The sequence below is a fragment of the Oryx dammah genome, unplaced genomic scaffold, assembly GCF_014754425.2.
Source record: "Oryx dammah isolate SB20612 unplaced genomic scaffold, SCBI_Odam_1.1 HiC_scaffold_17, whole genome shotgun sequence".
Classification (NCBI taxonomy): Eukaryota; Metazoa; Chordata; class Mammalia; order Artiodactyla; family Bovidae; genus Oryx; species Oryx dammah.
The window spans coordinates 67227038-67299126 of record NW_024070201.1 but is presented as its reverse complement, the minus strand read 5'-3'; the positions used below and the strand labels follow the sequence as shown (position 1 = coordinate 67299126).

The 72089-nt window shown below is 36.7% G+C and overlaps 1 long non-coding RNA gene across 1 annotated transcript; it reads left to right on the top strand.

The window, feature by feature from the left end:
• Positions 1-28424: 28424 nt before the first annotated feature.
• On the top strand, positions 28425-47932 carry LOC120876892. Its single transcript, XR_005724234.1, has 2 exons — positions 28425-28475; positions 47889-47932. It is a non-coding gene; the product is annotated as an uncharacterized LOC120876892 (long non-coding RNA).
• The last annotated feature ends 24157 nt before the right edge of the window (positions 47933-72089 follow it).

Below are 72089 nucleotides of genomic sequence, written 5' to 3'. Positions count from 1 at the left end.
TGATCTTTGGTTTTCCTGCCATTTCAAAACCTAGTTGGTACATCTGGAATCTCTGGGTTCATGTATTACTGAAGCCTAGATTGAATTTTCAGCCTAACCTTGCTAGCATGTGAAATGAGTGCAATTGTATGGTAGTTAGAACATTCTTTGGCATTGCTCTTTTTGGGGGATTGGAATAAAAACTGACCTTTTCCAGTCCTGTGGCCTCTGCTAAATTTTCCAAAGAGTGTAACACTTTAACAGCATCATCTTTTAGGATTTGAAATAGCTCAAATTGGAATTCCATTGCCTCAACTAGCTTTGTTCATGGTAATGCTTCCTGAGACCCACTTGACTTTACACTCCAGGATGTCTGGGTCTAGGTGACTGATCACACCATCACAGTTATCCATACTAACAAAATCTTTTTTTTTTTTTTGTATATTCTTCATGTATTCTTGCCACATTTTTTTAATTTCATCTGCTTCTATTAGGTACTTAATGTTTGTATCCCTTATCATGCTTGGCCTTGCAAGAAATGTTCCCTTGATATCTTTAATTTACTTGAAGAGACCTCTAGTCCTTTCTATTCTATTGTTTATTTCTTTGTATTGTTCATTTAAGAAGATCATTTTATCTTTCTGTGCTATTGTCTGGAACTCATTCAGTTGAGCATGTTTCTCTTTTTCTCCCTTGCCTTTTGCTTCCTTCCTTTTCTCAGCTATTTGTAAAACTTCCTGAGACAACCACTTTGCCTTCTTTCTGTTCTTACTTTCTGGAATGGTTTTGGTTTCTCCCTCTCGTACAATGTTACAAACCTCTGTACATAGTTGTTCAGGTACTCTGTCTACCAGATCTAATCCCTTGAATCTATTTGTCACCACAACTGTGTGATCACAAGGGATTTGATTTAGGTCATACCTGAATGGCCTAGTGGTTTTCCCTACTTTCTTCAATTTAAGCCTGAATTTTTCAATAAGGAGGTCCCTATCTGAACCACAGTCAGCTCCAGGTCTTGCTTTTGCTGAATATATACAGCTTCTCCCCTTTGGCTGCAAAGAACATAGTCAGTCTGATTTTGGTATTGGCCATCTTCAATGTCCATGTTTAGAGTCATCTCTTGGGTTGTTGGAAAAGGGTTTTTGCTGTGACCATTGTATTCTCTTGACAAAGTTCTGTTGGCTTTGGCCTGCTTCATTTTGTACTCCTGTTATTCTAGGTATCTCTCGACTTCCTACTTTAGCATTTCATGCTGTTCATGGGGTTATCAAAGCAAGAATACTGAAGTGGTTTGCCATTCTCTTCTCCAGTTGACCATGTTTTATTAGGCTCTCTACCATAATCCCTCCATCTTGGACGGCCCTAGACGGCATGACTCACAGTTTAATTGTTTAGACAAGGCAAAAATAGTATGAACAGTGTGAAAATGCAAAAAGATATGACACTGAAAGATGAACTCCCAGGTTGGTAGGTGTCCAACATGCACCTGGTGAAGAGTGGAGAAAAAATTCCAGAAAGAATGAAGAGATGGACCAAATAAAAATAACACCCAGTTGTGGATGTGACTGGCGATGGAAGTAAAGTCTGATGCTGTAAAGAACAATATTGCATAGGAACCTGAAATGTTAGTTCCATGAATCAAGGTAAATTGGAAGCAGTCAAAAAGGAGATGCCAAGGGTGAACATCAACATTTTAGGAATCCATGAAATAAAATGGACTGAAATGGGCAAATTTAATTCAGATGACCTATATATCTACTACAGTGGGCAAGAATCCCTTAGAAGAAATGGAGTAGCCCTCATAGTCAACAAAAGAGTCCAAAATGCAATACTTCAGTGCAATCTCAAAAATGACAGAATGATCTCTGCTCGTTTCCAAGGAAAATCATTCAGTATCACAGTAATCCAAATCTATGTCCCAACCAGTAATGCTGAAGAAGCTGAAGTTGAACGGTTCTATGAAGACCTACAAGACCTTATAGAACTAACACCCAAAAAAGATGTCCTTTTCATCATAAGGGACTGGAATGCAAAAGTAGAAAGTCAAGAGATACCTGGAGTAACAGGCTAATTTGACCTTGGAGTACAAAATGAAGCAGGGAAAAGGCTAACAGAGTTTTGCCAACAGAACACACTGGTCATAGCAAACACACTCTTCCAACAACACAAGAGACTACTCTACACAGAGACAACATCAGATGGTCAACACTGAAATCAGATTGATTATATTCTCTGTAGCCAAAGATGGAGAAGCTCTATACTGTCAGCAAATACAAGACTGGGAGCTGACTATGGCTCAGATTATGAACTCCTTATTGCCAAATTTAGATTTAAATTGAAAAAAGTATGGAAAACCACTAGACCATTCAGGTATAACATAAATCAAATCCCTTATGTTTATACAGTGAGAGTAAGAAGTAGATTCAAGGGATTAGATGTGATAGACAGAGTGCCTGAAGAACTATGGATGAAAGTTCGTGACATTGTACAGGAGGCAGTGATCAACACCATCCCCAAGAAAAAGTAATGCAAAAAGGAAAATGTTTATCTGAGGAGGCTTTACAAATAGTTAAGAAAAGAAGAGAAGCTAAAGGTAAAGGAGAAAAGGAAATATATACCCATTTGAATGCAGGGTTCCAAAGAATAGCAAGGAGAGATAAGAAAGCCTTCCTCAGTGATCAATGCAAAGAAACAGAGAAAAAAATAGGATGGGAAAGTAATCTTTTCAAGAAAATTAGAGATACCAAGGGAACATTTGATGCAAAGATGAATTCAATAAAGGACAGAAATGGCATGGAACTAACAGAAGCAGAAAATATTAAGTGGTGGGAGGAATACGTAGAAAAAGTATACGAAGATCTTCATGACCCAGATAATCATGATGGTGTGAACTCTGTCCTAGAGCCAGACATCTTGAAATGCGAAGTAGTGGGCCTTAGGAAGCATCACTAGAAACAAAGCTAGTTTAGGTGATGGAATTCCAGTTGATCTATTTCAAATCCTAAAAGATGATACTGTGAAAGTGCTGCACACAACATGCCAGCAAATTTGGAAAACAGCAGTGGCCGCAGAACTGGAAAAGGTCAGTTTTCATTCTAATTCCAAAGAAGGGCAATGTCAAAGATTGTTCAAACTACCTGCCAAAGATTGTGCAAACACAATTGCACTCACCTCACATGCTAACAAAATAATGCTCAAAATTCTGCAAGCAAGGCTTCAACAGTATATGAACCGTGAACTTCCAGATGTTCAAGTTGGATTTAGAAAAGGCAGAGGAACCAGAAATCAAATTGCCAACATCCATTGGATCATCGAAAAAGCAAGAGAGTTCCAGAAAAAATAAATCTACTTCTGCTTTATTGTATACACCCAAACCTTTGACTGTGTGGATCACAAAAGACTGTGGAAAATTCTTCAAGAGATGGGAATACCAGATTGCCTGACCTGTGTCTTGAGAAATCTGTATGAAGGTCACGAAGCAACAGTTAGAACTGAACATGTAATGACAGACTGGTTCCAAATTGGGAAAGGAGTATGTCAAGGCTGTATATTGTCACCCTCCTTATTTAACTCATATGCAGAGTACATCATGCAAAATGCCATGTTTGATGAAGCACAAGCTGGAATCAAAATTGCTGGGGGAAATATTAATAACCTCAGGTACGCAGATGACACCACCCTTATGGCAGAAAGTGAAGAAGAACAAAAGAGCCTCTTGATGAAAGTGAAAGAAGAGAGTGAAAAAATTGGCTTAAAATTCTACACTCAAAAATGAAGATCATGGCATCTGTTCCCATCACTTTATGGCAAATAAATGAGGAAACAGTGAAAACAGTGGCAGACTTCATTTTGGGGGGCTCCAAGATCACTGAAGATGGTGACTGTAGCCCTGAAATTAAAAGATTTTTGCTTCTTGGAAGAAAAGCTATGACCAACCTAGACAGCATAATAAAAAGCACTTTACTTTGCCAATAAAGTTCCATTTAGTCAATGCTATATTTTTTCCTGTAGTGATCTATGGATGTAAGATTTGGAATATAAAAAATTGATGCTTTTGAACCATGGTGTTGGAGAAGACTCTCGAGAGTCACTTGGACTGCAGGAGATAAAACCAGTTCATCCTAAAGGAAATCAGTCCTGAATACTCATTGAAAGGACTGATGATGAAGCTGAAACACCAATACTCTGGCCACCTGATGCGAAGAATTGACTTATTGGAAAAACCCTGATGCTGGGAAAGATTGAAGGCAGGAGAAGAAGGGGATGACAGAGGATGAGATGGTTGGATGGCATCACTGACTCGATGGACATGAATCTGAAGCAACTCCAGGAATTGGTGATGGACGGGGAAGCCTGACTTGCTGCAGACCATGGGGTCAGAAAGAGTCAGACATGACTGAGTGACTGAAATGAACTGAACTTTACATTGCAATCCCCTATTATGAGGACATAGTTTTTTGCTATTAGTTCTAGAAGATGTTGTAGGTCTTCAACAGTAGAATTGATCAAGTTCAGCTTCTTTTACATCAATGACTGTGTATAGACTTGAATAAATTTGATGTTGAATGGTTTGCCTTGGAAACAAACCAAGATCATTCTGTTTGAGACTGCACCCAAATACTGCATTTCAGACTCTTTTGTTGTCTATGAGGGCTACTCCATTTCCTCTACAGAAATCTAGCCCACAGTGTTAGATATAATGGTCATCTGAATTTTACTTGTTCATTCCCATCCATTTTAATTTACTGATCCCTACGATGTTAGTGTTTAATCTTGCTATCTCGTGCTTTATCATGTCCAACTGATCTTGATTCATGGACATAATATTGTATACACTATGCAATACTGTTCTTACAGCATCAGACTTTACTTTCACCATACCACCAGACACATTCACAAGCTTCATTTCCACTTTGGCCTAGCCCTTCATTATTTTTGGAGCTCTGAGTAATTGCCCTCTGATCTTCCTTAGTAGCATATTGCACACCTTTCAATATAGGGAGCTAACCCTCAGGTGTCATAACTTTTTGCCTTTTCATACTGTTCATGGGGTTCTCCTGGCAAGAATACTGGAGTGGGTTGCCATTTCCTCCTCTAGTGAACCACGTTTTGTCAGAACTCACTATGACTGGTCCATCTTGGGTGGTCCTGCAAGGCATGGCTCATAGTTTCACTGAGTTACACAAGCTCCTTCACCATGACAAAGCTGTGATCCTTGATGGGGAACACATCTTTAATTTTATGATGTTTTAGATACAGTTTCTTGTTTATATCTGTTAATCCATGTTATTAGACAGAATGCAAATTTGTGGTTATGAGGTGTCTAAATCATTATTTTAGGTCTTATACAAACACATATATGTAAAGAATGGTATTTCGCCAGGAAATCTGACATGCTAATTTTCTTATTGTATTTATTTCACTGTCTCTATTAGGAAGAAATAATAGAGACCATTTCTAAGAATCAGTTTTAGTGAGATGTATGAACCTAAAGCCTGTTAAACAGAGTGAAGTAAATATGAAAGAGAAAAACAAGTATATATATATTAATACATATATATGGAACCTGAAAAAGCAAGTGATATTGATGAATGTATTTTCAGGGAAGGAATGGAGATGCAGATTTTGAGAGTGAGCTTGTGGGCACGATGGTAGTGGGAGAAAGTGGGATGAATGGAGAGAACATCATCCAACATATATACTCTGTTAAGTGTGAGATGGAGAGCTGGTGAGAAGTCGCTGTGTAGGACAGGGAGCCCAATGTGGTGCTCTGTGATAACCTGGACGGATGGGATAAAGGGGAGGGAAGGGAGGCTAGGGAAGAAGGGGATGTATATATAAATATGGCTGATTTTCATTGTTGAATGGTAGAAACACAACATTGCACAAATTAAAGAAAAAATATTTAAATGAAAAAGAAAAAACAAATCTGAATTTTTATATTTTTAATTATTACTGAAATAAGACAATTATGTCATCGTATATACTCTTCTAAAAACAAAGATTTTAAAATAGATAATTCAAAAGACATTGTAAAGATATACACATTTTAAAATAATCATCTTTTAACCTAGTACCAATAAACTGCCAACTTAAAAAGTGGTTATCAGCATATTCCGGATGAAATCAAATGTTTTCAAAGATTAAGTTGTCTAGCTGGTGTTCACTTAGATTTCCACAGTTTAAATGTCTATAACTCATGTTTATAACTTGTCTTCCTTCCCTAATATATTGTTAACTGATTTAATTTTTCAATGCTGTTCTCAGTAAGTGCCATGCCTAATATAATGAAATATGTGACTCTTTCCTACAATGCTTTGACAATTTAATTTAAACTGTGTAGTATGTATATGCAAGACCATTTTGATAAAGATTCCACACACAGTAGGAATGAAAAGGAGCATATCATTCAAAAAGGAATTTAGAATAGTTTTATTTTCATGATTGAGACACCACAAATTTCCCTTCCAGTAGACCTATCACAATTCAAAATGTACCAGGATCTAATTGGAACACACCATCTGTTAACCAGAAATAAAATGGATTGTGTCACATCTATCAATTCATTTGTCAGGTATGGGATGAGGAAAAACACGAGTGTAATTCTAAATACTCTTCTATGGTTACTATCCAATGTAATTCATAACTACACTCTAAGAAGCCTCTTAGGTTTTAGACTCGTTTTTTGCCTCCTTTAAGGTCAAAATCCCCTCAACTACAGAAAAATAAGAGAATTTCTTTCCATGAAAAATGAGACAAGAGCTGGTATGGGAAAGGCACAACCCTTTTAAATGAATGATTGGACTAAGATAAGAGAATTGTAAAAGATTTATCCAAAAGGAATGCCATTTTGGGGTCCTGGGGAGAGGCAAACATCTAGCTATATCTCTAAACTCCTGCAGAGTGGGAAGGGCTTTCAATAAACTAAAAAGAGAACTGGCCACGCTTTCTCCGACTCCCTGTTGTGAAGAACTAAGGGGCTAAAATCATTCTGTTCAAGATCCAAGGACTTCAGCTGCTCCAAAGTGCTTCTATTAACTTGGCATTAAAGAAGTTAAACAAAGTATATTTTTTCCCATCCAGAAACAAGGAGGCTAGTCACCTTCATCAATAATCTAACCAATCCACTACAGAATACTGATTGTGTTTTGATTAACACTTATATATGAATTACCTTTTTCCTATGAACTGTCAAGATAGGGCCTCATAAACCACTGCTTTTTCTTGGAAATCACAGATATATTGAATATTTATACACTTTTTATTTTCCTGAAATATCCTTATTTAGGTGCATCAAATATATCAGAAGCTAAACTTTTACTATTCATAAAAGTAACTAAGAGAATAAGATATCCTATTGATAAATATCAGCCATAGATACCAGCACATGGAAAAGACACAGTCTGTTCTGTGGGTCTGCAAGAGAAGAATGCAAATTGATGGGTAGAATTAATGGGCAAAAATGAGGCTTAATAAAAGAAAGGCTGTTCTATCTGGCCATTTAGAGGGGAACAAATTGTTTTTAGAGAGTATATATTCTTAAAAGTGGAATTTTCACATTATATTCTCTGCATTAGCTTCTTTTCTCATTTCTAATAGCTTCTGATGTTTTTGATGTGTATGTATTGAAGGAGGGAGGCTCTGTAGTTTCTAGGAAGCAAACTTTATCCTCCGGGTATAAAACCTGTGACCAAGGCTAAGCCAATCAATGCATTCTAGTCTAGGCCTGAGTAACTGGCTCATGTCTGCATGTGACATAAACTGATCCTAGCAGCCTCAGTTTCATGATCTATTCTGGAAGCTTGGGGATGAATGTGTGTCCTCTTTAAGCAATATGTATGACAATGATGTGGAGTGTGAATATAGTGCAAATATTTTTACTATACAGTGTGAGGAGGGTGCAATCAGGATAAATTGGGCACAAGGAAGAGGAAAGAACATTGCACAAAAGCCAGGGCCCGAGTGCCATGATGCAATTCTGGATCAAATCATAACTGAAGGAAACCCTGTTTCTGGACTTAGTGACTGCATGAAAAAGCCATTTTCATTTTTATTTATGTCAATTAAAGTTTTATGTCACTTTGAACCAAAAGCAAACTTGTATAACCCAGCACTTGGGCTGCCGAATTATAGTGTGAAAGACAATTTTAAGATCAGCATCATGACAAGCTGTTGTGTTTGAGGAATTTGTTACTATTATAGTTTGAGTTACTAAAATTTGGGTTTCCATTTAAAATAAGGACAAATATAGGGTTTTTGTATAATGACATCAGTATCATTTAACTGGGAGTATGAGAGGAATTTTAATAACAATCATGGCAAGAATTGCACATAACTCATGCATTTTTTTTCCATTTTCTCAGGTCTTAAGTCCATGTGTGTTTATTGTGACTGTGAATATCATTCATCATGTATTTCAGAGAGGAAGAGAGAAGCTGAAGATGAGTGATCTAGAAGTCTATTTCTGGAGAATGTTTCTAAGGGGATGAGACAATGAACTAAAAACAGTAGCACTGAACAAGCAACCTAAAGACCTGGAAACCTTGAGATCCGTGACTTGATGACACCTGCTTTTGCAAATTTAATCCTAGAAACTGGAATCCTCTTTTAGTTCTCTTGTTTGTTTTCCATTTTTATATGACAGCATCTAATTTATTTTAATTCTTATTTTTTCTTGCCACATGGCCAGTAAGAAAGATGTTTTTAAATTTCTGAACATAGACATTGTTGCTCTAAAAGATTCACTTTTCTTTCCCTGGCATGTAAGAATTCAGTGTCTTCGTCTGTAACTATATATATATATATATATATATGTATATATATGTATGTATATACACATTTGGGCAAATTACTTAAGCTTATTGTGACTCAGCTTCCTCAACATCAGTGAGGAAGTTCAGTTCAGTTCAGTTCAGTTCAGTTCAGCTGCTCAGTCGTGTCTGACTCTGCAACCCAATGGACTGCAGCACAACAGGCCTCCCTATCCATCACTGACTCCCGGAGATGACTCAAACTCATGTCCACTGAGTTGGTGATGCCATCCAACCATCTCATCCTCTGTTGTCCCCTTCTTCTCTCGCCTTCAATCTTTCCCAGCATCAGGCTCTTTTCAAATGAGTCAGTCTTCGCGTCAGGTGGCCAAAGTGTTGGAGTTTCAGCTTCAGCATCAGTCCTTCCAAAGAACAGTCAGGACTGATTTCCTTTAGGATTGATGGTTTGATCTCCTTGCAGTCCAAGGGACTCTCAAGAGTCTTCTCCAACACCACAGTTCAAAAGCATCAATTCTTTGGCACTCAGCTTTCCAACTCTCACCTCATACATGACTACTGGAAAAACCATAGCCTTGACTAGATGGAGCTTTGTGGGCAAAGTAATGTCTCTGCTTTTTAATATGCTGTCTATGTTGGTCATAACTTTTCTTCCAAGGAATAAGCGTCTTTTAATTTCATGGTTGCAGTCACCATAAACAGTGATTTTGGAGCCCCCCCAAAATGAAGTCTGCCACTGTTTTCACAGTTTCTCCATCTATTTGCCATGCAGTAATGGGACCGGATGCCATGATCTTAGTTTTCTGAATTTTGAGATTTAAGCCAAGTTTTTTTCTCTTTCACTTTCATCAAGAATGCCTTTAGTTCTTCTTCACTTTCTGCCATAAGCATGATGTAATCTGCATATCAGAGGTTATTGATATTTCTCCTGGCAATCTTGATTCCAGCTTGTGCTTCTTCCAGCCCAGCGTTTCTCATGACATATTCTGCTATAAGTTAAATAAGCAGCGTTACAATATACAGCCGTCGTACTCCTTTTCCTATTTGGAACCAGTCTGTTGTTCCATGTCCAGTTCTAACTGTTGCTTCTTGACCTGCATACAGATTTATCCAGACGCAGGCCAATTGGTCTGGTATTCCCCTCTCTTTCAGAATTTTCTACAGTTTATTGTGATTCACAGTTAAAGGCGTTGGCATAATCAATAACGCAGAAGTAGATGTTTTCCTGGAACTCTCTTGCTTTTTCAATGATCCAGCGGATGTTGGCAATTTGATCTCTGGTACCTCTGCCTTTTCTAAAACCAGCCTGAACATCTGGAAGTTCATGATTCATGTATTGTTGAAGCTTGGCTTGGAGAATCTTGAGCATTACTTTGCTAGTGTGTGAGGTGAGTACAATTGTGTGGTAGTTTGAGCATTCTTTGGCATTGCCTTTTTTGGGGATTGGAATGAAAATTGACCTTTTCCAGTCCTGTGGCCACTGCTGAGTTTTCCAAATTTGCTGGCATATTGAGTGCAGCACTTTCACAGCATCATCTTTTAGGATTTGAAACAGCTCAACTGGAATTCCATCACCTCCACTAGCTTTGTTGGTAGTGATGCTTCCTAAGGCCCACTTGAATTTGCATTGCAGGATGTCTGGCTCTAGGTGAGTGATCACACCATCGTAATAACATAACATGATATGTTCCTTAATATACGTGGGAATAATAATACTTTTGAGGTTTTTTATGAGTTTTGAATAAGATCATGCAATTAAAGTGTTTAGTACAGAGTCTGGCACATTTTAAGCCCTCAGTAATTGCTTCCATTTGTATCAAATGAATCTGATATATAACTTAGATGACCTGTGGTATATCTTCAAATTTCCAAAGTTATATTGAGACTGGAGAAGAAAAACACCTAATAAATATTATATTCTCAAAAACACTTTTCAATATCTTTCTTATTCTGCATAGAAATGTTTAGCATCATTATTTCCACTTTACAGATGAAGGAATTGAGGCTCAGAGAAGTGAAGTGATTTCACACAAAGAGAAAACAGAAAGTTTAGAATCCAAATCCAGGTGTTCTGACTCTTGGTTCCCTATTCTTTCTGCTATGACTTCACTTCATTCAGTCATCATGACTGTTACGTGAAAGAGCTTAGAAATTATCTGCCTGAGATCACATGTGTACAGATGAAGACTGGAGGTTTGAATAATATGGAAATCAGTAGAAAACCTATGTCTGATAAATCATCAAATGTTGGTAAGAATGTGCATGAGCTTACAGCTTAGTCTGACTCTGTGTTCTAATGGACTGCAGCCTTCCAGGCTCCTTTGTCCGTGGAATTCTCCAGGCAAGAATACTTAAATGAGTTGCCATTTCCTTCTCCTGGGGATTTTCCCAACCCAGGGATCTACCCCACATTTCTTGCATCTCTTGTATTGGTAGGTGGGTTCTTTATCAGGTTGAGTCACTGGGGAAGATTGGATATAAGCAGGTCCAAAGAATGCAATGTACTTACTTTCATCATATATTGAAAATAAGGAACGTTGAAATATCAGGGCAGTTTTAGCCTGTTTCTAGACATAGATTAACAATTATCTAGAGATTATAATCATAATTCTAAAAAATAAATATATTTATGTTTATAATTATACATATATGGTGGCTCAGATGGTAAAGAATGTGTCTGAAATCCAGGAGACCTAGGTTCAATCCCTGGGTCCAGAAGATCTCCTGGAGAAGGGAACGGCTACCCACTCCACTATTCTTGCCTGGAGAATTCTATGGACAGAGAATCCCAGAGGGCCACAGTCCATGGGGTCACAAAGAGCTGGACATAACTACGTGGCTCATATTTTTCACTTTCTATACATATAGTTGCATAATGATAAAACATAATTACAATTTCAATGATCACATTTTGCATTAGGATGATACTTTATTTTTTGAGGTCACTTTATATATGTTTTCTCATTTTTTTATTTGTAGCATCACTCTATAGTATGCTCAGAAAAAGTCCTTTAATGTAAAAAGTTAAAAAATTTTAGATTAAACAATATGGATAATCTCATTTAACATGTCTTTTAAATGATCTGGATAAAACTATTTACTTAGAAATTTCCAGATTCAGATTAGAATTTAGTATGGTGTTGGGAAGTATTATATAACTAAAATAAGCCATAGAGCTCTATTTGCAGCTATGTGGATTTGGTTTGTAAGAATGTATATGCTCTAGTGAGAACAATTACAGTGTATAGTAAAACAACTGAAAAAGATAAGTCAAACACTATGACAATGATAAACTTTTTTACTTACAAGGTCAGGCAGAAATCTAGAAAGTTTTGGAAGCAGGATAATATAGTGCTTCAAAATTATTATCAATTTAATATTTGTTATCACTGTTAAATGAAGTAGAGATGTTACTGCCCCTGCTAAATCACTTCAGTTGTGTCCGACTCTGTGCAACCCCCTAGATGGCAGCCCATCAGACTCCTCTGTCCCCGGGATTCTCCAGGCAAAAGTACTGGAGTGGGTTGCCATTTCCTTCTCCATAGAAGTACAGATGAAGTACCAATGATTTGTCTGAAAATTTTAGTTTTATTTTGGGGAAACAAATGTGTATGAGACCTGGAGTATTTTTTGCAGTTGTGAATGCCAGGCTTTAAGAGAATGCTGATAGTATTCTTATACACCTGATCCTTTGCTTGTTCACTTATTTACTTATTTAGAGACATAGTAAAGTATAGTGTAGACATCTGTCTGACCAGTGGGTCACCAGTGGCCACTCTTTGCCAGCAGGCACCATGAACAGGATTCCATGCAACCCTCCTTGACAGCAGAAAAATCAGTATTAAATGTTTCTAGGGACCAAGGGCTCCAGCTAGAAAGGGGAGGAGTTTACAGATCTAGGGCAGGAGATGAATAAACTGAGGGTGGAGCCAGTCTAATCATTAAGGGTTACATATATTATGCTAAGGAGAAGGCAATGGCACCCCACTCCAGTACTCTTGCCTGGAAAAGCCCATGGATGGAGGAGCCTGGTGGGCTGCAGTCCATGGGGTCGCTAAGAGTCGGACACGACTGAGCGAATTCACTTTCACTTTTCACTTTCATGCATTGGAGAAGGAAATGTCAACCTGCTCCAGTATTCTTGCCTGCAGAATCCCAGGGACCGGGAAGCCTGGTGGGCTGCCGTCTATGGGGTCACACAGAGTCAGACATGACTGAAGCGACTTAGCAGCAGCAGCAGCAGCAGCAGCAGCATATTACGCTAAAGAGTTTAAGATTTTTCTAAAGTGATATAGAGACCAACTGAGATATTCATGCTCTAAAAATGTTGTCAGTGAAGGATTATATTGCCACAGCCAAGTTAAGAATGGGTGAGTTAGTCCACTGGTCTGATATACTAATGCTAACATATTTTGTAATGGCCTTGTGAATAAGTAACCAAACCTATACGTTATAGTGGAAAGACTTTTGATATTTATAATACTATCTATTAAACCTAACTTAGGAGCTGTAAACCACTATTAAAATTTATTGGACAATACATGCTTCTTTTCATTCTTAAATTTCCCTTTATCTTGTTACACACACTCAGACTCTCCCCTGAGCTTCCATAGGACTACTCAAGGAAACATCAGTAGCCAAATTTCATTTAATCCCTCAAATATTGAAAGTATCCAAAAGCTCTTTTCTTTGCTTAAGGAGAGTTGCTGATCTTCAGCTCTGGCAGACTGCAGATGTTTTCCTCTCTGTGTTGTCATAATTAGAAAACTCCAGCTCAGCTGTCAGAATGCTAGAGTGATAAGGAATCCTTTAATCAGTAAATTGCTTTATGAGGTATAAGTATGTCTATATAATAGGGAATTATGCCAATGAGAACACTATTAAAGACAGAGGGATTGGGGTGAAAAAAGAAAAAGAAAACTCAAAGTTGATAGTTAAATAGTATACTTTGTAGTGTTTTATACCCTAGTAACAAAATTGCACTTGGATTTCTTTCCAAGTCCAAGAGATGTCTTAGTGTAGACTTCTGCATCTGTGTATATTCAGAGCATTTTATAGGTCATTGCACAAACTGTTGCTAACTGCTCTGGGGTAATCAGACCTTCTCTCTCTCTCTCTCTTTTTTTTTTTTTTTTTTGAGAGATAAACTGTTGTTTAGTGTCTCAGTCATAGTCCGACTCTTTGCGACCCCATGGACTGTAACCCACCAGAACTACAGGTCATAAATCCCTCTGACCATGGGATTTCCTGGGCAAGAATATTGGAGTGGGCTGCCATTTCCTTTTCCAGGGGGTCTTACCAACCCAGGCATTGAACGTGTGTCTCCTGTACTGCAGGTGGATTCTGTACCACTGAGCCACCAGGGAAGTCCTGAGAGATATATAGTAGCTACCAAATAGCTTTGAGATGAATGATGTTGAGCTATACTCTTACCCCAGAGCCCCATCTAAACTGCAAGCCTTATGAACACATTTTTTCCCTTAAACAGATGCTTAGGAAACCAATATTTATTAACCAGATGTTGGATAAAGTCGCTGCACTCTGTCCTTTCAGGAGCCCCAACCCCACCTTACATCAAAGTTTGCCTGAGGTAGATATAATGAATCTCTATGAACAAGGTTCTGGGCTTTACAGTTGACATCTGGCTTTGAACTAGATGCCAGGACTATTGAGGGAGCAAACCTAGTTACAGGAGTAAAACCTAGAGCTTTCACTGACTTCCTATCCCAGGTTAGTATAAAAGTAGGCTAGGCCTCCAAAATGTTTTCAGCAGAACCAAAATACATAATGTGAAAGCCTCTAATTTTACCAGGGATAGCCCATCTGTAACATTCTTCATACCATACAACAGAATACTGTCTTTACTGATGAAGACCCATTTCTGAGCATTCATTATACTCATTAGTGAAACTTTGGATTTTAATGGAGCAATGAGTAACAGATTGCCCGAGTGTTGTGCTTTCTTTAGAGAACATTAGCTGATCAGGGTTATCCTCTAACCTAAATTGCACACATGTACTAATAACATTTCAGTAAGAAGTGAGTCATAAAAAAGAAAAATAAATTATCGACATTGCAAAATACTTCCCCAATTTTAAAAAGGGAGAACGTGATGTATGATGATAAGGCCAAGATAAAAAGGTTTATTAGCTAGCTGCAATATATCAAAGACTAAGAAGCTTGAATTATAAACTCTGTGCTAATTCATGATCTTTTCTGCTGCTTATGAAACAATGGAGTATAGCTGTCTTCTGAGATCTGTGGGGGATTGGTTTGAAGACCCTCAACAGATACCAAAATCCACAAACATTTGTCTCTTATATAAAATTGTATAGTATTTGCACATATTATAAACTATGCATATTCTCCAATATACTTTAAATCATAAATAGGTTATTTGTAACACCTGCTGCTGCTAAGTCGCTTCAGTCATGTCTGACTCTATGTGACCCCATAGACGGCAGATACTTTTCTGTATCAATGTAAAATGAAAATCTTACCTACTTGAAAGACATTGGCTGTCTCCTGATGAATGGAATGGATACCATCTACCTGATTAAATTGTACCCTGTTAAAGAGATGCTTAAAGTCTGATATAATTCAGCAGTTTGCTAGATTTCTACCCCCAATAATTTAATATCAATGATCTTTGATTTGTTTTAGCTGAATTATTTATTATTAGAATAATATTGGGGTTGTAGTGGGAGTGTCTATTAGTGGCAGAATTTAGCTAAATCTCAGTGGAAAACTATTTTGTGACATACTATATTTCAATTTTTAGGAATGATTTCTCAACCTCTCATTTCTTACATTGATTTACATTACTCAAATGCTCCCATATGTCTCAGTTCAGTCGTTCAGTCATGTCTGACTCTTTGCAACCTCAAGGACTGCAGCATGAAGTCCCTATCCATCACCAACTCCCAGAGCTTATTCAAACTCGTGTTCACAGCGTCGGTGATGCCATCCAACCGTCTCATCCTCTGTTGTCCCTTTCTGCTCCTACCTTCAATCTTTCCCAGCATCAGCTCTCACATGTATTTCATTTAATTGATACAGTCCCCATAAAATAACACAGAAGAGGCTTTAATAAAATCATTACATTTCTCTGATTAAATTTGTATAGAAGTTATAATATCAATTCTCACCATATTATTGATGTAATATGGTAACAATTTCCTCTAAAGAAAAAAAGCATAGTTTTATTTGAGTTAGGTACATGTGACTAATATTAAAAGCATTTTTGACACTTTAAGTTAGAAAAATATTTATGGCAATTTTTGATAATTTTTTCAAAATTATTATAAGTGATTTTATTGGTCATATTTTCTCTATTATGCCCTTTCTGTTCCTACTTCACTGTAGCTTTTTGCCATCCAGCTAATTTCAAATATTCACAACTACTTAATCTCTAAAAATTAACCAGTTAACCACAACTGGCTGTCAACTTATCAGCAATAATAAAAAGTTTATGAGGTTGAAGTATAAGTTTTCTCTATTAACATAAATTAATTTCTTTTTCTTTTATTGGTACAGTGGTTATAACTTTAATATATTTTGCTTGATTTTTCCTCCCTGCACACTCTATTGTGATTTTTTTTCCTAAGACTACTACCCCCTTGGACTTAGGTCCCTTATCTTACTTAACTGTCCGCTATCCTGTTTTATCTTCCTTCACTTTGTTCTGATTTTAACCTTGTTCTCTGAACATTCTCTGATTTAGGTATGCCCGCCTTACTCTAAGCATATACCATTACTAGTCTCTGCCATACTGAACTACTTCTAGAATATTAGTTTGGACCCATTCTGTTCTTATTCTTAAGCTTGGGGTTGAATTAATAGCTAGATAAATTGAATAAATGAACCACAATGACTCCTTACTAATTATTTCCTAAACACTGAGTCTTATCTATTAATATTTGTTCTTTCAATCTAAACCCAAGGCTATCCACTGCTGTGAAATTGGCAGAAACACAGTAATATTATTTCATGTCATATTAAGAAAGTCAGATATATCATTATTAAAATTAACTTTTGACTCTGATCCTTTAACATGCTGAATTAACTTCCATTTACTTTATTATATACTTCTCATAAGTATAACGATAATTTTCTTTCCTATTTCCTACTCTTTTTTATTTGTCTTTCAGAAGGGAAAATTTAATATCTGTGCTGGTGACACTTGGCATGGTAGCTTGGGACTTTGTAATGAACACAGATGCCATACGGTATGGCCTCGTCCTTCAGGCTGGTGCAACCCATTAGTAGAGCTGTCGGATGATGACCTTGTTAAAAACCAGAGGTAAGTAACAGTCAGTCCTTCCCCATGAGCATCTGAGCCATGTCATTTTGGGTCATAAAGGAGAACTAGCTGAGACAGATTTAAGATACATTAAATAGCTCATTTTCATAGAACTTTCAGTGAGTTCAATATATTTAGGTGCCTTAAATTCCCTTTAAGTAGAACCAGCAACTTCAGCTGCACAGAATCTCAAGAAGGTTTACCACAGGAAAACAAGATTTCTTCTTTAGCTGACATCTACCCGTTGTGTCTTGGGTAATGTGCTGGATGTTTTACACAAGTTTTTTCCTTTAACTCCAAAACTTCATGGGGTCATTGTTCTTATCTTCATTTACAGAGTAGAAATATGATACTTAAAACATGATAAAACCAGTATTAAAACTCATGTGTGTTCCTGGCATCAAAGCATCTATTCTTTAATGCAATGTTAGATGGCCAGTCAAAGCACTCTTTACCTCCAGGAGTCAACATCCATCACCTCATACAAATTAACAAGCTCATTTCATAAATACATTCTTAGAGTAAATTCCTTGTAAGTTACTTTGTCTCTGTAGTGAAAGTAGAACCTGGAGCTACTTATAATCTAAGGTAAATTTGTAGGGTTAGTAAGGAAATGGCTGGAGAATGAGCAAGCTACCCTGAGTATCATGGAAACTCTGAACAGTCTGGAGTATAAATACTATGTGATTTAATCTTTGAGGATATTGCTTTCTATAACTTACCAGCAAACTGAATGTTCTGATACTTCTGTGGCTTGCAGGTGTATATACATCGATATAGCCTTGCTCCTTGTCAGTCAACCTTGTTTTGGAACATGGGATTAAAATCGTCAATGAATGTTAACAATGTGCTAAACTTTATGAATAGTTAATTTTAGTAACCCTTAATCACTTAGTTGATACATTACTAGTAAATTGCAATTCAAGATTTCTGCCACTCTATAGCCAGTATCTATTTTCCTTAGGTTTCCAATATGTTCTGCATTTTCTTTTGAGCCTTCACCTTCAGTATTTTAATGTCAACTAATATTCTGCTTTCCAGACAGATATAGAAATTGGATCATAAAGAACGTTTAATGCTAAAGAATCGATGCTTTCGAATTGTTGTACTGGAGAAGAATCTTGAGAGTCCTTTCTACAGCAAGGAGATCAAACCAGTCAGTCCTAAGGGAAATTGAAAAAGCAAGAGAATTCCAGAAAAACATCTACTTCTGCTTCATTGACTATGCCAAAGCCTCTGACTGTGTGGATCACAGCAAACTGCGGAAAATTCTTCAAGAGATGGGAATACCAGATCACCTTACCTGCCTCCTGAGAAACCTGTATTCAGGTCAAGATGCAATAGTTAGAACTGGACATGGAAGAACAGACTGGTTAAAAATTGGGAAAGGAGTAAGTTAAGCTCTATCTTGTCATGCTGCTTATTTAACTTATATGCAGAGTACATCATATGAAATGCCAGACTTGATGAATCCCGAGCTGGAATCAAGAGGCTGAAGAGATATCAACAACCCCAGATATGCAAATAATACCACTCTATTGGCAGAAAGTGAAGAGGAACTAAAGAGCCTCTTGATGAAGGTGAAAGAGGAGAGCAAAAAAGCTGGCTTAAAATGCAACATTCAAAAAATGAAGATCATGGCATCTACTCCTATCATGTCATGGTAAATAGAAGGGGAAACAATGGAAATAGTGTCAGATTTCATTTTCTTGGGCTCCAAAATTACTGTGAACAGTGACTGCAGCCATGAAAATGAAAGATACTTGCTCCATGAAAGACTAGCTGTGACAAACCTAGACAGTGTATTAAAAAGCAGAGACATCACTTTGCCAACAAAGGGCCTGTATAGTCAAAGCTATGGTTTTTCCAGTAGTCATGTACAGATATGAGAGTTGGACCTGGACCATAAAGAAAGCTGATTGCTGAGCAATTGGTGCTTTGAAACTATGGTGCTGGAGAAGATCTTGAGAGTTCCTTGGACAGCAAGGAGATCAAACCAATCCATCCTAAAGGAAATTAACTCTGAATATTCACTGGAAGGACTGATGCTGAAGCTGAATCTTCAAATCTTTGGCAACCTAATGTGAAGAGCTGACTTATTGGAGAAGACCCTGATGCTAGGAAAGATTGAAGGCAGGAGGAGAAATGGATGACAGAGGATGAAATGATTGGATGGCATCACCAACTCAATGGACATGGGTTAGAGAAAACTCAGGGAGATACTAAATGACAGGGAAGCCTGGCACACTGCAGTCCATGGGGTCACAAAGAGTCAGACATGATGGAGAGACTGAATGACATCAAGAGAAATCAACCCTGAACACACACTGGAAGGAATGATGCTGAAGCTGAAACTCCAATACTCTGGCCACTTGAGTAGAAATGCTAATTCACTGGAAAAGACCCTGATGCTGAGAAAGATAGAAGGCAAAAGAAGGAGGAAACAGAGGATGAGATGGTTGGACCGCATCACCGATTCAATGGACATGAACTTGAGCATAGTCTGGGAGATGGTGAGAAACAGGGAGGCCTGGAGTGCTGCTGTCCATGGGGGTCACAAAAAGTCAGACAAGCCTTAGTGACTGAACAACAAAAACAAATATTCTGTTTATGAAGATGTGGAAGTTTTCTATGAAAATATAGTTTTGTTTGGGTGTTAGTTCTAAAATGTCTTGTAGGTCTTCATAAAATCGTTCAACTTTAGCTTCTTCAGTGTTACTGGTTGGGGCATAGACTTGGATTACTGTGATATTGAATGGTTTGCCTTGGAGATGAACAGAGATCATTCTGTCATTTTTGAGATTGCATCTAAGTACTGCATTTCAGACTCTTGTTGACCATGATGGCTACTCCATTTCTTCTGAGGGATTCCTGCCCGCAGTAGTAGATATAATGGTCATCTGAGTTAAATTCACCCATTCCAGTCCATTTTAGTTCGCTGATTCCTAGAATGTCGACGTTCACCCTTGCCATCTCTTGTTTGACCACTTCCAATTTGCCTTGATTCATGGACCTGACATTCCAGGTTCTTATGCAACATTGCTCTTTACAGCATCAGATCTTGCTTCTATCACCAGTCACATCCACAGCTGGGTATTGTTTTTGCTTTGGCTCCATCCCTTCATTCTTTCTGGAGTTATTTCTCCACTGATCTCCAGGAGCATATTGGGCACCTAATGACCTGGGAAGTTCCTCTTTTGGTATCCTATCATTTTGCCTTTTCCTACTGTTCATGGGGTTCTCAAGGCAAGAATACTGAAGTGGCTTGCCATTCCCTTCTCCAGTGGACCACGTGAGTCTGAGTGAACTCCGGGAGATGGTGATGGACAGGGAGGCCTGGCATGCTGCAATTCATGGGGTCGCAAAGAGTCGGACACGACTGAGCGACTGAACTGAACTGAACTGATAGTTTTGTTTTGTTTTTAGTGTGTTTCTCAGTTTCCTCTGCCTGATCCCTGAGAATGCTTCAAGACTTGTGCATCATCTACTATGAATTTTATTCCTTCTGAGCCCTCACCAACAGTTTTCAATATTTCTAATAACAATTTAATCCAAAAATATATTTTTATTATTCAATGTTATTCCAGGCCCTATATATTAATTTTTTTCACTCAAAAGTTGGCTTAAAACTCAACATTCAGAAAACTAAGATCATAGCATCTAGTCCCATCACTTCATGGCAATATATGGGGAAACAGGGGAAACAGTGACAGACTTTGTTTTGGGGGGGCTCCAAAATCACTGCAGATGGTGATTGCAGCCATGAAATTAAAAGACGCTTGATCCTTGGAAGAAAAGCTATGACCAACCTAGACAGCATATTAAAAAGCAGAGACATTACTTTGCCAACAAAGGTCTGGCTAGTCAAAGCTAAGGTTTTTCCAGTAGTCATGTATGGATTTGAGAGTTGGATTATAAAGACACTGAGCACCGAAGAACTGATGCTTTTGAACTGTGGTGTTGGAAAGGACTCTTGAGAGTCCCTTGAACTGCAAGGAGATCCAACCAGTCCATCCTAAAGGAAATCAGTCTTGAATATTCATTGGAAGGACTGATGCTGAAGCTGAAACTCCAGTACTTTGGGAAGAACTGACACATTTGAAAAGACCCTGATTCTGGGAAAGATTTAAGGAGGTAGAAGAAGGGGACGACAGAGGATGAGATGGTTGGATGGCATCACCAACTCAATGGACATGAGTTTAAGTAAGCTCTGGGAGTTGGTGATGGACAGGGAGGCCTGGCTTGCTGCAGTCCATGGGGTCTCAAAAAGTTGGACATGACTGAGTGCCTGAAAGGAAATGAACTGATACATTAACTAATTCCAAAGCTACTTCTCCATTTTTAAGTATCTGTTACATAAGGATCCCACTTTCAGTGCCAAAATCTACACTGGTTTCCTATTGTTGCTTAAACTATTGCAACAACTTTATGGCTTTAATTATTTTGTTTGTTTTATTTTTAATTTTCTTATTTTTGGGGAGATCAGGAATCCAAAATAAGTCTCATGGAGCTAAAATGAAGGTGTTGGCAGGTTGCTTTCTTGAAGATTCCTGGGGATGACCTATTTCTTGCTTCTTCCAAGTGCTATAGGTTTGTGGCATTGCTTTGTTTACCGTCACATGATTTCATTCTCTTGCTTCTACTGTTACCTATTCCACTGCTCTAAATTTGACTCCTTCTATAACCTTCTAATATGAAACATTGTGATATTCTTAGGCCCTCCAAGATAATTCAGAATAAATTCTCCAGTCCATTTAATTACACTTGCAAAGTCCCTCTGTCATGTACAATAGCATAATCACAGGTTTCAGCAATGAAACTTTTGAAGGCATTCTTCATGTCTGTGTTTGTGCATACATATCATACTTTTTTTCTGGAGAAACTCAGCTGTTCTCTTTGACCTCTCTCCTCTAGTCTATGTAGATATTTGCAATTGATTTAAAGACTTAGAAAACATAAACAGCTTTCTGGAAAAGAATAAAAATTATCAATCTCATTTAAAAAGGAAGTATTAAACCTGAAATAGTCTTATAGTTTTTTTAAAAAATGTGACCTGTAAAATAATTTATCCAGAATAATATACCAGGCCCATATTTTCATGAGATATTTTTAAAAATATTTTTAAAATCTCAAACTTACACAAAATTCCTAGAAAACAAGCAAAAATCATATTCCTTATCTGTTCTCCCATATATTGGCAGAACACATAAGGAAATTATAGATGAATCCTATCCATAAATATGTTCAGCTCTTCTTAATAAATTTAAGACATGCTATTCAGGGGAGGAGAACGGGATGACAGAGGACGAGATGGTTGGATGGTATCACAGACGCGATGGACACGAGTTTGAGCAAGCTTTTGGGAGATGGTGAAGGACAGGGAAGCCTGGCAAGCAGCAGTCTATGGGGTCGCAAACAGCTGGACATGACTGAGCAACTGAACAACACTGCAGTAGTGCCTATAAAATGAGTTTATCATTATATTGTGTTTACATAAAATGACTTATTACAGTGTTTCATCAAATTAATTGAAAGAAGGAATTAATTCCTTGTTAGATAAGGAATTTGATAATATTCAAAATATATTTCTAATAAATATTTTTTAAAAATTAATACCACATTAGCAAACTAGAGAATAAAAAGGAATATTGTTATTCTGGTAAAGGATATCTTTCAAAATCTATATGATATGTTAAATATAAGTCGGTTTTCAGTCAAAATCAGGAACATGTTAAAGATGCCCTCTGTTTTAACTCCTATTCAGAAATTTCATGGAGATCTAGTCAGCACAATAAGGCAAGTAAAACAAGACAGAAATATTAGAAAGTAAGAAAGTTATAGTTTTTCATAGATGACTTTCAAAGTAGAAAGCACCAGAAAACATGAAATTTATTAAAGTTAATAAGATAACCATTTTCTGGATATAAAATTAAGCTAATATTAAAAATGGATACTTCTGTGTATGTGTCCTTAGTCCCTCAGTCATGTCTGACTCTTTGAAACCCCACAGACTGTAGCCCACCAGGCTCTTTGTCCATGGGGGTTTTCTAGGCAAGAATATTGGGGTGGGGTTGATATGCCCTCTTCCAGAAGATCTCAACCCAGGGATCAAACCCAGGTCTCCTGCATTGCATGCAGATTCTTTATAGTCTGAGCCACCAAGAAAGCACATGAATACTGGCGTGAGTAGCTGAGCTTTTCCCCAGGGTATTTTCCTAGTCCAGGAATTGAACTGGGGTCTCCTGCACTCCAGGTGGATTCTTTACCAGCTGAGCTACTGGGGAAGTCTGCATACTTTTAAACTAGCAGCAAGTATTTATGAAACATAATTTTATAATACACCATTTAGAATAACAAAATATTATAAAGTACCAAGAAATAAATTTTAGAAATTCTTTGTTGTTCAGTCCCTAAGTCGTGTCTGATTCTTTGTGACCCCATGAACTACAGTACACCAGGCTTCTCTGTCCTTCACTATCTCCCTGTTTGCTGAAACTCATGTCCATTGAGTCAGTGATGCCATCCAACCATGTCATCATCTGCTGTACCCTTCTCTTCCTGCCCTCAATCTTTCCCAGAATCAGGGTCATTTCCAATAAGCTGGTTTTTCACATCAGGTGGCTAGAGTATTCAAGTTTCAGTTTAAGCATCAGTACTTTCAATGAATAGTCAGGGTTGATCTCCTTTAGGATTGACTTGTTTGATATCTTACTATCCAAGGGACTCTCAAGAGTCTTCTCCAGCACTACCATTCAAAAGCATCAATTCTTCAGCATTCCGCCTTCTTTATGTTCCTACAATCATATCCACACATGACTACTGGAAAAATCATAGCTTTGACTAGATGGACCTCTGATGGCATAGTGATGTCTCTGCTTTTTAATACACTGTCTAGGTTTGTCATAGCTATTCTTCCAAGGATCAGGTGTATTTAATTTTGTGGCTTTAGTCAATGTCCACATTGATTTTGGAGCCAAAGAAAATGAAATATGACAATGTTTCCATTTTTTCCCCATCTGTTTGCAATTAAATGATAGGTTTGGATGTCATATCTTCGTTTTTGAAAGTTGAGTTTTAAGCCAGCTTTTTCACTCTCCTGTTTCACATTCATCTAGAGGCTCTTTAGTTCCTCTTCACTTTCTGCCATTAGAGTGGTATAATCTGCATATCTGAGGTTGTTGATATTTCTCTGGCAATTTTGATTTCAGATAGAGATTTATCCAGTCCAGAATTTTGTATGATGTACTCTGCATATGTTAAATAAGCACAGTGACAGTATACAGCCTTGACGTACTCTTTTCCCAGTTTTGAACTAGTGCAGTTGTTTCATGTCCAGTTCTAACTGTTGCCTCTAACTGCACACAGGTTTCTAAGGAGGCAGGTAATGTGGTCTGGTATTCCCATCTCTTTAAGAATATTCCACAGTTTGTTGTGATCCACACAGTCAAAGTCTTTAGCATAGTCAATGAAGCATAAATATATATATATATATATTTAATTCCCTTGATTTTTCAATGATCCCAGGATATGCTGGCAATCTGATCACTGGTTCCTCTGGATTTTCGAAATCCAGGTTTTACATCTGGAATTTCTTATTTCATGTACTGCTGAAGCCTAGCTTGAAGGATTTTGAGCATGATTTTGCTAGCATATGAAATGAGTGCAACTGTATGGTAATTTGAACATTCTTTAGCATTGCCCTTCTTTGGGATTGGAATTAAAACTGACCTTTTCCAGCCCTGGGGCCACTGATGAGTTTCCAGATATGCTGGCATATTTAATGCAGCACTTTCACAGCATCATCTTTTAGGATCTGAAATAGCTCAGCTGGAATTCTATCACCTCCACTAGCTCTGTTCATAGTAATGCTTCCTGAGGCCCACTAGACTTTACACTCCAGGATGTCTGGTTCCAGGTGAGTGACCAAATGGTAGAAAAGTATATAATTTTTCCCAGGTGGCGCTAGTGGTAAAGAATCTATTGCAAATGCAGGAGACTCAAGAGACTTGGGGTTGTTCCCTGGGTGGGGAAATCCCCTGGAAGAGGAGATGGCTACCCAGTCCAGTATTCTCATCTGTAAAATTCCATGGACAAAGGAACCTGGCAGGCTACAGTCCATGGGACTATGAAGAATCAGAAATGTCTGAGCAACTGAGCACATACACACACCTGGAAAGCTGGAAATGTTGATTATCTCCTTGACAGTGTATTAGATCTATGACTCTCTTCAGTCACAATGTTAATTTCAGGAAGTTTAAAGGTAAAAAATGGAAAAAGCAGAACTATGAAATTTGCTGAAGAATTCATAGGGTAATAGTTAATACCATCAGATAGGGAACTGTATCTTTATAAGTGAAAACCAAAGTAAAAATATAAAAGATTAAGAATCTAACATCTAAAACTAAGGAGAGATAGAAATAGTTATTTTAAAGAAAACTTGAAAGAAAAGTTTCTCTTTGACAAACCTAACAAATCCCACCTTAATGAAATAGTCAATCTTATTTAGTAATATTGGGGCCATTTATCCTGATATAATGCCATAAGTTCACTTCTCTTAAAATACATATAATTGTAAGAAAACTATAAACAAATCCAAATTGAAAAATATTTTATAAAATCTTGACTATTATTCTTCAAAAGAGTCAAGGTGATGAAAAACAAAGAAACTCTTGGAAATTATCATCTACTAGAGACAAAGATATGGTGACCTAATACAACAAAGTATCATGAACAAGAAAAAAAGAATCAATGCAAAATGTACTGAAATTTGAACAAAATCTATAGTTTTAGTTAAGAATGTTTGGTCAATATTACATTCTTAGTTTTGATAAATGTAGAGTGATTATTAAGATATTATCTTTGGGGAAAGCTGAGAGAAGGTATATAGCAACTGTCAAGTATTTTACAAATTTTGAGAAAATGTAAAATTATTTCAAAATAAAAATTAATTTAAAACTTAAGATTTCTCCCTTCTAAGTGGACACAGTGGGGATGGAGAGAGAGGAATAAATGCAGAAAGAAGCATAGAAATATATACATTCAGTCAGTCGCTCAGTCATGCCCGACTTTTTGGAACCCCATGGACTGCAGCACGCCAGGCTTCCCTGTCCATCACCAACTCCCGGAGCTTACTCAAACTCATGTTCATTGAATCAGTGATGCCATCCAACCATCTCATCCTCTGTTGTCCCCCTCTCTTCCAGCCTTCAATATTTCCCAGCATCAGCGTCTTTTCAAATGAGTCAGTTCTTCCCATCAGGTGGTCAAAGTATTGGAGTTTCATCTTCAGCATAAGTTTTTCCAATGAACATTCAGGACTGATCTCCTTTAGGATGGACTGGTTGGATCTCCTTGCAGTCCAAGAGACTCTCAAGAATATTCTCCAACACCACAGTTCAAAAGCATCAGTTCTTCAGTGCTCAATTTCTTTGTAGTCCAACTCTCATATCCATACATGACTACTGGAAAAACCATAGCTTTGACTAGCCAGACCTTTGTTGAAAAAGTAATGTCTCTGTTTTTTTTAATATGCTGTCTAGTTTGATCAAAACTTTTCTTCAAAGGAGCAAGCGTCTTTTAATTTCATGGCTATAGTCACCATCTGCAGTGATTTTGGAGACTCCAAAAATAAAGTCTCTCACTGCTTCCATTGTTTCCCTATCTATTTACCATAAAGTGATGGGACCAGATGCTATGATCTTAGTTTTCTGAATGTTGAGTTAAGCCAATTTTTCACACCCCTCTTTCACTTTCATGAAGACGGTCTTTAGTTCTTTGCTTTCTGCCATAATTGTGATGTCATCTGCATATGTAAGGTTGTTGACATTTCTCTCAGCAATCTTGATTCCAGCTTGTGCTTCATCCAGTCCAGCATTTCTCATGATGCACTCTGCATATAAGTTAAATAAGCTGGGTGACAATATACAGACTTGACGTACTCCTTTCCCAATTTGGAGCCAGTATGTTGTTCCACGTCCAGTTCTAACTGTTGGTTCTTGACCTACATACAGATTTCTCAGGAGGCAGGGTAGGTCAGGTGGTATGGTATTCCCATCTCTTTCAGAATTTTCCATAGTTTGTTGTGGTGCGCACAGTCAAAGGCTTTGGCATAGTCAATAAAGCAGAAGTAGGTATTTTTCTGCAACCCTCTCCCTTTTTCAATGATCCAACAGATGTTGGCAATTTGATCTCTGGTTCCTCTGCCTTTTCTAAATCCAACTTGAACATCTGGAAGTTCACGGTTCATGTACTGTTGATGCCTGATTTGGAGAATTCTGAGCATTAATTGGCTAGCGTGTGAGATGAGTGCAATTGTGTGGTAGTTAGAGCATTCTTTGGCATTGAATCTTTGGGATTGGCATGAAAACTGACCTTTTCCAGTCCTGTGGCCACTGCTGAGTTTTCCAAATTTGAAATTTGCTGGCATATTGAGTGCAGCACTTTCACAGAATCAGTTTTTAGGATTTGAAATAGCTCAATTGGAATTCCATCACCTCCACTAGTTTTGTTGGTAGTGATGCTTCCTAAGGCCCACTTGAATTTGCATTCCAGGATGTCTGGCTCTAGGTAAGTGATCACATCATCGTGATTATCTGGGTCATGAGATCCTTTTTGTACAGTTCTTCTGTGTGTTCTCCCCACCTCTTCTTATCTTCTGCTTCTCTTAGGCCCATACCATTTCTGTCCTTTATTGTGCCCATCTTTGCATGAAACGTTTCCTTGATATCTCTAATTTTCTCGAACAGATCTCTAGTCTTCCCTATTCTATTGTTTTCCTCTACTTCTTTGCATTCATCCCTAAAAACAACAGAATGATCTCTGTTCATTTCCATGGCAAACCATTCAATATCACAGTAATCTAAGTCTATGCTCTGACAAGTAATGCTGAAGAAGCTAAAGTTGAACGGTTCTATGAAGACCTATAAGACCTTCTAGAACTAATACCCAAAAAAGATGTCCTTTTCATTATAGGGGACTGGAATGCAAAAGTAGGAAGTCAAGAAATACCTGGAGTAACAGGCAGATTTGTCCTTGGAATACAGAAGGAAGCCGGGCAAAGTCTAATATAGTTTTGACAAGAGAACGCAGTGATCATAGGAAACACCTTCTTCCAACAAAGCAAGAGAAGACTCTACACATGGACATCACCAGATGGTCAACACCGAAATCAGATTGATTATATTCTTTACAGCCAAAGATGGAGAAGCTTTATACAGTCAGCAAAAACAAGACCAGGAGCTGACTGTGGCTCAGATCATGAACTTCTTATTGCCAAATTTAGAGTTAAATTGAAGAAAGTAGGGAAAACCACTAGGCCATTAAGGGATGACCTAAATCAAATCTCTTATAATTATACAGTAGAAGTGAGAAATAGATTCGAGGGGTTAGATCTGATAGGCAGAGTGCCTGAAGATCTATGGACAGAGGTCTGTGACATTGTATAGGAGGCAGTGATCAAGACCATCCCCAAGAAAAATAAATTCAGAGACGAAAATATATACACTACCATGTGTAAAATAGATAGCTGGTGGGAAGTTGCTTTATAACACAGGGAGCCCAACCTGGTACTCTGTGATGACCTAGAGCATTTGGAGGGGACGGGAGGTGAGGGAGGCTCAGGAGGGAGGTGATGTATGTATTATTATGGCTGATTTGTGTTGCTGTATGACAGAAACCAATACAACAGTATAAAACAATTTTCCCTGATTAAAAACAAATTAAAAAAAACAAGATTTCTGATTTGACTATATTCAGATAGTATCAAGAAAACATCACATTATCTTCTATTACATAACTTCCTAATTTACTTTTAAAGTCAATTTTAGGAAAAATATTTTACAATGCCTATAATTAACCATAGATTAATACTAACAACAAATAAAATGTACTATAAAAAGAAGTACATCCTATAAGTAAAAGATGAATGCCTGAATTAGAAAATGCTCCTGGACACAAAGAAAAAATCAAATATGCCCATCCACTCATTTTGACTAAGTAAATTGGCATTATTACATTGGAGAGAAATGTAACAATATCGAACCAATGTACATACTCATATTCTTCAATGCAGCAATCTTACCTCTTTGTTTATTCACTATTTCAATATATATGAATGTGCCTTTGCATCATCAAAAAGCTACCAAAATTTCTCTCACACACACAGAAAAATTTTCTAGAAGCCATACATTTTCTTCTCAGAATCTGTTATTTAAAAAATTATTAAATAAGGACCACTCAAGTATAATGCACTTGCAAAAACTTTTACATTTTTGTTGTGTGACACTCAAGAAAGTTAAAATCATGTACCGTAAATTATGTAAATAATACTATTACAGTGGAATTACTTAGGAATTGAGTACAAAAATGGAAAAAGTAATAAAAATTATAACTACTAATAACAAAAGTAGATTAAGTCTTTCTTTTTTCCCCCTAGACTCTATTTGTTTAAGTTTTACACAGGTGAGTTCATATTTGCTAAAGATAAGAAATTGTTTTAAATTACACTTAGCTTCCAAACATCTGGACAAAGCTGTGACCCATGAGGGATGATTTTTAATGAAAGATGAGGTAAGGATTTGATACTAATTTGGGCTTCACCAGTGTCAAGGTTAGCTCTTCAGGGTAACAGTGTCAGACTATACATCACGGTTTGCTTTCACAGGTGGCCTTGTTCTCTGATGAGAATCTGCAGTTCAGTGGACACTGCTCATGACTGAAGGGCTTGAACTGAACCAAATGACAAGGATCAGCTGACTTCATGTCTATGTACAAAAATTACTCCCTGCAGAGAAATAAGATCAAAGGAGTGAAGAAACTCTTAAACATTGCTTTACAAAATTTTTCTTAATTCTACCTAGGTCCAGGCATGTCATGCTAGTGACTTATGAAATTTAGCCTCAGTAGAATGAGCTTTAAAACATATTCCTTTGAAACTTTTTTTTGAATTACTAATCCATTATCCTTAGTATTTCTAAACTAGAATTCATCTTAAAAAAATTACTTCACATGGCGCTCTGAGAAGATTATTTTTGATCACTCTACACATTATATTCTAACAGGGAATACACTAATATAATAGATGCCATGCTAAAAATTATGCCAGGATTACAACAGGAAGAAAATTTGAAAACACATATTATGTAAGCATTTTTTAAATCTAAATAATATAGGGCGATTTGAATACATGAGATTTTAATTGGATTTTTAAAACATGTATTTACATTTCTCACATTAATACTGTACAGCAAAACCAAGAATGAGCTAAAATTTCATGTTTTAATGCCCATAATTACAATCTCAAGAGGCAGCTATGATAAAGTTTGAAATAAAATGATATTGTTTCAAAGCTAACAATGATTATCTCACAGCTGTTTAACTTCAAGTAAGTCATTTAAGTTTTGGGGACCTCCTTTTACTAGTCTCTGAGAGGAATATAATGTTGTCTCACTTGCAAAATGATGTCATTCAGAGGTTTTCCCAGCCCTGCCTTGTGTGTATGGGTGGGTGTGTTAGTTGCTCAGTCGTGTCCGATTGTTGGTAATCCCATGAACTGTAATCTGCCAGGCTCCTCTGTTTGTGAAATTCTCCTGGCAAGAATACTGGAGTGGGTTCCATTTCCTTCTCCAGGGGATCTTGAGCCAGGGATTAAACCTGAGTCTCCTGCATTGCAGGGGGATTCTTAACCTTCTGAGTCACCAGGGAAATCTTAACCTTAGCCCTATAGCAAAATAGATGCCAATCTCAGTGTACTACTGCCAAGGTTAGTGGATACATATTCAGAACAAATATCTCAGTAGAAAACAGGGTCTGGAGTCAGTTTGGGACAGAGATTTCTTATATCATAGACCACAGAGTCAATATTCTCTTTTTATTATAACATATGATTTAATTTCATTTTAAAGTCTTACATCAACTCAAATTATTTAATAGAAACAACTATATATATTTATTGTTAAAATCTTTCAACATAGCAATATTCTGAGACAGGAAGCTCATTTTCTACTCTATAATACCAAGCACAATTTAAAATGACATTGAATGTATTATTATAGTAGATAAATCAAGTAGAATTGAATTTCAAGTACTCGCCCTCTGAAATAAATGATAAAATGGATAGGATCTGGATCTATGAAAATTGCTACCCTTGTTTTATATTCCTTCTCATGAATGGTGTTTCTGAATATTTCCAGGAGTTGTGCAAGTGAAACAAAGTGTACACTTTATTGACTCTTTGATGCAAGCCCTCCATATATAACAATTTATACAGTAATGTAACTAACTGTTACTTTTAGGGCTGGATTAATCTACATCATTTCAGTCCTGTGTTACTCTAATGTGGTTGTGGTATTATAGAAATGCAACACATGCACTCCAAAGAATGAAAGGTAGAGAAGTCCCCTCTCTGTTACTCTTATATTTTCTCTTTGGTTTTGGTTTTTGTTATCCAGTCGCTCAGTCATGTACAAGTTTTTGCCATCCCACAGATTGCAGCATATCAGGCTTCCCTGTCCTTCACTATCTCCCCGAGCTTGCTCAGATTCATGTCCATTGAGTTGGTGATGCTATTTGGTTTTCAGGTAATTCCATATTGTCTGGAGAAGGAAATGGCAACCCACTTCAGTATTCTTGCCTGGAGAATTCCATGGACAAAGGAGCCTGACAGGCTATAGTCCATGGGATCCCAAAGAGTTGGACATGACTGAGCAACTATCACCCACTCATTCCATATTGTCAAGCAGATAATATAAAACACTGCCTAAAATAGGTCTTTGAAATTTATATCTTCTTCTAAATTATAATTAACATCCAGATTAAGCTTCATAACTAAATAGCTTTTGGATTTTTGTCTATGTATTCTAGAAATCTTAGCTTTAACCTTCCTATTTCATTTTTATATAATGACTATAAGAGATGGTTGAACCCCAAGTCATGTTATATTGCCTCAGTAGTCCTCTAGTGTTTTTAAATTCCCTTATGTTCTACTTTTTGATATATTAGATTTAGCATGTAAGAAATATATTGCAATTTGAAGCCTACTCAAACCTTTCTGCCTAGGTTAATTCTTTGGATCTTTGAGTTATAGAAGGTGTTTACCAGTCCTTTCCTGTCTACTGTATTTCTAATTTATTCTGGCAAATCAGAATTAATTTTTCAATAATATGTCAATGTACATTATGCTGCTGAAAAAACTTCATTTCCACTTTAGAAGCAGAGTGAATGTAGGCATTAATTTTGCACCCAGGTAGCCTGAATGTTGTGTTCTACAGCTGTTCTTACTTGCTACCTACTGGGAAAATTTGGTGATCTCTTTATGCTGCAAATTCCTTCCAGAAATAAAGGAGAAAATGATACCTACCTTGTTGTGGTGGAAATGTGTAAATTATTCACATTCAGCACTTACTAAGGGATGGGCACTGAAAGCTGTCTAAGCATTGTTTAGGAGATGTATCTATATATAATATAGATACATATAGTATTGGATTGATCTGCTTAAATCTTTGTTGTTATGTAAATTATTCCTTCTGAAGGCCCTTAGCTTGTGGTTAAAATGGGCCATGGTGATTATATCTCATAAATGTCCATATACTTTTTCCGGTTTTCTGTTCTTTTTTTTTTGGATTGTTGTTTCTGTGCTGAGTGTCAGGCTGAGATGTAAAGTTAGGTCTTCTTAGATCTTTCCCTGGAAATTCACTTTCTAATTTCCCCTGTATATGCAGTTGTTTTTGAATATTCTAGTCTTTAATGGCTATATCCCATGAGAACAAAAAGCAAAAAAAATGAGGGGGAAATAAAAGGATACTGATTCTTTAAAGGCCCTGGAAGTTAATTCATCCAGAGTGGGAGGGGCTAGCAACAACAGTGGCTGCCTCCCTCTCTGTCTGCCCCTCTGTGATTAAAAGCAGCAATCAGGAATCACAGAACAGATCATCAGTATTTGGAGAACCTATCTCAAATCCTATATTATTGTGCAGTGTGCTCCAGGAGCTAATACACAACTGCCTGCCAGATGGCTGGGGGTGGTGGATAGGTAGCTTATTGTGTTAAGAGCTGAAATGGACCAAAATTAACCACAATTCACTGTCCAAGTCTTTGTAAGTTGCAAACCTTCCACAGATTCTAGAGTTCTAAAATAATTATATCAGATAGATTGTGCCAGCAGAATTGTTATCTAGATGAGGAGACAAATTCCTGCTGCTTCCTACTCTTTCATCTTCCTTGAATCTTCTTTCGAGTTTCTTTTAACAAATGTATTTTGAAGTGATTACAGTACAGAGTTAGGACTAAATTTCAGGCAGAAAGTTGGTTGTTGGACATAGACATTATTTCTCTGACGTACCCTGTTTTTAAGGTTGCATAATCTTGAGGTAAAGGAATTAATTTATTTAGAAAATTTGGGGAAGAAAAAAATACACTGCTAAAAACAATAAAATCAGCTTCTATACTTCTTAAATATGGTTTCTCACTAAAGCAGTGTGAGGCACAACATTTATACTGATGTGGCTTTAGACCAAAGACACAGAAATGAAAATGAACAGCATATAATCAAAGATACGTTAAGTGTATTACCTGAAACAGGAGAAAAATCAGTGTTCAGGACTCATCAGTGCCTAGAGGTCTTTGCTTTGTCTCCACACTCAAGTTACCAGCCTGCAGTTAAGTCCCTGTGTTAGCTTCCCTTAGTCCTCTAAAAGAGCTGCCAGCCACTGGTTTCTCTTTGATAAATAGAAAGCAGCTGGTGTCTCAAGGATGGCTATTAATCTCCTCACAAGATGAAAGTACTCTAAGTGGAGAAAACTGAGCAATGTGTTGTAATTAGTGATTCATGCACTCCCTACCTAGGAATAAAAGATCTTTGAAGCAGTTTTTTCCCTGAAGATGGATGTTTTAATTGCTACATAAGAAATCAAGATACACCAAATAAACTTAATCAAAGCTTCTTATTTGGGGTAACTATTATCTTAACATATATATTTGATCAAATTACTTTTATTTAATTATAGAAAAGAAAAAGCAGCCTGGTCTATTCTAGGAGGTACCAACTAACTAGAGTTTCTTCTTCTTGGTAACTGTTTAGTTTAATTTATATCATCTACTTTGCTATATTCTGGAGGTAAAAAAAACTGCAATACAGTGGTTTAGGTTTCAGAAAATGAGTTTCTTTGAAAGAATTGTACATCTACCTCAAATTCTATAGTAACAATTGGAATATCCAGTATATATATATATATATTCAGTAATATATTGTATATGAGAATTCTTTTTATTTTTATACATATTATATAATATGATTCATATTATTTTAATATCCATAAATAGAAAAAATAAAAATCCAAAAGTTCTGTGAAATTATAGTTAAAAGGATATATACTTTATTAATCTAAAGTAATCTCATCTAAAAGAAACTGACTAAGTTAATTATGTAACCATATAATAACTCATGTGATATATTAGGAGCTCAATAAATGTATTTTTCATCATTTTATCCTTAAAATACTAATATGAGTAAAATCACATTCACTGCACAGCTTCTGCATATAAACTTAATACTTTACAATAATTCAGTAGCTCTCTCACCAAATTTATAATTAGAAACTCAAGGCCTTATATAACAGAACTTGTAAAGACCAAGAATATAAACGTGTAAATCAAGAAAATGTTTTCTCTGAAAATTCCAAAGTATTTTGATGATCTGTGAAAATGGGAATCACACACAAGAGTTTGTTTCCTTGTGATTTTATCATTATTTTCTTTAGCTTACCTGGTGGCTCAGAGGTTAAAGCGTTTGCCTGCAATTCGGGAGACCAGGGTTCGATCCCTGGGTCGGGAAGATTCCCCTGGAGAAGGAAATGGCAACCCATGTCAGTATTCTTGCCTGGAGAATCCCATGGATGGAGGACAGTGGGCTACAGCCCATAGGGTCACAAAGAGTGGGACACGACTGAGCGACTTCACTTTCACTTTCTTTAGATTACTCAACCTACATTATAACAAACTTTGTGTAAAACACAAGGGTATTGTTATTCATGGAGTTTCCAATTCAATGGAGGTAAATGGAGGCTAAAAGAGCCTCTTGATGAAAGTGACAGAGGAGAGTGAAAAAAGTTGGCTTAAAACTCAACAACAGGATGCTTGGGGCTGGTGCACGGGGGATGATCCAGAGAGATGATATGGGGTGGGAGTTGGGAGGGGTTTCAGGATTGGGAACTCATGTAAAGCCGTGATGGATTCATATCAATGTATGGCAAAACCAATACAGTATTGTAAAGCAAAATAAAGTAAAAATAAAAATTTAATTAAAAAAATAAAAATAAAGTAGATTTGGGGGGAAAAAAAAACACTCAACATTCAGAAAACTAAGAAAATGGCATCTGGTCCCATCACTTCATGGCAAATAGATGGGGAAACAATGGAAACAGTGACAGACTATATTGTTGGGCTCCAAAATCACTGCAGATGGTGACTGCAGCCATGAAATTAAAAGACGCTTGCTCCTTGGAAGAAAAGCTATGACCAACTGAGACAACATATTAAAAAGCAGACACATTACTTTGCCAACAAATGTCCATCTAGTCAAAGCTATAGTTATTCCTGTAGTCTTGTATGGATGTCAGAGTTGGACTATAAAGAAAGCTGAGTGCTGAAGAATTGATGCTTTTGAACTGTGGTGTTGGAGAAGATTCTTGAAAGTCCCTTGGACAGCAAGGAGATCCAACCAGTCCATCCTAAAGGAAATCAGTCCTGAATATTCATTGGAAGGACTGATACTGAAGCTGAAACTCCAATCCTTTGGCCACCTGATGGGAAGAACTGACTCATTTGAAAAGATCCCGATGGTGGGACACGTTGAAGCCTGGAGGAGAAGGGGACAATAGAGGATGAGATGGTTGAATGGCATCACTGACTTGATGGACATGAGTTTGAGCAAGATCCAGGAATTGGAGATGGACAGGGAGGCCTGGCATGCTGCAGTCCACGAGGTTGCAAAGAGTCAGACATGACTGAGAGACTGAACTAAACTCAACTGAATGGGTATGCAGGGCTTTCCAGGTAAAGCTAGTGGTAAAGAACCCACCTGCCAATGCAGGCAGGAGACATAAGAGACGCTGGTTCAATCCCTGGGTCGGGAAGATCCCCTGGAGGCGGGAATGGCAACCTACTCCAGTGTTCTTGTCTGGAGGATCCCATGGATAGGAGGGCCTGGTGGGCTACAGTCCACAGAGTCGCCAAGAGTTGGACATGAGTGAAGCAACTCAGCACATATGCAATGGGAATGCAAGTAAAGGGGAGGTTAATTGGTTCAGCTGATCAATAAATAAATAATTGTTAATTTCATGGATTTTAGTGAATGGATATCATTCTAGTGCATTAATTTCCAACAAGTTTTAAAGAAAAAGTATGGCCACAAAATCTTTAAATATTCATTAGGTAGTACAATGGAAATCTAAAGAATCAAAGAGTTTTTGCCCTTCTTAAAAAAATAATAATAATAAAGTGCTCTAGGTTTCCCTGATAGCTTAGTTGGTAAAGCACCCTCCTGCAATGCAGGAGACCTTGGTTCGATTCCTGGGTTGGGAAGATCTGATGGAGAAGGGATAGGTTCCCACTTCAGTATTCTTGGGCTTCCCTTGTGCCTCAGCTGGTAAAAAATCCACCTGCAATGTTGGAGACCTGGGTTCAATTCCTGGGTTGGAATATCCCTTGGAGAAGGGAAAGACTGACTACTCACTCTAGTTCTGGCCTGGAAAATGCCATGGATTGTATAGTCAATGGGGTTGCAAAGATGCAGACATGGCTGAGTGACTTTCACTTTGGCATCAAACCTAAAAACAAACACTTTTTTGGGAAAAAAAAAAAAAGACAGATAATCTCATCATTTCAGCATACTAATCCCCTTGGAGTTAGAATTGTTTCCAAACCAAGAATAAATGCAAAATTTCCAATAATTTATAGAGAAATATTCAATTGTACTTGTGATTTTTTGGGGGGAGGGGGGTCTTTTTAGCCCTAAACAATTTTCTATGAAACATTTTGACAGTTTTTACAAAATATCTGATACAAAAAAAGTCCCAAAGTATATTAAGATTTACCACTTAAAGTTACCTAATAGCCAAAGGATAATGTTAGTTAAACTATTTTACGTATAAGAATATCTTTTTTCCAGTAGACCATTCTCTGGACTTAGCCATTGGGAGGGTCTTGTGAGTGTGTGTGAAGGCTTGTTCATATTTCCCTCTGTAACTAGCCACTTAAGGTAAATGTAATGGTCTAATATAGACTGCTCCATAACTTGCTTTTGAAAAATTCAACAATAAATTGTGGAAATGTGCCAGGAAAAAATAAGAATTTTTTTCCTCCTATGTAATACAGAATTTTATATTTTGTCTTATAAAAGTATATATTTTATAGACTGCATGTATGTGTGTGTATATATAGTATTTTATCAGCTTATAGACTATATAAATCACTTTTCTCCCTCCCAATTTTTGACTGGTTAATTAAATGTTATAATATGCATGAACTTAATACTGATATATAAGGAGGAAATAATGCCTCTGTACTGACATGTATGATTTTTCTACAGAGTCACTTCCATTTACTCTAGTTACAAAAATTGGCAGGAATTTTGGTTTAAAACTTTGAGGTTCTTAGTATCAATATATTGATCAAATCTTTTTTAGATTCAATAAATTTATGTCTCATATAAATGCTCTAATACTTCATACATCTAAATGATATGATGACTATAAAAGTAGAATTTTACTTGAAAGGAATCCTAAACTTAGTGGTTTTGATCATTTTACATTTTTTAAACGAAAAAAAAAAATACCGAAAGGTCTGTGTACACACATGGAAAGCTGTACATTTTTTTATAGTAAACAATCTTTAACTATGAGAAGCATGGAATAATCATCCAAATTTCTTTTCCAATGCCAGTCTCCAAAGTTTCCATGAAGTGTTTGTTTATGTGGGACAAACAGGAGAGACAGCCTCATTTCATTCACTAGGATACCCTGATCAGCTCTTAAATGGCAAAGACTGACATGCTAAATAATTTCTTTCTATAGGAAGTGGACATTGATTTCACATGAAGCTACAGAACTCTAATTACAGCCTTGTCAGGAAGCTATGTCTTACTACAAGTAAAATAATATAGGGCTGTGTTGTCATACACTTTTGACAGTTGTGGAAAATGCACTGTAGATTTTCTAATCAAGGCTAGTCTTAATCATTCTTGTGCAATCTCACAACATATATAAGGCTTCTTTAGTGGTCCAGTGGTAAAGAACCTGCCTGCCAATGCAGGAGATGCAGCTTTGATCCCTGGGTTGGGAAAATCCCCTGGAGGAGGAAAGACAATCCTCTCCAGTATTCTTGCCTGGAGAATGCCATGGACAGAAAAGACTGATGGATTACAGTCGATAGGGTAGCAAAGAGTCAGACACGATGAACGGGCAAGTGATTTTTTTAATCCACCAGGGAAACCAAGATCTAGAATATTCCAGAAAACTTATATTTGTTTATTGGAACCATTCCAGTGCCATCCTACTTCTTCCCATAGAATGATTTACTGCTGTGACTTTGTTTTTCTTGTTCCAAATTTTATAAATTAGGTAGTGTTCTGGGACTATCTCCAGCTTTATTTGTTAAATGTTCCTTTATTTTGCCAGTGAATAATGCCATCTCTACCACACGTCAACATTCTATATGCGCACGAGTCCATTAGAGGCACTCTATTCTGTTCATTGGTCAGTTAGTTTATCCCTCTACAAATGCACACTGTTTTAATAAATTAAAAATTGATTTTTTGCTTAGACTCATTTTAGAAAATTCTCCAATTCCTTCATTTCACTCTATTCAAGAAAAAACAAGTTAAAATTGCAGATAATGTTGCCCCACAAAAAGAAAACAATATATTATTTTTTAAAACACACTCAGATACTATATAAATGGTCATCATTTGATGAAAAATCGGAGGAAACGTATTTCCTTTATATAATAATGCTGACATCTCAGTACACAAATTTATTTATTTATTTGTAAAAAGTATCTAGAGAGATTTCTTCAATTCAATATAGAGTTCCTCAGGTTTTCTTCTCTTAGCTATATTGGTATAGCTTTTATCTAGACAATGGTTTTGTTGTAAAGTAAGAAAAACTGGAAAAATACAAAACAAAACAAAAAAGAAAAAGAAACACATGTGTGAAGGCAGCAAGGGCTCCTGTGGCATCCAAGAGAAGAAGTGCAGACACCCTTGAAAGAGGGGAAATATGTTCAGGTGAGTCCAACAACATTAGTATCCAGATCTCAATATACACTGGGACAGATGCTAAGAGTTCTTTTTGAAAATAGCTGAAATGTTTATTGAAGATCTTGACAGTCTTACAATGTAGAATATTTGGAGTTCAAGACCTGGCATGTTGGAAGGGATGCACTTGAAATAGATTAAGCAATAAATGTATGAAAAGCAGCCTTCAGTCAGCTCAGTTGCTTATGAAATGTGATCTTTCTCTGCTCTAGAAATTTGAGTCAGGATTGGTGAATGTTCTCTGGAGGAAGATAACATCATCTAAAGCCTCTCTCATATTTCACAACACAATGCCTGACACACAGTGAAATATTATTAGGCCCTCTAAAAGGGAAGAATAAGGGGAAAAAATTGATATAGAAACCGTTCTGAGGTGGCCCAAATACTGAAGTTTTGGTTATGAACTTTAATATAAGTGTGATTAGTATGTCAAGGAAAATGAATGGATAATTTAGTTCAATTGCTAGAATATATATTTAAAATATCAAATGAGAGTTTTAGAACAGAATAGATAAATACTCTGAAATCTAAAAATCATGGATTTATTTTAAGAATATACTGGAAAACTGAAGAGCTGACTGTTGAACTGGAATGGAATAGGTTAATAAACACTATGCAGACTGAAATACAGAGAAGAAGAAGAAGAAAAGAGGGAGGAGAATAAAAGAAGAAGAAAAAGGGAAAGAAGGAGGCAGAGGAGGCAGAAGAAGAGGAAAAAGAGGAAGGAAGGAGAAAGAGAAGAAGAAAGAAAATCCAAGATACATGAGATGTTGCAATAATATATAACTAAAAAAAAATCATCAGAAGCAGAGAAGAAAAAGATGGGAAATATTGATATTCAAAAAGGAAATATCTAAGAATTTTCTAAAGTGGATGGAAGATATTAAGTCACATCTTCAAGAAGCATAAGCAATTCCATTTAGGATAAATACAAAGAAAATCAAACCTTTGCACACTGTAATAAAATTGCTACATATCAAAAACAAAAAAAATGCCTTAAAGGTGACAATTAGAAAAAAAAAGATGCATTATTTTTCAATGACCAACAGCATAATAGTCAGCCTACTAATAATATTATATCTCTGAAGAGCTGGTCTATAATAACTACTTACCCAGAATTCTATTTCAAGTGAAAACATCTTTCATAGATGAATACAAATAGAAATATTTCTAGTGAACAAATGTCCTTTCTGGGGCTAAAAGGATCTTAACAATCCAATTTACTAAATTAACTTCAGTAGCATGCCACAAACTTGCCGAATATACATTTATTTTAACTGCATAAAAACATTTAATAACATTATACATTAAATCTGAGGTATTTGGTAATAATCTTAGTTATCTATTGCTGCAAAATAGACCACATCAAAACTTGATGGTTTTAAACAACTAATATTTTATTTATCCTCTACAGTCTCTGGGTTATTCTAGAATCACAAAGAAAACTTCCAGTTTTCTCTGGAAGTTTCTTAGGCAGGTATAGTCACTGTTGGCTAAGGCTGAAGTTCTATTTGGGCTCCAAGTGCATGGCAGTAGGTGTGGACAATTGGCTGGGAATTCATCTGTTTGCAGAACAAAACATTTTAGTTCCCTTCCATGTGATCTCTCCCCATGGCTTAAGGTTCTTGTAGTACAGGAGCTCAATTTCCAAAACAAGAATTCTGAGTCTATGTGATGCTAGATCTTATGACAATTTTTCAAGCTCTTATATCAATAACAATGCAATTTTCATTTATGAGCTCAGTAATTCACAATAAATCCATTTTTTTATTTTATAAAGTTCTGAAATCAAGAACTATAATGACATTGATAAACACTGCAATCAATGACATAATGCAAAGAAAACAAAACCGGGTAATCTACAAGATATTTAGGTTCAGATGTGACACTAGAACTAAATCTGTTTGTGAGAAAAAAGCATTTGTGTTAGAATAGGTTCCTTGGTTTATTTATTCCTTGGAATAAATCTATATAATTAATATACTTTGCCTTAAGGCATTGAAATGCTTTACTTTACTGCTATAGTTACAGCCAGATTTTAGGAATACTTGGAGAACTAAATTAGTTTGAGTAACTTAAAGCCTGATGCACCTTAAAACATAATGAAATTTACTTCATGGATGTTGAAGGGTGTGAGGCAGGCTGTGATGAATCAGACTTTTAAAAAAGCAGTATAGGAATAGGGATATTTGTTGTCTATAGTCCTTTTGTCTCCCCAGGCATCTTCCTATTCTTTCTTCTTGTATTTTTCCCTTTTAACTTATTTTCCCTTATTGTACAAAATCACTTTCCTATGACAAATTCATGTTTAACTTGTTACAGAATCTTCTTCACATTCTCTAAAATGTTCTCCTAAGTTTTCAAAAATTTTGGTGTATAGCCATTCGCAGTGGTCTCTTATGATTCTTTCTATTTAAAATATGGTATCAGTTGTAATATCTCTTCTTCTACTACTGATGCAGAATTTTATCTCTGAAACCATAAATGAAAGAAGAGATCTTTAAAAAATTTTTCTAATATGGATATTGAAAAAAATGAACTTGACATTCCATCTGTTTCAAATATTTAGATAAAGAAGAGAGTTAAGGGGTAGCTTTGATGAGAAAGGCAAAAAGGTTTTATCTTAATAAATATACCTAATGTAGTGCTCAAAGCTATAAAATTTCAGATTGCTCTCTTATGAGTTCCTTTTCTATCCCCATTAGTAATTATCTGCCTCAATTTATTTTCCCTAGAATAAAATTGAAGGAAAGAGGGGCTAATTATAATACTAAGGTAATAGCACAATTGTTATAAAGTTTGTGTTTTTAGCTCAAGGTAAAGATAAAACTGGTGTTTATCTGACTTTGGCTATCTTAATTTACAGTGCAAAATTCTAATGGTTCTCTTCAATTACTTTCTATCATATTTTAAAAATCACTGTGGACTATCACCAGAAACATTTAACTTCTAGAGGTGACCTGCGCTTTATTTTCTGCAATTTATTTTATTCTACATGAAATATAAGCTAAAGTAACATTTTCCTTTCCTTGAAATCAGATTTTCATTACAAAGTTGACCTTTAAATGTCCCATTTTGTTAGGCAAACAACATTATTTGAAATTAGTCACAGGTTTCTGATTTTGTGCAAGCAAAGCTTGATTACAAGCCTTTCTATAAAGCTTCTAGCCAGTTTAATAATTCATACTTCTCTCTTATCGGCTTTAGAATTCTAAAGGAGCCATTTGCCTATAAATCTTTCCCACTGCTGCATTTTATTTTAATTCACAGCAACAGAACACTAACATAATTGGTGCAATCTGTTATTTACAGATATGCGGTGAGATGCAGGTGGCAAACTCTTTTTTAGTGTTGTACGGAAAAGTAAGACTTTCCTCGCAACTTGAGTTATGTGAATAAAAATTGTAGCTGGGTTAGGATAGGAGCCATTGTCACTATGGGTGTTCTTGATTTTTTGCAGTAAACATTTTCCATATGGAATCCTTTATGATTCTATTCTATACCAGAATGTGGATTTTCTGTTGTGAACATTTATTTTCTGAAATGGGAGTCCTCAACTAGTCTGGGATCTAATGCCTAATGATCTGAGGTGGGTTGATATAATAATAACAGAAATAAAGTGCACAATAAATGTAAAGTGCTTGAATCATCCCAATACTATTCCCCATCTTAGTCTGTGGAAACATGTCCCTGGTGTCAAAAGGGTTGGGGACCACTGCTCTAAAAAGTGACCCCATGAAGGAATATTGTTGGGTTTTATACATACAATCTTAAACAAATTCCAGAATAAACTGACTTACGATTTGTTCTAAATTTTGATAAATTTTAAAAATAAATCCTTTCTGAAATCTAAAATATATTATACATCATGGTTTTGTGCCATAACCACAAAGTTAAATTTTAAAATGACAAAAACCCAGACTTTGTTTGCCAGAAAATATTTTGATATATTTGAATAGGATGAAAACTTTTAATGAACATTCTAATAAATTTCTTTCAAAATATAACTGTCTAATAAGTAGAATGAGTTGAAGCCTAGATAATACAAGCACATATAGAATTATCTACTATCTTTGGGGCCAGATATAAATTGGAATTCAGAATTTCTTAAATTTTCTAAGGTAATATAATCGTATACTACATTTTATATACAAATCTAACACCTCTATATTTGGGGGATAAATAGTTATACAAACAGACTTATTTTAGTTATATCACATTTTGTATCAGTTTTCCACTTTAAGTGAGTCTTTGGTATGTATAAAGTTGCGGATACTCCATCAAAGCCATTTTTGGTCATTTTGTTGTTGCTGTTCTTTATTGACCTATTAGCAAGTGTCTAGAACAATGAATGAAAGATGTAAATACTCAAAAGATCATTACTGAATAAATTAGTTAAATGAACATTTGGGAAATTTAAAATTTTCATTTAACTATAGTTTGTTCTGTTAAAAGCATTATCCAGAGATCTGGGGGTGGTCTAAGTTTAAATAATAATATGTAATATCATAATATAATATAAATACTAATATAATATGTTATATAATATAATGAAAGCAAATAATAATTAAAGTTATCACTAACAAAGTTATCACTTACTTATTACTTACTTGCTGTTATATTTGTATTTACATTTGTTTGGTGGAATTCTCAAAAGAAGTTTGGAATATGCTTACTATTATTTTTGTCATTTTGGATATATGAAACCTGAGGCTAAGAAATGATAAGACACTTGCCAAAGTTGTCATAAATAATAATATCAGAACTGAAGATTAAACCCAGGAAATTTACCTTGGAGCCCATAGATTAATGGTCTAGATATCGTGAACATGTCAGCAAGTAGATAATAATAAAATGTCATATATGATAAGGATGAGAAAACTACTGAAATAAATGTTCTCACATAATAGAGAAATTTTAAAGCCTGGAATATTGAAAGAGGCCTTCACTGAGGTGGCTGGGAAATACAATTCATAATGGATATATGTAGCATTTAGAGAATATGAAATTTTAAAAGAAATCATAGATAGAGTCAAAGTTCAAAATGACCTACTTCTAAGGATGCTAATGTACATACAACAGCAAGAAAACTCTGTATTCATTGGTGTGATGATAGAAAATTCTATTTCCAGCAGATCCCAGTTTTAGAAAAAAACACAATCACCAAAAAAAAAAAAAAATCTTTCTTGACTCCATAGCCCCTTAATCGCTGCACTTATATATTTCCCATTGACAAAAATCTCAATGGGATATTTAATATAATCTGTATTTATTTCATCAACTCATACTTGGATCTGCCCCATGAATCTTGTCATCATCACTCACTATTTTCAATATGATCAATAATAACAATTTCTCATATTCAATGATCAATTTTCAGTCCTTATTGCATATCTCAATATTGAGTGTAGCACTTTTACAGAATCATCTTTTAAATACGAATTTTGTATTTCAAAAATTTGATAATATTCTTTTTTTTTTTTAATTTATTTATTTATTTTTAATTTTTACTTTACAATTCTGTATTGGTTTTGGCATAGATTGACATGAATCCACCACAGGTGTACATGCGTTCCCAAACATGAACCCCCCTCCCACCCCCCTCCCCACAACATCTCTCTGGGTCATCCCCGCGCGTCAGCCCCAAGCGTGTCATATCCTGCATCAGACATAGACTGGCATTTCGATTCTTACATGTTATTATACATGTTTCAATGCCATTCTCTCAAATCCTCACACCCTCTCCCTCTCCCTCTGAGTCCAAAAGTCCGCTATACACAATCTGTGTCTTTTTTGCTGTCCTGCATACAGGGTCATCATTGCCATCTTCCTAAATTCCATATATATGTGTTAGTATACTGTATTGGTGTTTTTCTTTCTGGCTCACTTCACTCTGTATAATTGGCTCCAGTTTCATCCATCTCATCAGAACTGATTCAAATGTATTCTTTTTAATGGCTGAGTAATACTCCATTGTGTATATGTACCACAGCTTTCTTATCCATTCATCTACTGATGGACATCTAGGTTGTTTCCATGTCCTGGCTATTATAAACAGTGCTGCGATGAACATTGGGGTACATGTGTTTCTTTCAATTCTGGTTTCCTCTGTGTGTATGCCCAACAGTGGGATTGCTGGGTCATAAGGCATTTCTATTTGCAATTTTTTAAGGAATCTCCACACTGTTCTCCAGAGTGGCTGTACTAGTTTGCATTCCCACCAACAGTGTAGGAGGGTTCCCTTCTCTCCACACCCTCTCCAGCATTTATTGCTTGCAGATTTTTGGATCGCAGACATTCTGACTGGTGTGAAGTGGTACCTCATTGTGGTTTTGATTTGCATTTCTCTAATAATGAGTGATGTTGAGCATCTTTTCATGTGTTTGTTAGCCATCCGTATGTCTTCTTTGGAGAAATGTCTATTTAGTTCTTTGGCCCATTTTTTGATTGGTTCATTTATTTTTCTGGAATTGAGCTGCAGGAGTTGCTTGTATATTTTTGAGATTAGTTGTTTGTCAGTTGCTTCATTTGCTATTATTTTCTCCCATTCGGAAGGCTGTCTTTTCAGTTTGCTTATGTTTTCCTTTGTTGTGCAGAAGCTTTTAATTTTAATTAGATCCCATTTGTTTATTTTTGCTTTTATTTCCAGAATTCTGGGAGGTGGATCGTAGAGGATCCTGCTGTGGTTTATGTCAGAGAGTGTTTTGCCTATGTTCTCCTCTAACAGTTTTATAGTTTCTGGTCTTACATTTAGATCTTTAATCCATTTTGAGTTTATCTTTGTGTGCGGTGTTAGAAAGTGATCTAGCTTCATTCTTTTACAAGTGGTTGACCAGTTTTCCCAGCACCACTTGTTAAAGAGATTGTCTTTACTCCATTGTATATTCTTGCCTCCTTTGTCAAAGATAAGGTGTCCATATGTATGTGGATTTATCTCTGGGCTTTCTATTTTGTTCCATTGATCTATATGTCTGTCTTTGTGCCAATACCATACTGTCTTGATGACTGTGGCTTTGTAGTAGAGCCTGAAGTCAGGCAAATTGATTCCTCCAGTTCCATCCTTCTTTCTCAAGATTGCTTTGGCTATTCGTGGTTTTTTGTATTTCCATACAAATCTTGAAATTATTTGTTCTAGTTCTGTGAAAAATATCGCCGGTATCTTGATAGGGATTGCATTGAATTTGTAAATTGCTTTGGGTAATATACTCATTTTCACTATATTGATTCTTCCGATCCATGAGCATGGTATATTTCTCCATCTATTAGTGTCCTCTTTGATTTCTTTCATCAGTGTTTTAAAGTTTTCTGTATATAGGTCTTTAGTTTCTTTAGGTAGGTATATTCCTAAGTATTTTATTCTTTTTGTTGCAATGGTGAATGGAATTGTTTCCTTAATTTCTTCTTCTACTTTCTCATTATTAGTGTATACGAATGCAAGGGATTTCTGTGTGTTGATTTTATATCCTGCAACTTTACTATATTCATTAATTAGCTCTAGTAATTTTCTGGTAGAGTCTTTAGGGTTTTCTATGTAGAGGATCATGTCATCTGCAAACAGTGAGAGTTTTACTTCTTCTTTTCCAATTTGGATTCCTTTTATTTCTTTTTCTGCTCTGATTGTTGTGGCTAAAACTTCCAGAACTATGTTGAATAGTAGTGGTGAAAGTGGGCACCCTTGTCTTGTTCCTGACTTAAGGGGAAATGCTTTCAATTTTTCACCATTGAGGATAATGTTTGCTGTGGGTTTGTCATATATAGCTTTTATTATATTGAGGTATGTTCCTTCTATTCCTGCTTTCTGGAGAGTTTTTATCATAAATGGATGTTGAATTTTGTCAAAGGCCTTCTCTGCATCTATTGAGATAATCATATGGTTTTTATTTTTCAATTTGTTAATGTGGTGAATTACATTGATTGATTTGCGGATGTTGAAGAATCCTTGCATCCCTGGGATAAAGCCCACTTGGTCATGGTGTACGATCTTTTTAATGTGTTGTTGGATTCTGATTGCTAGAATTTTGTTGAGGATTTTTGCATCTATGTTCATCAGTGATATTGGCCTGTAGTTTTCCTTTTTTGTAGTATCTTTGTCAGGTTTTGGTATTAGGGTGATGGTGGCCTCATAGAATGAGTTTGGAAGTTTCCCTTCCTCTGCAATTTTCTGGAAGAGTTTGAGTAGGATAGGTGTTAACTCTTCTCGAAATTTTTGCATATCTCAATATTGAGTGTAGCACTTTTACAGAATCATCTTTTAAATACGAATTTTGTATTTCAAAAATTTGATAATATTCTTAAAATTGTTTTTTCATTTAGCTTATCTTTGATGTTTTTCATTCCTCCTTCTCTTCCTACTCCTTCTCCATTCTGTTTTTGGAGTCCTTCATAATCCTAAATGCTGGTGTAACCCTGATCAGATCTCTAATCACTTTCCTTTCTTATTTATATTTTCCTTCTTTAACGATTTCATTCAGTCTTATTACACAAGTTCATTCCCAAATCTATACCTTGTAGTGCTACAGAACTATGGGCGGAGCTTCATGACATTGTGTAGGAGGGAGTGATCAAGATCATTCCCAACAAAAAGCAAAAAGGCAAAACATTTGTCTGAGACCTTACAAGTATCTTAGAAAAGAAGAGAAGTGAAAGACAATGAGAAAAGGAAAGATACCCCCATCTGAATGCAGCATTCCAAACAATAGCATGGAGAGATAGGAAAGTCTGCTTCAGTGATCAATGCAAAGAAATAGAGGGAAACAATAGAATGGGAAAGACTAGAAAGCTCATCATGAGAATTAGAAACACTAGCTAAATATTTTATGCAAAGATGAGCATAATAAAGGACAGAAATGGTATGGACCTAATGGAAGCAGAAGATATTAAGAAGAGGTGGCAAGATTACACAGAAGAACTGTACAAAAAAGATTTTCATGACCCAGATAACCACAATAGTGTGATCATTCACCTAGAGCCAGACATTCTAGAATGTGAAGTCAGTTGGGCCTTAGGAAGCATCACTACAAACAAAGCTAGGGGAGGTGATGGAATTCTAGTTGAGCTATCTCAAAATTTAAAAGATGATTCTGTAAAAGTGCTACACTCAATATGCCAGCAAATTTGGAAAACTCAGCAGTGGCCACAGGACTGGAAAAGGGCAATGTTCATTCCTATCCCAAAGAAAGGCAATGCCAAAGAATGCTCAAACTACCACACAATTGCACTCATCTCACACAATCGGAAAGTAATGCTCAAAATTCTCCAAGCCAAGATTCTACATACGTGAACCAAGAAATTCCACATGTTCAAACTGGATTTAGGAAAGGAAGAGGAATAGAGATCAAATTGCCAACACCAGTTGTATCATCCAAAAAACAAGAGAGTTCCAGAAAAACATCTACTTTTGCTTTATTGACTATGACAAAGCCTTTGACTGTGTGGATCACAACAAACTGTGGAAAATTGTTAAAGTGGTGGAAATACCAGACCGCCTTACTTGCCTCCTGAGAAATATGTATATAGGTCAAAAAGCAACAGTTAGAACTGGACATGGAATAACAGACTGGTTACAAATTGGGAAAGAAATGTGTCAAGACTGTATTTTGTCACTCTGCTTATTTGACTTGTATGTAGAGTACATCACGCTAAATACTGGGCTGGATGAAGAACAAGTTAAAATCAAGATTGCTGGGAAAAGTATCAATAACCTTAGATATGTAGATGACACCACCCTTATGCAAGAAAGCAAAAGGAACTAAAGAACCTCTTGATGAAAGTGAAATAGGGGAGTGAAAAATCTGACTTAAAACTCAACAGTCAAAAAACTGAGATCGTGGCATCCAGTCCCATCACTTCATGGCAAATAGATGGGGATACAATGGAAACAGTGACAGGTGTTATTTTCTTGGGCTCCAAAATCACTGCAGATGGTTACTGTAGCCATGAAACTAAAAGATGCTTGCTCCTTGGAAGAAAAGCTATGATGAAATGAGACAGCATATTAAAAAGCAGAGACATTACTTTGCCAACAAAGGTTCATCTAGTCAAGGCTACGGTTTTTCAAGTAGTCATGTATGGATGTGAGAGTTAGACTATAAAGAAGGCTGAGTGCCGAAAAATTGATGCTTTTGAGCTGTGGTGAGGAGCAGACTCTTGAAAGTCCCCTGGGCTGCAAGGAGATCAAAATATTCAAGCCTAAAGGAAATCGACCCTGAAATTCATTGGAATAACTGATGCTAAAGCTGAAGCTCCAAGGCTTTGGCCACCTGATGCAAAAAGCTGACTCACTGGAAAAGACCCTGATGTTGCGAAAGATAGAAGGCAGGAGGAGAAGCGGATAAGAGAGGATAAGATGGTTGGATGGCATTACCAACTCTATAGACATGAATTTAAGCATGCTCTGGGAGATGATGGAGGACAGGGAACATGATGTGTGCTTCTGTCCATGGGGTCTCAAAGTGTCAGACATGACTGAATGAGCAACAAAGTGCTATAGAAACTTACAATTAAGAACCTTATAGCTAAATGTCTGTTAAATCTTCTACTAAATGGGCTTAACATATCCAAAACATAGCTCTACTTTCCAGTGTAAATGAACTCTTGCTGTTGTTGTTAGTTGCTAAGTCATGTCCCAACTCTTTTGCAACCCCAGGGACTGTAGCCTGCCAGGCTACTCTGTCCATGATTTCCCAGGCAAGGATACTGGTATGCATTGCCATTTCTCAAGACGATCTTCCTGACCAAGGGATCAAACCCATGTCTCCTCCACCGGCAGGCAGATTGTTTACCACAGAGCCATCAGGGAAGCCATTCCCATCTTGGCGTTCATCCTGTATCTAATTGCTCAGACTTTGGAGTCATCCTCAATTATTTTTATATTTACTATAATCCTGAAGCCTGTTAATATGTCTTGAAAATGTGCTGAGTTAGCCCACTTGTCTTCACTGTTACCAGTAGTACAGGAATTCAAGCAGCCATCATCTCTGGGAACTATTTCAGTGACAGCCTTAGTGGTTTGTTTACTGCTAATCTGGTTTAATCTACATGTAACTATCAGAGTCATCTTCTACTGTTATAAATAGGATCATAATCACTCTCACTCTCAAAATCTTCTTATGGTTTGCCTCACATTTAGAACAGAATCCAACGCCTTGACATTTTCAAAGCCTCATATAATTTAATTTCAACCTAGACTCCTTCCTGCTTCAGCTATGCTGATTATCCCTTAATCATACTGTTGTTTCTGTTGTTGTTTAGTCCCTCCGTCGTGTCTGACTCTTTTGTGACCCCATGGAATGTACCCCGCTAGATTCCTCTGTCCATGGGGTTTTTCAGATAAGAATACTGTAGTGGGTTGCCATTTCCTTCTCCAGTATATTTTCCCAACCCAGGCATTGAACCAGAGTCTTTTGCATTGGCAGGAGGATTCTTTGTTAAAGAATCCCAGGCAAGGATACTGGCATGCATTGCCATTTCTTTCTCAAGAGGATCTTCCTGACCAAGAGATCAAATCCATGTCTCCTCCACTGGCAGGCAGATTTTATCAGTATCCTTCCCTGAGCCACCGGGAAAGCCCTGATCACACTGGTCTTCCAGCAATTCCTTAAGAGATTTTCACTTGAGTTTCCTACACCAGGATGTTCTTCCTCCTTACCAGACTCCCTTCCCTTCCTCTCTTCATTGAGGGATCTCCTTAAATATCACCTACTCAAAGAAGTGTTCCCTGACAATGTTATACAAAACAGAAAAGTCACCACAACTCTATCACTCTTTTTTTTTTTTTCTTTATTTTACTTTACAATACTGTATTGGTTTTGACATACATCAACATGAATATGTCACATGTGTACAGGTGTTCCCAATCCTGAACCCCCCTCCCACCTTCCTCCCCTTACAATCTCTCTGGGTCATCCCAGTGCACCAGCCCCAAGCATCCTGTATCCTGCATTGAACTTAGACTGGCAATTTGTTTCTTGCATGATATTATACATGTTTCAATGCCATTCTCCCAAATCATCCCACCCTCGCCCTCTCCCACAGAGTCCAAAAGACTGTTCTATACATCTGTGTCTCTTTTGCTGTCTCGCATAGAAGGCGATGGCACCCCACTCCAGTACTCTTGCCTGTAAAATCCTATGGACAGAGGAGCCTGGTAGGCTGCAGTCCATGGGGTCACAAAGAGTCGGTCACGACTGAGTGACTTGCCTTTCACTTTTCACTTTCATGCACTGGAGAAGGAAATGGCAACCCACTCCAGTGTTCTTGCCTGGAGAATCCCAGGGACGGGGGAGCCTGGTGGGCTGCTGTCTATGGGGTCGCACAGAGTCGGACACGACTGAAGTGACTTAGCAGCAGCAGCAGCAGCAGCATACAGGGTTATCATTACCATCTTTCTAAATTCCATATATATGTGTTAGTATACTGTATTGGTGTTTTTCTTTCTGGCTTACTTCACTCTGTATAATCAGCTCCAGTTTCATCCACCTCATTAGAACTGATTCAAATGTATTCCTTTAATGACTGAGTAATACTCCATTGTGTGTATGTACCACAGCTTTCTGATCCATTCATCTGCTGATGGACATCTAGGTTGCTTCCATGTCCTGGCTATTATAAACAGTGCTGCAATGAACATTGGGGTACACGTGTCTCTTTCAATTCTGGTTTCCTCGGTGTGTATGCCCAGCAGTGTGATTGCTGGGTCATAAGGCAGTTTTATTTCCAGTTTTTTAAGGAATTTCCACACTGTTCTCCATAGTGGCTGTAATTCCTCATTTTGCTTTGATCTCTCTTCATATTACTTATAACTTCTTTAGTTTATCTGCATATGCCTCATGGTGTATTGATTCATACAGAAGTAACTGCTCTTCATAAGGGAGGTTTAACCATACCTTAAGAGATAAAAGGTGTTTGGTTGTTAAAGCATCATATCAGTGATATGAAGGGTCAGCTATGCCTTGATCAAGATATAGAATGGCATAGGCTTCCAGAACATATGTACTTTTAGTAATAATATGTTGCCTATATACATATGGGCTTTCCAGGTGGCTCAGTGGTAAAGAATCCACCTGCCAAGCAGGGTGCTCTTAGAGTAAAGGAAATAAAGTATTTGAATACAACTGGCAACTAATGGTATAAAAAGAGTGCTAAGAAAACATATTTATAAGCAATTTTTAAAAGTGTGATTGTGAAGATCTTGAAGATTAGGTATAATAATAACTCAATTACAGACTTGAGAAGGATTTGCATTTTTAAAAAACTAGTCTCAGTTCATGATTTAGAATTTAAATTAGAACATCCATTTATATACATCTATTAGTTAAGTATATGTGAACTTAAATATAGAAAAAAATCAATTATAGTACAATTTTACAACAGGGGCTGGAGAATAATCATCACAATCTATCTGCCATGAAAAGAACTGCTTATTTCTGCAGGCCACATTCAGAAAATCTTGGAACAATTGCCTTCCTGCTCCAAACAAGAAAGCGTCTTCAACTATTTGTTGCAAGTTGGCATTTTTGCCACTGTCTATACTGTAAAGGAAAATGATCAAAATGCCAACAACGGATAATAAATATTCTCTTGTTCTGTATAATTCTCAGAAGAAAACACATTCTTTTTCAGTCTGTTTTTGTAAAATGTGTTAGTTAAGGTGCCATTGTCGGCACAGTCATGACCATAAAAAAGAAGACATCTTAGGATTTTGCTATTATTCTCACACAAAGATTTCTCAGAAGAAACTGATCTCTTTTCCTAGCTCTTTCAAAAGCAAGTTATATCCTAGCAGTATAACTGCAGTTTTTCTGTTGTTACACCTGCATCCGTAAGAATTGAAAAGAATTCCCCTTTCTCTAAAATAACTAGATAATGAAAGGTTTCATTTACGTTAACATTCCAAGGAAGTGAAGTCAAATTTTTGCCCACCAAACTATTTTAGAACTAATCTGAAAGGATAACATTTAATTTAAGTGTGTATAAGAATTCCCATTTGTTTCAATTCATCCTTAAGTAAATAAAATATTAAACTAAGAAATATAAGTAACAAAATTAAGAGCAAGCAAAATAATGATAGTTGTAGCTATTTATTAAGCACTATACCATCTGCCAGGCACCGAACAAGTCTTTTATATTATTATTCCATTTAAACCTCATAATTGGTTACATACATATCATGTTTGTCACTGTTTGATAGGTCAGGAAACAGGCACAGAAAAATGAGTTAACTATTCATTTAACTAATGAGGTAACTGGTATTCAGATCCATCAAGTTGATGCAAGCAAGGGCTTATGCCTTAATATCTACAATGCTTGTTAAATTCTCATTCACTCATTTACCTCATTTATTCACCTTTTTCTTCTGTTAAGAATTTAATTAAGAACATGATGTTAGATATCTGAGTCACTTTGCTGTATAGCACTAATTAACACAACACTGTAAATCAATTATACTTCAGTTCAGTTCATTTCAGTCTCTCAGTCATGTCTGACTCTTTGAGACCCCGTGAATCTTAGCATGCCAGGCCTGCCTGTCCATCACCAACTCCCGGAGTTCACTCAAACTCACCTGCATCAAGTCGGTGATGCTATACAGCCATCTCATCCTCTATCATCCCCTTCTCCTCCTGCCCCCAATCTCTCCCAGCATCAGAGTCTTTTCCAATGAGTCAACTCTTTGCATGAGGTGGCCAAAGTACTGTAGTTTCAGCTTTAGCATCATTTCTTCCAAAGAACACCCAGGACTGATCTCCTTTAGAATGGACTGGTTTGTTTTCCCTGCAATCCAAGGGACTCTCAAGAGTCTTCTCCAACACCACAGTTCAAAAGCATCAATTCTTCGGCACTCAGCTTTCTTCACATTCCAACTCTCACATCCATACATGACCACTGGAAAAATCATAGTCCTGACTAGATGAACCTTTGTTGGCAAAGTAATGTCTCTGCTTTTGAATATGCTATCTAGGTGGGTCATAACTTTTCTTCCAAGGAGTAAGCATCTTTTAATTTCATGGCTGCAGTCACCATCTGCAGTCATTTTGGAGCCCCCCCAAAATAAACTCTGACACTGTTTCCCCATCTGTTTCCCATGAAGAGATGGGACCAGATGCCATGATCTTCATTCAAAAACATTAAAAAAATTAAAAAAAAAATTCCTTAAAAAATGTGACACCCTTATGTTCAGATTATCAACATGTGATTCCCTACCCTTCGCCATATTACTTGTGTCACCCTGACAAACTTACTTCCTCTCTTAGTTTTTTCGTCTACAAGTGGGAAAAGTGAACAGAACATACAAACACATGACTGTTAAATGAGATAATATATGCCAGTTCATGGCATGAAAAGTTACTCAATAACTGTCTGCTGTTTTTCATTTAAGAAATGTTATGAGGCACTTTGTTTTTCCTTAGGCACAATTAAGCTCTCCTGTCTTTCTCCAACTAAAATCACTACTGTGTATTAGTGGCATATTCCCTTTTTTGTGTATTTCAATGCCTCAAACTCTTTTTCTTATTTATTCAACAAATATCTCCTGAACTACTACTTCAGTTCAGTTCAGTTCAGTCACTCAGTTGTGTCTGACTCTTTGGGACCCGATGAAGTGCAGCATGCCAGGACTCCCTGTCCATTGGTGATGTTCCTGGTTGGTCCACTCAAACCCATGTCCATTTGGTCCATCCAAACATTGCATCTTTTGTCATTCCCTTTTCCTCCTGCCCTCGATCTTTCCGAGCATCAGGGTCTTTTCCAATGAGTCAGCCTTCTGCATCAGGTGGCCAAAGTATTGGAGTTTCAGCTTCAACATCAGTCCTTCCAATGAACACCCAGGACTGATCTCCTTTAGGATGGACTGGTTGGATCTCCTTGCAGTCCAAGGGACTCTCAAGAGTCTTCTCCAACACCACAGTTCAAAAGCATCAATTCTTCTGCACTCAGCTTTCTTTATAGTCCAACTCTCACATCCATACATGACTATTGGAAAAATCATAGCCTTGACTAGAGGGACCTTTGTTGGCAAAGTCATGTCTCTGCTTTTTAATATGCTGTCTAGTTTGGGCATAACTTTCCTTCCAAGGAGTAAGCGTCTTCTAATTTCATGGCTGCAGTCACCATCTGCAGTGAATTTGGAGGCCAGAAAAATAAAGTCAGCCACTGTTTCCACTGTTTCCCCATCTATTTGCCATGAAGTGATGGGACCAGATGCAATGATCTTCGTTTTCTGAATGTTGAACTACTACTAAATGTGCTAAAATTGCTGGGCACTGAAAGATCAGGAACGTATTGGGCACTGAAATATCAAACCTACTATTAAGGCATATCTGGACTTGTCTAAAAATTTAAGATTTAAATCTAATTCACATCAATTTGTATGAGGTGAGAATACATCTCAAAGGAAAAATAACTAAACTTCACTGAGTGTTTAATAATTCCAGTTTTATTTAAATGTAACTGATGCATACGTGCTAGACAACCCCACAACCTAGATGGCAGATGATACTCTGATGATTCCACTGTAATACTGCTTTTATTTGTATGGAATGGGAGGCCCATGGAAATTGAATAATTTGCCAAAGATTATTCAACAGTCATTTTGTGGAGTCAGTGTCTGGTCAATAAGGTTGAGAACCTACACTCTTGAACACAATATATGTAATTTTTGACCAGAATCAGGGTGTAGTAACCCAGGGCTGGAAAAAAATTTCTCTGCAGAGCACGGTTTTAGACAATTTGTTTTCACTCTCAATACTCCATAGACTGCTGCTGAGTTCTGGTGAGAGGGCAATATGAGTAAAAGGAATTTTTTTTTTTTTAACTGAAAACTCTATAAGAGATTCAAGAAGCAAGTCTATGTTGCCAAGTTAATGGAATGTGTAAACTAAACCAGAGGTGGATTGTACATCAACAGCAATACAGAATATCACTCAAACATGATACCTAAAATGTTTCTCTGGGAAAGATGTCTGACAGTCCCTGTAAAACAGAGGGACAGTGTCCAATATAAAGAATAGTGGAGGTTTTTGGCCATTTTGTGAACTGTTCCTAGGATGGGGTGATACTACCTAGACAGAACAGTATCAGTGATAGATAGGTCAGTAACCAGCAGAATCTGTAGTGATATGAGAAAACGGAACAGAGTCAGCAGACGGGATGATACACAGGGAAAGAAGATTGAGCCAAACAAGCAAACAATAAATGAATGAGGTCTCATGTGAACCCTAGTGAGCCAGAAGTGTTAATGAGCTCATGAATAACATCCACCAGGATTCTTAGACACGCTTGTGGGATGACTTTAGAAGGCAAAATAAGAGTCACTGAACCGTGGATAATGGCTTGGCTGATAATGCTTCTTTCTCTTCTATCTTGGTATAGTCTTGCATATCTCAGATTTTATAAGCCAGGTAGACTCTGTTCTGTGAAGAAGTCTGTGGCCTCTTAGGTGAGACAGACAAATACTTGAAACACAGCTCCATCATTAAGTTCTACACAAAGTCCTACCGGAACATGATCAGTGAGGAGGAGGATTCATTCCCCCCTCTTCACTCTGTCTTGTTCTGATCTGTCTCTCTCCAAAGTTTCCTTTTATGACTATCATTTCTGCAGGAATGTTGCTATGATTTCTGCCAAGGTGTTGCTATTACATAAATTAAGGCTAAATCTTAGTCCTTCAGGGTAAATTTCTTCTACAAATCACACCTCTGCTCCCTCTCTCATTTTATGCCAGGTAGAACCGTAAAACAGAGTAGGAGAAATAAATATACTCAAGGTTTTAAAATGTTTGGTAGTAATGTTCTAAAAAGTCACTGCAAACACTGGGTTAGTGAATCCTGAATTATTTTTGATGGGAAAAATACAGGATTAGGTTCCTATGAAGTTCTGGTCACAACATTTTCATTGACCAATCAATATTTTACATGTGTTTCTATTTAAAGACCCTTGTTGAATATATACTGCAGATTTGTCAACACTGGATTCACAGCCAAGGGTATCATAACTCATGCCTGGACAAAATTTATCTAATATGCTTATTTTGTATGTAAGGCATATCACAGCCTTCTTGCTGTGAACAAGAAGGAACACTGTTAACAACTTAGGAACACTAGCTAGCACTTCAGCACTAAACCTGGGGGCCACTTTAAATGACAAAGTTATCAAGAAAAAGCACAAAAATGCAAAAAAAAAAAAAGATGACAATGAATGAATTGCAAACAAGATGTCTGTTTACAGTACAAAAGCTGTAAAAAGAAGTCAGAGTTATCTTGTTTGGTCTCACCTAGAAATGCACCCCCAGAGCAACTCAAAAGTTTCCTCACTCTTTCCATGTTTGTGAATGACTTGAAAGTGCCAACTCAATTAATTTTAGAGTTCCAAATAAATTTCAGAGAGTGGATGAATTTGCAAATACCTAAACCATGAATAAAGACAATTGACTAGATTAGGCAATTAACATCACATGATTGGTTTCCACAAAATCTTTTTCACTTAAAAACTGATTCTAATTGAGACCTTAATAATTAATACTTGACTATATTTTAACTAGCTAGCCAAATAAAGTATCTTTACCCACAGATGATAATTGATAATACATCAGAAAACACAAGAAATTCTAAAAGCTCTCTTGTCATGATATAATAATTGGTTTTACCTAATATTTCACAGTTTACATATATGTAAATCTTCATGGCAAACGTATAGGTTTGGTACCTTCATCTAAAGAAAAATATACTCAGATCTCTTCTGAAGAAATTTCCCCCAAATGCTTTTTTTTAAACAAATTAGAATGGTATATCATGTTCATCTAATGAATTTAAAACTACTGCTTTGGCCACTATTGATTATAGCAAGAATCTGTTTGTGAACTAAAGTGAACCTAGTTATACAGATCCACTTGCCTTTGAGGCAGCTTTGTCCAAAATCACTTCTAATTGGTGTGATTAACACTGAATGGTGAGAAACTTAGCTACTCATAAACTAAGTTTCTCATAAGTGAGAAACTTAGCCATCATCTGTTCATGCCCAGTTGCTTAGTCATATTTGGCTCTTTTTGACACCATGGACTATAACCCACAGGCTCCTCTGTCCATGGGATTTTCTAGGGAAGAATACTGGAGAGGGTTGTCATTTCCTCTGCTAGGGGATCTTCCTGACCCAGGGGTCAAAACTGCCTCTCCTGCTTCTTTTGAATTGGCAGGTGTATTCTTTACCACTGGGCCACCCTGGAAGCCCATATGATATATCTTGACCATAACAATAATAGGTTCATACGGAGAGTATGAAACACTACATCTGGCTTTATCTTATATGATGCTTAATTTTCTCTTTTACTTTTAACTACATCATTCTAGTTTTGGAGTTCCAGGATTAGGGCTAAAATGATAATTTTCTGTATCATGTCATTTTATCACACAACCTTATAATAAGCTCTCATCATCAAAGATAAACTGCATCTGTATGTTACTGGCAACAGGAACATAGCTGACTATTTCCAAGGCAATTGAGGCTCAGATCATTTGAGTGAGCTGGCCAAGGTTACATAGTCAGAGGTGGCATTAGCCATAAACCCAATATCCTGACTTCTGGACTCCTACTTATGTGTACCATATAACTACTCTTTCTAGCTTATATCATTGCTATAAAGGTCACAATACTGGGACATATCCTGATGGCTTGAGTAAACAAATACAATTATTTGCATGTTAAAAATCCCACTCTACATCAGGAACTCAATTTGACTCTTAGGCACGGACACTGAGCATAAATTATTTTAACTTCGTCTATAATTCATTGTGTTTATCTAATCCTTTTTAATAGACAACTGTTAAGTCAAAAGAGATTTAGTATACTGGGATTTTCTGGTGGGGAAAAAGGTGCTCCATCTATAAATAGGAGATAAAATATTCACAGATAAAAGGAAAACTCATCTTTAACCTCAGGCTTGCTAAGTAAAACCTAGCAAGGACAAAACACTTGACTTGGTATTAATCAAGAACCAGGCTCCCTAGGCAGGAGAGACCGGAACAGGTTGGACTCATGACATGATGCCTGGGAAGTGCCTGGAAATACTGCCCCCCCTGCTGAGACTCCTGATGCTGCTACTTCTGATGCCAAACCTGCTGTCTCTCCATGTTACCCTCCTGTTCACACCATTTTATGCTCATGTCCATTGACTCAAGGAACACATTAAAAAAACTGTCTGTTCCAGGGAAATCAGAGCATTTTTAGTAATCAAATTATGAAGTGTTGGGGCTAAAGACCAATAAATATGATTGATTATACTCTAGATCTTGTGTCTGAAAAGAGGAACCTAATAAAAACAGAAAGCCATGAATCTAGAGCTACAATAAAATCTTCCCCTAAATCATTAGAATGAAAAACAGAAAAATTTAAGGTATCTATGTAACAATGCAGACTGGCATAATAAGTTAATGGTGGTCATCATTGCAGCTGCCTAAATAACATATAAGTAGAGATTCATGAACTAGATTAGAATAAGAAATCAAAAAGTACACCGTATTACAGATAGTCAAGTAAATATGTGTTTAACTGGTACATTAAATTTAACTGGTTAATTAATAACATTAACATTTCTTTATATGCATGTTTGTGTGCGTGTGTGCATGCTCAGTTGTGTCTGACTCTTTGACACCCCATGGATCTCAGCCTAATGTAGAGATGTGTATGTTATATTAACAATGTTCCTGGAAATTTTCTTAACTTCACTAATATTGTGCCATTTCATATTGTCATTGAAAAACAAATACAGAAAATATTTATTTGTATCTTTATTTCAATTATTCATTTGGCCATCTTAATTCACAAATTGAAATATTCAGTTACATATTATATACATATAAGCATTTCAAGTTATACACTATATATATGTGTGTGTATATATACATTCAGTTCAGTTCAGTTCAGTCGCTAAGTCCTGTCTGACTCTTTGCGAACCCATGAATCTTAGCATGCCAGGCCTCCCTGTCCATCACCAACTCCCGGAGTTCACTCAGACTCACGTCCATCGAGTCCGTGAAGCCATCCAGCCATCTTATCCTGGGTCGTCCCCTTCTCCTCCTGCCCCCAATCTCTCCCAGCATCAGAGTCTTTTCCAATGAGTCAACTCTTCTCATGAGGTGGCCAAAGTACTGGAGCTTCAGCTTTAGCATCATTCCTTCCAAAGAAATCCCAGGGTTGATCTCCTTCAGAATGGACTGGTTGGATCTCCTTGCAGTCCAAGGGACTCTCAAGAGTCTTCTCCAACAGCACAGTTCAAAAGCATCAATTCTTAGGCACTCAGCCTTCTTCACATTCCAACTCTCACATCCATACATGGCCACAGGAAAAACCATAGCCTTGACTAGACAGACCTTAGTCAGCAAAGTAATGTCTCTGCTTTTGAATATATTATCTAGGTTGGTCATAACTTTTCTTCCAAGTAGTAACCGTCTTTTAATTTTATGGCTGTAGTCACCATCTGCAGTGATTTTGGAGGCCCTAAAAATAAAGTCTGACACTGTTTCCACTGTTTCTCCATCTATTTCCCATGAAGTAATGGGACCAGATGTCATGATCATTTTCTGAATATTGAGCGTTAAGCCAACTTTTTCACTCTCCTCTTTCACTTTCATCAAGAGGCTTTTTAGCTCCTCTTCACTTTCTGCCATAAGGGTGGTGTCATCTGCATATCTGAGGTTATTGATATTTCTCCCGGCAATCTGCACTTATCATCGGAGATACATTGCATAAGGCATTTACAATACAAAGACAAATGAGATAAATATCACTTGTTATCAAAGAAATTACCATTTAAAGGAAGAATTGAATCCCTAGAAGAATATACAGGAAATAAATAGTATTAAGTGCAATAATATAAGCAAGTAAATATAAAATATAATGGATATGTAAGAATCATAAATTCAGTCTTTTGAAAAATGGAAGCTTCACAAAAGAGGACAATTTTTCACAAAACTCTGGTCAACTGAAAGATTTTCCCAAGTGAAAAAATTGGATGAGGAAGTGTGAGAAACAGGGTTCAATTCAGTTCAGTCACTCAGTCGTGTCCGACTCTTTGCAACCCCATGAATCGCAGCACGCCAGGCCTCCCTGTCCATCACCAACTCCCGGAGTTCACTCAGACTCATGTCCATCGAGTCTGTGATGCCATCCAGCCATCTCATCCTCTTTCGTCCCCTTCTCCTCCTGCCCCCAATCTCTCCCAGCGTCAGAGTCTTTTCCAATGAGTCAACTCTTCGCATCAAGTGTCCAAAGTACTGGAGTTTCAGCTTTAGCATCATTCCTTCCAAAGAAATCCCAGGGCTGATCTACTTCAGAATGGACTGGTTGGATCTCCTTGCAGTCCAAGGGACTCTCAAGAGTCTTCTCCAACACCACAGTTCAAATGCATCAATTCTTCGGTGCTCAGCCTTCTTCACAGTTCAACTCTCACATCCATACATGGCCACAGGAGAAACCATAGCCTTGACTAGACGGACCTTAGTCTGCAAAGTAATGTCTCTGCTTTTGAATATACTATCTAGGTTGATCATAACTTTTGTTCCAAGGAGTAGGCGTCTTTTAATTTCATGGCTGCAGTCACCATCTGCAGTGATTTTGGAGCCCCCCAAAATAAAGTCTGACACTGTTTCTACTGTTTCCCCATCTATTTCCCATGAAGTGATGGGTCACTTATTTTTCTGGAATTGAGCTACAGGAGTTGTTTGTATATTTTTGAGATTAATTATTTGTCAGTTGTTTCATTTATTATTATTTCCTCCCATTCTGAAGGCTGTCTTTTAACCTTGCTTATAGTTTCCTTCATTGTGCAAAAGCTTTTACGTTTAATTAGGTCCCATTTGTTTATTTTTGCTTTTATTTCCATTACTCTGGGAGGTAGGTCATAAAGGATACTGCTATGATTTATGTTAGAGAGTGTTTTGCCTATGTTTTCCCCTAGGAGTTTTATAGTTTCTGGTCTTACATTTAGATCTTTAATCCATTTTGAGTTTATTTTTGTGTATGGTGATAGAAAATGTTCTAGTTTCATTCTTTTACAAGTGGTTGACTAGCTTTCCCAGCACCACTTGTTAAAGTGAAAGTGAAAGTGAAGTCGCTCAGTTGTGTCCGACTCTCTGCGAACCCTTGGACTGTAGCCTATGAGAGTCCTCCATCCATGGGATTTTCCAGGCAAGAGTACTAGGGTGAGTTGCCATTTCCTTCTGCAGGGATCTTCCTGACCCAGGGATCGAACCTGGGTCTCCCGCATTGTAGGCAGAAGTTTTACCATCTGCGCCACCAAGGAAGTTTTCTGCATTGTATATTCTTGCCTCCTTTGACAAAGATAAGGTGTCCATAGGTGTGTGGGTTTGTCTCCAGGCTTTCTATTTTGTTCCATTGATCTATATTTCTGTCTTGTGCCAGTACTATACTGTCTTGATGACTGTGGCTTTGTAGTAGAGCTTGAGGTCAGGCAGGTTGATTCCTCCAGTTCCATTCTTCTTTCTCAAGATTGCTTTGGCTATTCAAGGTTTTTTGTATTTCTATACGAATTGTGAGATTATTTGTTTTAGTTCTCTGAAAAATACCTTTGTTAGCTTGATAGGGATTGCATTGAATCTATAGATTGCTTTGTGTAGTATACTCATTTTCATTATATTGATTCTTCTGATCCATGATTGTGGTATATTTCTCCATCTATTTGTATCATCTTTGATTTCTTTCATCAGTGTTTTATACTTTTCTATATATAGGCCTTTTGTTTCTTTAAGTAGATTTATTCCTAAGTATTTTATTTTTTTCATTGTAATGCTGAATGGAATTGTTTCCTTAATTTCTCTTTCTGTTTTCTCATTGTTAGTGTATAAGAATGCAAAGGATTTCTGTGTGTTAATTTTATATCCTGCAAATTTACTATATTCATTGATTAACTCTAGAAATTTTCTGTTGGAGTCTTTAGGGTTTTCTATGTAGAGGATCATATCATCTGCAAACAGTGAGAGTTTTACTTCTTCTTTTCCAATATGGATTACTTTTTCCTTTTTCTTCTCTGATTGCTATGGCTAAAACTTCCAAAACTATGTTAAATAGTAGTAGTGAGAGTGGGCATCCTTGTTTTTTTTTCTGACTTTAGGGGAAATGCTTTCAGTTTTTCACCGTTAAGGATACTGTTTGCTGTTGGTTTATCATATATGGCTTTTATTATGTTGATGTATGTTTCTTCTATGCCTGCTTTCCAAAGGGTTTTTATCATAAATGGATGTTGAATTTTGTCAAAGGCCTTCTCTGCATCTATTGAGATAATCATATAGTTGTTATCTTTCAGAATCCAGCAACATATTAAAAATATCATACATCATAACCAAGTGGGCTTTATCCCAGAGATGCAAGGATTCGTCAATATTCACATAACAATTGAAAGAAAGTAAATTCTTTAGTACTAAAAAAGTTTGCTCTTTATCTTGTGAGCAATGGAAAAGCAGCAGGGGAGGAAGATACCCATATTTGATGTTTAGGGTCATCATTCTGCGGCAAATGTGGAATATATGGAGAAGTGGCAATGCCAGAGGCTATCCACCAGTTCAAATGAAGTTGACATATGTACTGGAGAAACCTAAGCCAAGCTATTGGCAGTGGAGAAGAAGGAAGGAGATACTATTTAAGAAGTATTTAGGATATAAAATGAACAAAATTTAGTGGTCAGCTAGACTGGTTTTGTTGGGAAGAGACTGGGCTTTTTCTTCTTGAACTTCAGTTTTCTTGTTTGTAGAAACAGTATAATAAAAGTACCTAAGCCATGGTGCTGCTATGGAGGCAACATTTAGAAATCTGACCATACATATTTTATATTCAGAAAGTATTATACTAGGATAACACCTAGTTGGCCAGTGTAGGCAAATGGCTGATACTTTTCTGAAAAGCAGAAAATGTCAAGAGAAAGGGATGTAAAGGGCAATGATTAGTTCTGTTTTATGCTTCTATCTCTATTGTAATCATCCCTGTCAACCTCCACTCTTTTAATTTCCTAACTGGTCTCGCCAGGCCTACTATTGCACCTCCAAAATATTACCCAGATCACAGACTACCTTTAAACTCAATATTGGTAGGGCCCACATAGGGTCTCATTGTTTAGATGGTTCATTATGTTGACCTCTAAAACAAAGAATAAAATCACAGGGATCTGAGACTGACCAAATTGTCCAAACCACTATTTGGGCAATTGTCCAAATTGCCTAAAACAATAATTTCTGTGTTCTCACTGGGGCCTACCTTCTCAAAGCTGTGAGACCACCAGACTCCAGATCTCTGTCTACATGACCATAGGACTCAACCACGGGCTAAAATTAACCATCCCTTCAGAGAATTTTTCATTGGTGGGGTGTAAGAAAGACCCCATCAGAAAGGGAGCACCCTTGCTCTCCTTAAGAGTCAGTCACCCTCTCTTTTCCCTGTAATAAATTTCCCTTTTCTTGCCTGATTGCCTGGCTCACTCTCTTTTTCTCTGCACTCGCCTCACATATATCAGACCATGTTACTGCTCCATTTAAAAATATTAAGAGGCCATTCTTAGGATCCTTTATATTTGCTTAGAATACAATATGGTCTTCAGACAGACTTAAATCCTTAACGCTGCTATGAGAAACTCACATATATGTCTTCTAACATTTTTATTCTCCACTGCCCCTGTTTTCCACCATTTCAGATTTCTTTCAGACTTTAAAGTATGACATGATTTCTACTGCTTATTTTCATATTCCTTTATTGGAATTTTGATACTCCTTTTTCATAACTCTTTTTCATCCTCTAAATTCTGTAATATTTATATTTTAAAATAATTTATTAAATACCTACTGTACCCTAGTTCTTTACATGAATGTTTTGCTACTTATAAAAGTCTATACAAAAGAAATAATGATTATGTCTAATTTAAATATGTGGAAACTGAGGCAAATAATTTAAGTAATTTGTCCAATGTCATGCACGTGCATAGAGATGAAGTTAAGATTTTGAGGAAAAACAAGACATTTATATAGTCTCAAAGTATCTTTCCTCAATATATTTATTAATAATAAAAGGAAAATAGAAGCTTTCAGTAGAGGAACCAGGAAGATAATAGCTTAACCAAATGATCAAGTTTAACAACATAAATAGTAATATAATATCTGATAAGATGTACTGAGAAGGACAAAAAATCCTATCTTTGATATTCTTGTTCAAATGTGTAATGTGGTTTAATCATGAAAAAATGTCAGAAAAACACAAATTATGGTGATGCTGAATCTGAAGCTCTAATACTTTGGTCACCTGATGCAAAGAACCAACTCATTGGAAAAGATCCTGATGTTGGGAAAAACTGAAGGCAAAAGGAGAAGATGGCAGCAAAAGATGAGATAGTTAGATAGCATCACTGCCTCATGGACATGAATTTGAGCGAACTCCAGGAGATAATGAAGGACAGGGAAGCCTGGTGTGCTATAGTCCATAGGGTCACAAAGAGTCAGACACAAAATAGCGACTGAATACATACACTACAAAATAACTGACCAGCGATTTTCAAAACATCAAGGTTGTGAGAGACAAGGTAAGCTAAAGAATTGACACAGATTGAAGTAGACAGAGAAGACGTAAGAACTAAATGCAATGTGGGATCCTGAAACAACAATGAAAAATGACAGGGAGAAATAGTGAATTTTGAATAAGCTCTGTAGTTTAGTGAAAACGTTAGTTGCTCTGTTGTGTCTGACTCTTTGAGACTCCATGAACTGTAGCCCTCCAGGCTCCTCTGTCCATGGAATTTTCCAGGCAAGAATACTGGAGTGTGTTGCCATTCCCTTATAGAGGGGATCTTACCAACCCAGGGACTGAACCCAGATTTCCTGCATTGCAGACAGATTTTTTTTTTACCAGTTGAACCAACAGGAAAGCCCTGTAGTTTAGCAGTGAATAGTGTTGTTCAGCAGTGAATAGTATAGTTCAGCAGTGAATAGTATAGGTTAGTTTAGTATTGTTTAGCTTTGTTTTAGTATTGTTTAGCTTAGTTTAGTATTATTTAGCAGTGAATAGTATTAATTGGAAGGACTGACGCTAAAGTTAAAACTCCAATATTTGGGCTACCTGATGTGAAGAGCTGACTCATCTGAAAAGACCTGATGCTGGGAAAGATTGAAGGTGGGAGGAGAAGGGGATGACAGAGGATGAGATGGTTGGATGGCATCACCAACTCAATGGACATGAGTTTGAGTAAGCTCTGGGAGTTGGTGATGGACAGGGAAGCCTGGTATGCTGTAGTCCATGGGGTTATAAAGAGTCACACATGACTGAGCGACTGAACTGAGTATTGTACCAAAGAGTCAGACAGGACTAAGTGAGTAAGCACAAACACAATGTTACTTTCCTGGTTTTGGTTATTTTCTCACAATTATTTAAGATGGTAACGTTAGGGCAAACTGAGTGAGGTGTTTGCAGGAACTCACAATACTTTTGCAGAGTTTTTATATTCTAAATTTATTTGAAAATTAGATGGCAAAAGAGAGATGGAAATAGAAGAGGCCAGAGGTCAGAGGAGAAGTTCAATTAGAAATTAAAAGAAACCTTTTACATTGAACCCATAAATGCAGCAGAAGGACAAGTGTTCACATTGACAACCATTCCCATTTTCAACCATAAGAGATTTTAAAGACTCTTGTTATTATTGACATTATTAAACTTTATGATAGGGCTTCTTTTATCTGACAATGTCAGAGGGAAAGACATTCTATGGAAGTGAATTCTTCTGATAATAACAAATACCAAAGAATTTTCTTCTTCCTTTTAAATAGCCAAAGTGCCCATAGGACGGAGGCTTCAAAGTCGGAATTATTAGGTTTTTCATGCTAGTTGAGCCTCCTTTGAGGCTCTGAGACTTTGAGCAAATTATTAAGTTCTCTGAAACTTAGCAAATTGAGAAAAATAAACTCTGTGCTACTGAGTTGATTCTAATTAAATGCTATTCCTTGTCTTACACAACTACATTCAGTTGATGCAAGGCTAATAACCATTTGAACACATTTTTATATGAAAGTTTACATTCACAGTGTAGTGACATGTTAATACTTTTCTTGAACTAAATTATTTGTTTATTACATTCTGTGTGTCTTGTTCCTAATTTTAAATTTTACATATATATATATGTATATATATATATATATATATATATACATAGCTTCCCTGGTGGCTCAGAGGTTAAAGCGTCTGCCTCCAATACGGGAGATCCGGGTTCAATCCCTGGGTTGGGAAGATCCCCTGGAGAAGGAAATGGCAATCCACTCCAGTATTCTTGCCTGGAGAATCCCATGGATGGAGAAGCCTAGAAGGTTACAGTCCACGGGGTCCCAAAGAGTCGGACACGACTGAGCGACTTCACCTCACCTTAGCCTCTGCTTTTGTGCTATCAGCTTTCTTTGGTCAAAGTTGCCAGTGTAGTTTTCATCAAAGAAATAATATTATTTAGTTTCATATTGGTCCTAGCACATGATGAACATTCAAAAGTTTGGCAAATGACTGAATTAATAAAAAATGCATAAATGAATTATTTAATGCTTCTAAAATTTCATAGATTGTGAAAGTAACATGAAGAAAATTCAAAGTTTAGTGAGGCATTGAAATCCATTTTAGTTATGCCTTTTATGCTTTCTTATGGATTCTTTATAACAGCAAGCCACCTTTGTTAAAAAAGAAAACACTATGATAATTATAAAATTTTTTAATGAATTTTTAAAAATTGAGTTTCAATATTAAAGATATAAAGATTCTATCACTTAATTATGAATATTATGTCCTTGCATGTTATTAACTTCTAAAACACACAATATAAATTTTTGATCTAAAATCAACTATATTAATTAAGCTTTACAGACATATTCTTATGCTACAAAAAATATAATGATTAAAAAACTCTCTCTTTCAGTGATATAAATTAGCATACCAGACTTAGAACTTCTCATTGATCATTTTTCCATTGTATTTGGTAATTTCTAAAATATTGAAGGTCAATAATAAGATTGAGTTTTCAATATCAATATAATTCTTTGCTCACATCTGGCTTGACATGAACCATTAGTTTGTGGTGCCCACATCCTATAGCAGAATTCTTAGGTCATGAGCAGAGTCAGACCCACATCTTCTGGGAATATGCAGGTTAGTCCCTTCAAGTAGGCAGTCGACAGGGAGTAGCAGAGATGGAGACTGGGGCCAGGACAGATTGTCTTCTCTAACTGATACCACTGCCCATGATTTAAGAGGATTTCAGCATTTGTTACAGCTGTACAGAGCAGTTCAGGGCTCAAAGGGCCTGAAAATGAACTGCTCTTGCAGACCTTGGCTCTATGCAACCTTCACTAAGTCTTTCCTAGGCTGAGGACCTACTTGGTTCCTGGTGATTTTACTTTTCAAATGAAACAGTGAAATATGATATTCTGACATTAATTTTCGGCTCTCTTTTTTGTTCTCACTTTTTTGGAGCTCTGCTTTTCCAGACTGAATACCAGATGCCTCCTGCATTGGACAATAATAGTTTGTATTTTGATGAAAAACCACTGCTAGAGTTTGGCTACCAAGAGGGCCATTGTGTAGTTGTTTCTACAATTTAACATTTGGGTTGGCAGATGGAGTGGAAAAGACTTTGCCTAGGGTGGGGTTGTGCAATATATTGATCCTTACAGCTCTCAATGCAAGACTGTAAAATAGGAAAATAAAGAGAAAATTATTGTTGACCTAAAAAGAATAGACTGCCAGAAAATTTCTCCAGCAAAAAAATGTGTTTATTTGGAATCAGCAGAGAATTTCAATACAGGGTCTGCAACCAAGCAAGCAAAATGCAAGTCCCCTCTAGGCAAGGAAGAACACATTTATAGAGGGCAAATGGAAGTTGGGAGGGCCACAGAAAATAAAGAGTCCATAGCTTTTCACTGGCTGGGTGCTTGCCAGGAGAGGAGAGGAGAAGAGTCTTTCTCCCTGTAGGGTTCTGCTATTGTAACAGGGCATGAAAGCTTTAATTTCTGGTCTCCAGACTCTATTTAATTGAAGTTTCTGTTTCTCAATTCTTTTAATCATGATACACATTGCGTTAATCATACCAACCCTCACCACCACCACCACCACACACACACCCAGTACTTGTCCTTAATCATGGTTTGAAGCATTTTTAATATTTGACTCTGTACGAACTGATGACATGTGATTTATATCGTAAGTAGGCTACTGGAGGATTTTAAAATGCAAAAGAGTCAACCAATAATCTTTTTCCATGAGCCACTGGAGTAAAGTGTAACTACATAAAAGAGTCCCTATATTAATTATTTTCTTATAGCAACCATGGTGATGGCTGTAAATATGTCCATTGTAAACTCTCTAAGTATAAGTAGGTAGAGTTTAGGGGGCTTTCGCTGGGTGATTGGAACAGGCTCTCAATCATGCTCTTCTAAATGCTGGCAGAATGATCTTTCTAAAATGCAAATCCAATTATGTTATTCCTTACTTACAACCAGCCAGTTTTTTCCCATCATATTCAGGATTCAGCTAACTTAGCATGAGATTCAGATGGTAAAGAATCTGCCTGCGGTATCGGAGATTTGCATTCGATCCCCAGATTGGGAAGATCCCTTGAGAAAGGCATGGCAACGCATGCCTGGAGAATCCCCATGGATAGAGGAGCCTGGTGGGCTACAGTCCATGGAGTCACGGAGTTGGACATAACCAAGCGAATAAGCACAGCATAGCACAGCATGAGATTCAGAGATGCTTAGTCGATCTTTTTAATTTTTCAGTCTTAATTCCTCAAAGCCAATGGCTTCTACTCCAGAGCCCATTGTTGTTATTTAGTCACCAAATCATGTCTGACTCTTTTGTGACCCCCATGTTCTGTAGCCCACAAGGTTCCTCTGTCCATGGGATTTTCCAGGAAAGAATACTGGAGTGGGTTGCCATTTCCTTCTCCAGGAGATCTTCTCAACCCAGGGACTGAACCTGCTTCTCTTGTATTGGCAGTGAGATTCTCTACCACTGAGCCACCAGGAAAGCCCCTCCTGAGCCCACTAGTCCATACACAATAAAATAATTTTCACTGCCTAAAAAAGTACTGGGATGTTTCATGTGTGTTGCTGATTCAGTTATGCAAACTGTTCTCTGTATTCCCTGGTGAAGTTCAACAGACTTTTCAAAATCAACTCTTTACAACTGCTTCTTTGACGGTTTCATTCAAAGACAAAGCTTGTAGCAACCAGCTTTGTTCTATTTATAACTATTCTTATCATTATATCATTATAGTGTTCATATTATATTGGTTTTTAATATATTTTAAAATTTATATATAAAAACTTTGATTTAAAAGATTTCTCCTATTAAATATTAGAAACCTTTTTAAAAATAATGTTTATATCTTATCTTTCTATTACTAGTGTTTCTTATACAGCTTGACACATATGGAGCTCTTAATAAAATATTTTGCTCTTTATTCAACTCTCAAAAAAAATTTTTTTTTTTTTACCACAAATTGTCAGAAATTAACAGATTTGCTATGTCTAATTGGCTTGAGTGTATCCGGACTTGTGGGAAAATGCTTAAGGTGACTCTCTACGTCACTTTTTATCAGTAACGTATGTTTTATTTAACTAATCTAGATGTTAACAAACTGGTGACTTTTCTTTCTCTCAATAAAATTAGCAACTGAAGTTTGATCTCAACAGTGCAATTATCTCCCCCTAGTTAAAGCACTGCAAATATAGTTAATAGAATAAAATTTCAATTTTATTACAAATTAGCCTTTAAAAAACACACAAATACCTTGCTTTTAAAAAATAACTCTACTCTCCTTTCCACATCATTGGGTACATTGAAAGAAAAACAAATATTTTTGAGACAAAGTACTTGTGAACAATGAAGTGACTAATAATATCTTCAAGTGTATAGTTTATTTGATTCAGGCTACTATTTCAATAATTTTGCATATCATGTACATACCAAAATATTGACATATCTACTTGGAAAATTCATCAGTTATTTTATCACCATATACTAGTAAATAAACATATCTTCATAGATATCTTCATCCTGACCAATAAAAATTAATGTCTCTCATTTAACTGTAAAATAAATAACTTTAACCTTTATATCAACAGTCCAAAATGAGTAAAGTATACTAGTTATACTTTAAAGCTGTTATATGATGTTAAAATCACTCACATATGCCTTATTTTGAGTCAAAACATATTTGTGCATCTTCACAAAATAGCAAGATTCATCAAATTTTCTCCAATGACTTAAATTTCATCTTTAAGAATTGTTTAGAAAGTGACATTGAAGAAGGAATGCTTCTCAGGTGGCACAGTGGTAAAGGATTCACCTGCCAATGCAGGAAACAAGAGACATGGGTTCAATCCCTGGGTCAGGAAGATGTCCTGTAGTAGAAAATGGCAACCCACTCCAGCATCCTTGCCTGGAAAATTCCATGGTAGAGGAGTCTGGTGGGCTATAGTCCCTGGGGTTGCAAAGAGTTGGACACAACTGAACATGCATACATTAAAAAAGGAACCAATCTGAATCAGTTGAAATGAGGTAGATGAACTCAGAGACTGTTGCACAGAGTGAAGTAAGGGAGAAAGAGAACAACAAATATATATTAATGCTTATATATGGAGTCTAGCAAGATGGTATTGATGAATCTATTTACAGGGCAGGAATAGAGATGCAGATATAGAGGATGATCTTGTGGACACAG